General features: G+C 36.5%; 2 protein-coding genes and 1 non-coding gene across 5 annotated transcripts; 1 reads left to right on the top strand and 2 right to left on the bottom strand.

Annotated features, from left to right (window-relative positions):
* Nucleotides 1-31,116: 31,116 nt before the first annotated feature.
* TRNAS-UGA (transfer RNA serine (anticodon UGA)) lies at nt 31,117-31,198 on the bottom strand. The gene has a single exon. It is a non-coding gene; the product is annotated as a tRNA-Ser (tRNA).
* Nucleotides 31,199-31,386: 188 nt separating this feature from the next.
* Nucleotides 31,387-38,742, bottom strand: LOC127797205 (histidine kinase 3). 3 transcript variants are annotated; one of them, XM_052329853.1, is made up of 11 exons: nt 37,271-38,742; nt 36,488-36,769; nt 36,049-36,218; nt 35,487-35,699; nt 35,008-35,194; nt 34,865-34,916; nt 34,512-34,738; nt 34,308-34,406; nt 32,698-33,833; nt 32,007-32,368; nt 31,387-31,865 (listed from the first exon to the last, which is right to left on the bottom strand). In XM_052329853.1, exons 1-10 carry the CDS (start codon nt 37,754-37,756, stop codon nt 32,104-32,106), a joined length of 3,117 nt encoding a protein of 1,038 aa, XP_052185813.1. In that variant the 5' UTR covers nt 37,757-38,742; the 3' UTR covers nt 31,387-31,865; nt 32,007-32,103. The 3 variants fall into 3 exon arrangements, with proteins under 3 accessions (XP_052185813.1, XP_052185814.1, XP_052185815.1); XM_052329854.1 differs by having other exon boundaries at nt 34,308-34,382; XM_052329855.1 differs by having other exon boundaries at nt 36,488-36,755; nt 37,271-37,436.
* Nucleotides 38,743-54,974: 16,232 nt separating this feature from the next.
* Nucleotides 54,975-55,976, top strand: LOC127796809 (uncharacterized). Its single transcript, XM_052329210.1, has 2 exons — nt 54,975-55,554; nt 55,630-55,976. Exons 1-2 carry the CDS (start codon nt 54,975-54,977, stop codon nt 55,974-55,976), a joined length of 927 nt encoding a protein of 308 aa, XP_052185170.1.
* The last annotated feature ends 16,113 nt before the right edge of the window (nt 55,977-72,089 follow it).

Raw genomic sequence — 72,089 nt, 5'->3', positions numbered from 1 at the left:
TGGAAGAGATGCATCGCTCAATTAAAAGAAAAAGATTAAGGAGTTTGCAAACAAAGCAAAAGAGGAAAAGAACTTACAAATACGGTTAAAGATTTACCTCCAAAATAAAGAAAGGAAGGAAGATAACTTGTAGACTGGAAAAAATAACAATAAGAACTTGCACTAACAAGAATAAAGGAAGCGAACTTGCCTTCATGAAGAGCAACCAAAAAGAAGATCTTGCCTAAATGCTGGGAAAATCTACCCCAACTTGCAGTTCCAATCCCAATAAGAAGAATAAAATAATGGAAGAAAAAAGTGGAGGAGAAAATGGAAGAAAGAAGAGTATATATAGCCACGGACTTGAAATCCCATCCAAAACTAAATTGGAATGAAATTTGGAATCCAAAACTATATTGAAATGAGATTTGAAATCCAAAACTATATTGGAATGAGATTTGAAATCCAAAACTATATTAAAATGAGATTTGAAATCCAAAACTATATTGAAGTGAAGGCTCACATCCACAATCTTTAAATCTCACATTTCCCCTTTACCTTTTCTCATTCCTAATATCCTCATTAAACCCATTTTGGTCATTTAACCACAATCTTTAAATCCCACATTTACCCTTTACCTTTTCTCATTCCTAATATTCTCATTAAACCCATTTTGGTCATTTAACCGTTTCACTCCTATTCAACACAAAATACCTGTATACTCAACCACCCGCTGCCCCCCTCATTGCTACAACTTAGCACCACATATTTTGTAATTCCATACGTACCCACAACAAATATAATTAATCATCTTAATTACCACAATTCACTACTTGGCATTTCATTTCACAAAGTTTCAAATTGATAAACCATCTCATCATTTTCCAGTAAAAATCCACCAGCTCTAAAAATCACCTCGAAGGGTGACTAAGAATCTTCGCATTTAAACTCCTTAAAACCATAAATCCTTAATAAATTATTTCCAATTCAAAAAATTACATATTATTACTTTCCCAAGATACTGGATGTTACATAATTTGTTGCTGATAGCGATGCCTCATTCTTCCTCAAATAATCATTGTCCTTCTTCAAGGAGGCATTCTCTTTCTTTATTTCTTTTGTCTCGTGCTCTAGTCAAGAGACTCGCCTCTCGCGCTCCTTAAGGCCCTGAACTTTTCTTTCTAGGCTCCTCACCCTACCTTGAAAATATAAAGCTTATTGGACCATTTCCTCCCTCTCATTTTGAGCCTTGAGCAAGTCAGCCCGAGCCATCGCTATGGCCTTTACCTAGCGTTGTATTCCCTGTTAAGCAAAAATCCAAATGTCTTAAGTTATGATAAATAAAAAGGGATGCTAAAAAGAAATCCTAAGTCTCTCTTACCTCAGTCAAATACATTTCTGCTAGGTCGAGCTAGTTTAGAGTATCTCATGTGAACCTCACATCATCTCGCGGCATAATTGAGGTATACATTAACCTCGCCGCGATGCCTAGCTCGGCAATTGTGTTAGTATCCAAGAGCCCCGGGTGAACCAAAATTTGAGCCCCTTTACTCTTTGGTTCCCAGTTTGCACCGCTCCCTAGTAAATGGGGCCTAAGTTCAAGAAAAAAGATGGGTGTAGCTTAGTCTCTGAAGCTAACTTTCTCCTCCCCGATCACTTCATTGGCTATGAAAAAGAATAAGTGTTGGCTGCCCAATTTTGGCCAAGATATCTCAAGCTCTTCTTAGTCAACGACATTCTCCCGAGCCTCTCATTCCTGTGTAGCAATTGCTATAGTCTCTTGGGTCGCTAGGCTCAGTGATGATGCCTCTAGAATTTGTCCCTCCTCTAGAGTAATCCCATCAGCAGGCGTGGAAGATAGCTGCAAATCCTCAATCATAAAGCTCAAAAAATTCTATGAGAGTAGGTCCATGGAAGTTCCCACCGAACTTGGGCCTGCATCATCTCTTCTAGCCCTTTTATTCCTTTGGGCCTACAGGGTTTCTTCTCCCTTGACTTCTTCTAGAAAAGAGACATAAGAGCCCTACAATTGTGTCTCTTGTAAGGCCTCGTGTGCCCATCGCCCTACTTCTTGTTGCCTAACCTACGCTGACCTTTGTAGACACCTTATCTCTATGCAACCACAAATCAAATCATTAATGCAATTATCAAAGTTAATATCAAAGCAACATCAAAATGTCAAATCAAAAGATAAGGGTCTGGGTGAGCACCCTTAGGGTCTGCCTCCCCTTCGACCACCTCTGAGTCCCCAATAATATTCACCTCTTTGTCATTTCTCCCCTATCTTCTTTCTCCCTCATTATTATTATTTGAAAAAGAGGGTGACTGTAATGCCCCATTTTTTAATTATATACTAAAGCTAAATACAAGCTAATATCCCACAAGGGCGTTATGGAAATCCTTACCAATAGAAGCGATGGAACGAACCTGATAGCTAGCTGAAGCTAGATAAAAAGGATTTCCAACAATAAAACCTCTAATATGAGTACACCATAATGCATGACTTCCAAAAAATGGTCAAATAACTCTTACCACAATCATAGTACATAGTAATCACGATTTACAACTTTAATAGCATAATAAGTATATCCAAGCCCTACGTAACCCCTGTTTATACAACTGCGATACATAACTCTCAAAACAAACCCAAAGATTACATAAGAATCATAGAACATGAGTAACAGAAAGTTAAACTAAACTTTGGCCTCCTTGTAGCCCTTTTTTTTCTCTTGCTTATCTCCGGGTACCTGGCATGACTGATATACCTAGGATGTTGAATATCCCAGGGGTATAAAACACCCGAGTTAGATTGTTACATCTAAGTGAGTGGTACAAGGAAAGGAAACTATGCATGCAAGAGCAATATGTAGCTATGCCAAGAAATATGCAGAGATAAGTACAAATCTCCCAAGATCATGCCAATATAAAACTTCCCATGTGGTAACCAGGCCAGGGGGGTTGTAATCACCCTCGCAGTCATCATGATGGCTCACTGCAAGAGCACGAGATCCCCCATGATGTCCTAACAACCAGCCACAAATACAAACACCGAGATGCGTATAAAATAGGCCAGATATGCTCAAAAAGCAATAAAACATGAGATGTAAACCACCAACCATGACATGTTATATGACAAAGCAGAAAGAATATGATATGCAATCCATAAGCCACGCACGAAAGTTGTCATGGTCAAACCCGATGCAACAAAGTAGAAAAGATATGCTCAAAACAAAGGGAACCATGAAACGCAAGCCACCACTTATAAATGAGTCAAGAGTGATCAAGATGAAGTAAGGGACATGAAAGAATAGTTACATGCACAAGAACCACTCACCGAAGCTTCTTACTTCTCGGTTGCAAAGTTTAAGGCCAAACGTCGCTCCAAGTGAACTGTTTCTATAAAGACCGAGACCTTTTGGTAACCAAACCTAAAATATTTTTGTATGGGTAGATAGCCATTAAAAATATGAGATTACATGAAAAATTTCAAGCCCATAGGGCCTCTCACGCGCCAACACGCGCAACCATAAGGGGCTGCCACGTGCCTGGACGCACAACCCTGTTGGGAGCGTGTGGCGCATGCGCCGCATGGAATTTCAACCCCGAAAATTAAAATGGGCATAACTCTCTCATTTAAACTCTGATTCGAGTGTCATTTGAACCTACAGACTCCTCTTTCGACCCTCTACATGATTACAGAAAACAATGAGCTGACCTCGCAGTTTTGGTAACTATTTGCAAGGATTTCGAGACAAGCTCGTATCTTCCGGCGGCTTGCTTTCAACTTCCACTCGGGCAGAGCTTCCTTTCCTTTTTCCAGCAAAATTTCTCCCTTCTTATAAGCAACTTACCCCCTTAATTTAGTGGCCAAAAACCCAACCCAAAGCATGCTTATATAGAGCCCTTAAATCCATAAGATTAGGACACTTGGCTTTCTTAAGATGGTGACACTTGGCACTTGAGATTTGCACCATAATCATTACTTTCTTCCCCTTGTGACAAGTGGCCCTTGAGATATGGGTCTAATCATGACATTTTAAACCCTTTAACGAATGGATTTTTGCCACGTGTCATGGAGATTTGAGCCATAATGATTACTTCCATCCTACGGTGCCACGTGTCCTCGAGATATGAGCTATCATCATTACTTTCTTCCTACTATGCCATGTGTCCCAAGCTTGATTTAATTTGGGTTTGAAATCCATAGCCACTTTCAATAACTTTTGGAATCCAAAGTTAGTTTTAATAAACTTTGAAGTCCATTTCACTTTAGTCCCCTAAAGTTATCCTTGAATCTCACAAATTCCCAAGATTTTTAGTCAATTGCACTCGTACCCGAACTTCCATAATTACGACTTTTCCCCTAGCACAGAAAATAAACTTTTGTCTCAGGCATTACGTTATATTTGATTCTGAAAAATCTTAGGTATTATAGTGGCAGAGATGCAGTCGCCTAAGTTTGAGCTGGTTCCGAAGGACCCACGCCATTACACCCTTTAACAACCATCCATCCGACCTCAATAATGCGTGTATCATTTATTAAACTTCTTAAAAATACTAGGCCTCCGTCGACCAACTTATTGATTTCAGCCCAATGATCCTCCACTAGCAAATTTACATCTGCCCAATCCCATCTCTCGCTCCTTATTCTAGTGGTACGCTAGTATCGAGACGACCCCCAGCATCCCGCAGGTGGTGTGACCACAATCCATCGAGTTTTAAAATCATATATCTTTAGAGGTCCATCCCTAAACAATTTTATTCTAAAATGGGTTCGTTTGAGGGTCACAAATTCTTTGTTCCCCCTAATAGTGCGAGCGCAATAAAAGTAGAGCAATAAAGACGTCGTGGATTCTACCCTCCGTTCCTTGCACAAAACAAAAAATCATGTTAGCACAACCCATCCATTTGCATGCAACTAGGCCGATGCCAGAATCTCCTATCTCAAAAACTGCATCCCAAATGGGTGCAGAGGAATCCTAAGTCTCGCTCACAAATTATCTAAATGAATAGCTACATCTCCTCCCCTAACATTGGCAGTAAATTCTTCATTGCTAGGAGCATTTTGCCTCTATGATCGGGGAATGTGAAATGATCTCACAATGTCCCTAGTATCTCTGCCTTTTAAAATTGAAGGTTTCAGTCTTGGGGAGATAATAATATCAGTAGGGGCTTGTTCAAAATCTATTTTTACCTTAAAATGTTAGAAGTTCCAGCAAAAAGCATGAGTTTTCTAGAGAAACAAATAACTTCGGTAGCTAAGAGTGGGCCAGGGACTCTGGGAAAGTATAGAGTCTTCGAGAAGCTCCAGACGACTCAAGCTCTCTAGGGAAAAGATGTGGTTTGTGTGGGACCACCAGATATTTATAGGCAAAGTCTTTGGTGTGCCAAGCATTACAAGCCCCTCGGAGACTCTCCCCCAATAAGCCATCAAGCACCCACTTATTTTACTCTTCCCTTTGCCTTTCAGCCTAAGTCAAGAGTGGGGAGCTATTATTGTGAGGTGCCCTATAATTTTTCTAAATTTTCCAAGTCGCAGAAGTAATTTCAGATCATTCTCCCTTAGAAGGTCCCTAGGGCAGTAGCCTCCCAGACCCTAATGGGTCCCTAGGATCACCCTGCATTATTGGTCTCTTAGACCAAGCCATCCGATGGCTTGAAGCCCCTTCGAGGCCACTCAAAGATAGCCATCATAGTGATCCACCCCAAAGCCTTCTCCAGGCCCTCCAAGCCTCTTGAAGGTACCATTCTAAAAGAGCCACCTGGCTCAGCTATGGGTCTCGCAATATTTTTATCCCAACTCTCTATCACTCTGTATTCTCATGCCATTGAGCCAACATTGTCTCTCTCTAGACGCCATTCGGGAATAGTGATATAATTTACATACCCCTTTGGGGCCTAAACAAAAGCATCTAAACACATATTGATATCATCATAAATATTATTCAGGACATACATTGGACATATTTCTCATACCATTGTCTGACTTAGACATTGAAGGTCTTGCGTGGCTTTCTAAACACTGTTGTGCTCATGGGTGGAGTCCTAAGCTCCTAAAGAACAACCCACTGAAGACCCTTCCAGGCACCTTGCCCTGAAGGCCTCAAATAACCTTCCGGGCTCATACCCCATCAGGATTTACCTTCGACCCAATCTAGATCTACTTTGGCCTCACTTGTGATACCTTGGACCCCTTGGTCGTGGTGAAGGACTCTGCTTTGACTGACCCAAGATAAATAAATGTAATTATTGTAGGTAGGCAACAACTATATAGCTCAAGTAATTTTGGTTCCGTCAAGATGGGTAACGAAAGTATAGCTAGTGTTGTTGGCATGGGAGATGTTTGCTTAGAAACTAGTAATGGTACTAGATTTATGCTTTAGGGTGTTAAGCATGTTCTGGATATTTATTTGAACTTGATTTCAGCTGGGAGACTTGATGACGAGGGTTTCTATAGTACATTCAGTGATGGTTAATGGAAGCTTACAAAATAGTCCATGGTTGTGCCTGGAGATAACAAATCTTTGTCTTTGTATGTGATGCAGGCTAAACTTTCTAGAGGCATTATGAATGCAATGAAGAATGATGGTGCTATTGGGTTATGGCACAAGAGGCTCAGTCACATGAGTGAGAAAAGAATGTATGTGTTGTCTAAGATAGAGCTCATTCTAGGACTCTCTAGTATGCACTTGAAAAAGTGCGGTCATTGTTTGGCTGGAAAACAACATAATGTCTCATTCAAATCGTTTTCTCTTATAAGAAAGCCAAAAATACTTGATCTGATACACTCTGATGTGTGTGGTCCTATGAAGACAGGGTCTCTTGGTGGCGCATTTTATTTTGTCACATTTATTGATGATCACTCAAGAAAAGTGTGGGCTTATTGTAAAGAGTAAAGATCAAGTATTCAGTATTTTCAACCAATTCCAAGCATTGGTTGAGAGGTAAATGGGGAAGAAGTTGAAGTGTATCCGAACCAATAATGAAGGAGAGTATTCCGGACCATTTGATACTTATTACCGAGAGCATAGTATTAGACATCAAAAGATGCCACCTAAGACACCTCAGTTGAATGGGTTGGCATAGAGGATGAACAAAACACTTGTTGAGAGGATTCAATGCTTGCTTTCACATGCAGATTTATCGAAATTATTTTGGGCAAGGCTTTGAGTACTGTAGTGCATGTGTTGAATTTGTCACCTAGCGCGCCTTTACAAAGTGATGTTCTAGATAGGGTTTGGACAGGTAAGGATGTTTCCTATGGTCATTTAAAGGTCTATGGGTATACGACATTTGTTCATATTTCTAAAGATAAGAGGTCCAAGTTTGAGGTAAAGTCTTGATAGTGTGTTCATTGGTTATGATCAAAATGAATTCAGGTACAGGTTTTATGATCTAATTGATAAGAAACTCATCAAGAGTAGAGATGTTATGTTCATTGAAGATCAGACCATTCAAGATATTGATAAGTTCAGAAAATCAGTTCAGAATAGAGATGGTTTGGTTGATTCAAAGATAGTTCCTCCTACATCTGTTCAAAGTTGAGTTGAGGATGAGGTTTGAAGTGATTCACCTAGTACAAATGCTCCCGCATAGGTTGATGATGGTGTTGGTGATGATGATCATGTTAAGACACCAACTACTGAGGACCTTCCTCCAATTAAAAGATCTACGAGAGATTAAGGACCATCCACGAGATATGATCCAAGTAAGTATGTGTTACTTACTAAAAGGGGGAGAACCGAAAAGCTTTGATAAAGCTTTAGAAGATGAACACAAGGAAGAGTGGTGGAAAGCCATGGAATATGAGATGGATTCTTTATACAAGAACCACACATTCGAGTTAGTAAAATGCCCGAGTGGGTGTACAGGATTAAGCATGAAGAGCATAATTTGCTTCCTTGGTACAAAGCTAGACTAGTTGTTAAGGGATTCGACAAGAAGAAGAAAGTTGATTTTGATGAGATTTTTCCCCTATTGTGAAGATGTCATCCATTCGTGTTGTTCTTAGTTTGGATGCTAGTCTTGATTTAGAAGTTGAGCAAATATATTTAAAGACTACCTTTCTTCATGGTGATTTGTAGGAAAAGATTTACATGGTATACAACTTGAAGGCTTTGTTAAAGAGGAAAAAAGGTATTATGTGTGTCGTTTGAAGAAAAGTCTTTATGGGTTGAAACAGGCATCGAGGCAATGGTATAAGAAGTTTGAATCAGTTATAGGGGAGCAAAGGTATAAGAAGACCACTTCAGACCATTGTGTGTTTGTGCAGAAATTTTCTGATGATGACTTATCATCTTATTGTTCTATATTGATGATATATTGTTTGTGGGAAAAACTTTAGTCAAAATTGTGGAGTTGAAGAAACAACTTAGTAAGTTTTTTGCTATAAAGAATTTGGGACTAGCGAACCAAATTCTTTGTATAAGAATCATTCGAGATTGAAGAGAAAAGACATTATCTGTATCATAGGAGAACTACATAGAAAAGATGCTTCCAAGGTTCCATATGGATAAATCTAAAGTTGTTAGCTCTCCTCTTGCTACACATTTTAGATTGAGCAGTCAACAAAGTACTACTACAAATAAAGAGAAAGATAATATGGCTTGGGTTTTGTATGCTTCTGCAATAGGGAGTTTGATGTACGCCATGGTATGTACAAGGCTAGACATAACTCATGTAGCCAAACAGTTAGTCACTTTCTTTCTAATCCAGGAAGAGAACATTGGAATGTCAATAGGTGGATTTTGAGATATCTACATGGGACAACTGGGTTAAGTCTTACCTTTGGGGCTGAGAAACAGTTACTAGTCAATTACACCGATGTTGATATGGCCGGAGACATTGATTCTTGAAAATCAACTTCAGGGTACTTGGTAAAATTTGCAGGTAGAGCTGTGGTATGGCAATCCAGGTTATAGAAGTGTGTTACACTTTTTACTACTGAGGCAGAATTCATTGTAGTTATAGAAACATGCAAAGAGTTCTTGTGGATAAAGAAATATCTCTAGGAGCTTGGTTTCAGGTAAGATCGTTATGTATTGTTTTTTGACAGCCAGAGCACTATTCACCTTGGTAAGAATCCGACATTTCATTCAAAGTCAAAATATATTGATGTTCGATATTATTGGATACGTGATGTTTTAAGCACAAAGGCTTTGGAACTTGAAAAAGTTCACACGGATGATAATGGAGCTGATATGTTAACAAAAACATTATCGAGGGAGAAGCTTGAGATTTGTCAATCAATCGCCGGAATGGCAATCTCCTCCAACTAGTCGTGAAAAGAGATATTTGTTGGGTTTGGCTTCCTTCCTAGTTGGAAGATGGTCTGGTAGTGTAAAGACTTGGATAATAATAATAATAATAATAATAATAATAATAATAAATAATTATAAATAATAGTCATAATAAATAATAATTATAAATAATAGTCATAATAAATAATAATTATAAATAATAGTCATAATAATTCAATTAAAAAAATATAAATAATAAAATAATATATATAAAAAAACAAAAAGATGAAAAATATAAAAGGAAAGGGGGAGGCGCACGGGCAACCCCTCCCCCCCGAAATCATCTCTCTCTCTCTCTCTATATATATATATATATATCTCGCTCACGCGTTTTCACTTTCAGATCTTGCTAGTTCTTGCGATCCAACCGTTTAATCACCCATCCGACTTCATTTTCACCATTTAAGAGCCCCTGATATACAAAGAGGTAAGTGCTTTTGTATGGTTTTTGTTGGTTTGGCCATTGTTTCACGAGATGTATGTATAGGCGCTATTTGGGTATTTTTGGTCTGTTGTTTAAAGTCAAATCTACGAAGATCTGACCGTTGGTTTTGCTTGGTTTTGGGATATGATGGTCGGAATGCTCAAGGATGTCAGATAGCAGTCTCAAATCTCCAGAAATCACCGGCCACGGTGGCCGACGGCGTTGGCAGTGGCTTTTATTTTTTTAGCAGAAAACTAAATCTTAGATCTATGAAAATCTAGTCGTCCGATCTTTGTTATTTTTGGGTATGTTGGTTGCCTAGGTGCTGCGCACCTCGTGGTAGCCTCCAATTGTTGGAAAAATGGACGGTGGTCAGCGATGGCCAGATTTTGTCTCTATGTTGGCTGAAAATTAAATTCTAGATCTGCTAAGATCTAACTGTCTGATGGCTCTCATTTTGAGATATGTTGATGTTTGTGGCGAGGGCTTCGATTCAGTATGCTGGTCGACCATGTTTCACCGGCCGGTGGCGACAGAATGTAGGGAAAAAGAAAAATAAAGGAAAAGAAAAGAAAAAGAAAGGAAAGGAAAGAAAAGGAAAGGAAAAGAAAGAAAAAAAAAATAGGGCTTTTGGGGTTGGGCAGGTCGAGTAAGGTTTTGGCCTAGGATAGCTGGGCCCAATTGGGTTATAGAATGGCCCAATGTGTTGGGCATGGTTTCACCCAATTGTGGCATCCCTTGGGCTGGCCCACTCAATTTGTTTTCCCTTCTTGTCGCTTGTCCGTGGACCTAGGATGACTTGGTTAGGTTGGTTATACTCAGGATATCAACGTTTGTCTAATTTGGGTTCTTCTTAGGTCTGTTGGAATTGGAGATGTGACTAGTGAGTCACTTTGTTGATTGGAGTTATAAGGACGAAACCCTATTAGACGACTCGAGGTCGAGCAAGACTAACCCCAAGTGCGTTCTAGGCTAGCCATTGCACATTTTATTCTGAGGATAGCACATTGCAAATCATTCTTTTAAGCCATTTATTAAATCATTAATTAATTAATTATTATGTTTTTGAAAATTTACCAATTGAGCTATAAACATAAATATATATGTATTTTGAAAAAGAGAAACTTTAAAAATATTATCTATATTAAAAGAAAACTAGTTTATGGGTGAATATAGAAATATATATATATTATTCTTATTACAGCCTATAAGTGGGTGTATAATTCCACTATACACTTACGCGTAGCATGCAAGGCGAGGCATTATGACGTAGTCGATAGCTAAGCTCGACGAATTCCATAGTGCCAAATTTAAATTTTGTGCGGGCCAAGGTATAAAATAATTGATTCAGGGTGTTAGGCAATGGTTAGGACTTTCGGTAATTTTTATTACATCACTACTTTTATTACCCAAATGTGACCACCCTATTCTATTTATTGTAGGCTTGGATTCCCAAGACTTTGCTCGATCTTCTTCCCAAACTCAGACTTGAGTCATCCTTTCCCAAGCAAGTAGATAGGATATGTTATGTTTACCTTATTTTATGCACGTATATATTGTTCCATGCATGACTTGTATATGATTTTTATATGTGAATCACAGAAAAACACGTTTAAATGTTTCTAAATTGCATGAAATATTTTCATCCTACTAGGAGAGACATAAACAGAAAGATACCCTAACTGATTCTTGTTTTTGAGTATGTAAAATATTGAATGATATGATGCATTTTGGGCACTACATGAAATGATAAATGGTTATGATTTGTGCATTAAGTAAAGTATCATTTGCATTATTATTAGAGGACTATCTAGTAGATTCCCTGGTGATTCATAATAGGAAAAGATCATAGTATTGTGAGGCTCGGCATGCCAAGGCCATGAGAGACACAGATAGTATGTTTCAGCACAGTTATCACATGGGCTATGATGGTATTATAGTGTGATGATGATGTATGTGCCAGTATATGTACTTGTGTGCATGTGTGTATAGGCGTTAGGCCAGTTTCTACTAGTGTGTCCTCAGATTCAGTGCATGCATCACATATGAAAAGTATAGGAGACTTAGGTGGTTAGGTGAGCAACTTATGAGGGTTGTCTCTAGGCACTTATTTTTCCTACACTATATTTTCCTTGAACCTCAAATTGTTTAAACTTATGGTACATATTCTTGTTGTTCATATTATTATTATGTTATTGTATCCATGATGTTCATCCTAGCATTTTTATTGCATACTCTCATAGTGGGTATGATATACCTTATACTCGTGAGTCCACAAGACTCACCTTTTAAAAAAAATATATATTTTCAAGAGATTCTTCTTTTGAATATTGGTCTAGCAGATCTTCTGGTATGATGTCAGATCCCTTTTGATTCCTGATGTGATATAGGATGCTCTGTGGAGAGGTACACGTACTGTTGAGTTTATTCTTTTGTATTTTATTTTTGGTGGTACATAATTGTGCCAAAGGCTCGAGATATGGGATTGTATATATATTTATGACAGCAGGATAATGGAAATTCATTTTTTTTGTGTAGTTGTATATGAGATATTGAAATATTTTTGTGAAAAGTTGATATAGTATTTTATTCCATATCTCTATATTCTGTCAATAGTATTAATATTTTTAGCAAATCGAGTTAGAGAAGAGGCTTACTAATCCACGGTGGAGCCATTGGGCCTAGGGATTAGTACCAGTCATGACTCATTAGAATTCGGGTCGTGACATAATGATTGGTGATTCCTAAAAGGATAGCCCAATTTCTTTCACTAATATTTTTATCTCATGGGAGTAAAATACTCCTTAATGAGATTAGGGCTTTGTGTCTTTTAGACTATAAAAGTCATGCATAATAGGTGAGAAAAAATAAAAGGAAAAATGAGAGGAAAAGGGGCAAAGTTCTTAGAGAAATTCGAATTTTCATTTCTACCTATGTAGTTGTGATCAAATAGATGATCAGAGGATGTTTTGTGCTCCAATTGAGCTGAAATTTGGAGGGTACGTTCAAGACTCGTGGTTCTAGGATCTGTACAGTAAAGATCTGATTTAAAGGATAGGATCCTTGGGAATCAATCCATTTTCATACTACCTTGTGGTTCAGTTTGTTCTTCTCTAACTCCTTCATTATTTCATTAATTTGAGATAAGTTTGATTTTGTGTTGTCTCTTGCCTCTTGTAATTGTTGAGAGAATTTTGTAACCCAAATTTGGTAATATTAGTGAAATTTTTGGGTGGACTTCAGTTCTATAGTTTTTACTCCTCACATTGAGAGGATTTTCCACTTAAATTAGCTACCTCTTTTTTTTTTTTTTTTTGGTGATTGCACTTGGTACTTGGCTGGTTGCTTTATTTCCTCAAAGATTTTCACAAGTTAGGGATTAGGTATATTGATCCCAACAGAGAGTCTATAAGTTATTGAGGCCCTTGATGAGAGAGCCCATTAGAGAAATCTTAGGATTAAGTCTCATTTCTCATCCAAGTTTCTATTTAAATAGAAAACTATGGTCATTTACCCTATTGATAACATCCATATAGATATAGGGGATTGGAGAGAGATGGAGCATCTAGTAAGAACACATGAACTTTCTCGTACTGATTCAATGTCAGCAATACCCACCAATAGTTTCCTAAAGAGAAGGTTCAGACGGCTATGGAATCCAATATTTTTATAACCTCTTTTAATTGTGTGTTTTATTTTTGATTTGAATAAAAAATTAAATCCAACAATTCTAACACCTGCATAACATCATTATGACTCCCATCTAAAATTTAAAAAAAAATATTATTAATGCTATAAGCAATATGCTCCAATGAATTTATAACACTGAAGCATCAGTGGACCATAAATTTAACAATCTAAAGCTGACAATCAAGAACTAGGTCATCCAAGTATACACAAATCTATAGAACAACAATTAAGATTGCTCAAGGGCTTTCCTAAAAAGCCCCCTATGCTTAAGTTAGGTACCCAGAACAAAAGAAATATAGAGAATAAATGTCTCTTCTTTCAATACTTACTTCCTAAATTTGTGTGTTTGTCACATACATTTCTTTGACATGATCTATGCATGATGTGCACACATTAAGTATGATAAATAGGCATGCTTATTGTAGGCATGGCTTTTACATGGTAATCGGAGACGTTAATGGGGCCCAATAGTTAGGGTTCTTAATGTTAATATATTTTAATCTATTAGGGTCAGTGTCATCATTAGAATCGAGGTGGGTGAATCTCCCCTAAGTTATATTTGTTATCGGGCTACATCTTTTACTAGGATAGATAGTGTGGCTTGTAATGCCTCATTTCTTAAACGTGTTTTTCATTGAAAAATGAGGGATTTATTAATCAAGCCCATAAATTTTATTTTCATAAAATCCCCTTGTCACCCTTAATTTAGAAATTTAAATGAAATTCTAAAAATTCAACAATAAATAAGAGTATTTCACTAAACGTTGTCTAGATTGAACCTAATCTACATGATTAGAGTTGAAATAAAATTTTTTCATGTCCAAAATGGAGCCTAGTCAATTAAATGAAAACTAACTAGAACGACGTGAAGTTTAAGGTGCAGAAGAATAAAATTAAGGATGGTACTCTATACAACAACATTCTTTTTCCCCTTCGATGTGCTTGGATCACCTATTGACACATTTGAATATATTGAATTAGGTGATGAACCATTTATTGACTCCTCTAAAATGGTTTTTTATGCATATGAATAAATACATGATATGCATAAACTTTCTATACATATTTATGACAAATAGGGTGAGAATTACTAATTATTATTTATTAAACAAACATACGTCATTTGGTTCAAGGTGAAATACTAATCGCCACCTTGATAACAATGTATCCATCATTTATACCTCAAGTCATAATGGATAATGTTTTGACCATATATGCATTCGTGTCATTAAAAATAATTTTTAATGCAATAAATATAGACTTTATATATGTGCATAAATTTCAATGATACAGAGCAATTTACATCAAATTAACATTCTCGTGCATAACAATATGTAAATTGCAAGGTATTGGTGCAATTTGAACAAAAATTAAGGGTTATACATAGTAAATAGAAAATAATAGGTCTATGTGAAATACTTCAAACTTTGGCAATAGAAGTATTACCTTATAAACTTGAAAAGTTTTCAAAAGTTGCTCCTACCTTCTCCTTCTTCTTTGTCAACTCATTTATTGTTAGTGATGCTCTAATTAGACTTGGGTTGCCATTGTTGTTGTTGTTCTAATTGTCGAATACTGCCATTAACTTCCCCACCATCTATCGACCACTCTGGCATCGTCAAACATTGCAAATAGTGGTTGAAATGTTGTTGTTGGTTGCCACAGATGATAATTAGTTTGCTAGATAGGTTTTTTCCTTACCCAAAAATCTTAATTTTCTTTTTTTTCCTTTTCTTTCTAACCCTTTCTCACTTAAGTTTTAAGATTGAAGAATATATAATCTTCTATGACCAATTTTTTATTGATCTAAACACACGTCACCTCATTGATCATCTTTGCCTTTACCAATTATCACTTAACACCCCATCATCATGATCGGTTGCCTCTGACAATAGTTGTGTTGTCCTTTCTAGTTACATTTGCAATCACCATCTTCTTTAAATCTGGTTTCTAGATTTGTCTATGCATCCTACGTATATCCAAATTTCACCAATTTTTTCCAATTTTATTTTGATTTCTTTAAATTTCACACAAATCTTGATCTTCCAAATTATCAATCAATTATGATTAAATCCAAGAAAATTTTCATATTAGATTTGATCAATCCTTAAATTTGCCTAGTGGGTTTGTTAGTGGTTTCCTTGCTTTCTTTAGTTTATTCTATCAATGTTTTGCTTCAATATCTTGACCGTCTATAGTTAAGAATTAGTGTTGAAAGTACCAACTTTTTTCCATGCCATCTCTATGTGTTGTAAAATAGTTCGATCTAATTCATAGTTGTTTGCTTGAAATTTTGGTTCAAAACGGCTTATCCAAGTTGTCTATCGTGTCTCAAGGTTTTTTTTTTTTTTTTTTTTTGCAATCTTTCAAACTCAATTATTTTTTATTTGATGATTAATTATAAAATTCAAGTATACCATTATGTTCTTGATTATGCCTCCTTAGACACCCATCTTTTGGTTCATTTCAATATGAGGTTGTCTAGATTTTATTCGAGTTCAAAGTCAGCTACTAGACCAACTTGTCACTCATTTTAACTAACATCGAGCTTGAATAACCTTTATAATTTGCTTGTTGATTTTCAGCGAACTTGAATCTGACAAGTTCATCGTAACCTTGTCTATGATATCTAGTACACAATTTTATTTAGTTTGATTAAATTTTGTGTTCAAAGTTGGTTCCTTAACTTAGTGAAATTGACTTGCTTTACAATTTTCAACAAATTTCACTTAAACTCTATTTCTTCATAAATTCAACTTAGGTCTTCTTGAACTCTTAATCTTAATAATTTTTCCAATTATTACTGTTAAGCTCAGGGGAAGTAAATATGATTTTGATGATAACAAAAATATTTTTATGATATAAATATATTTTTTATTCATACAAAATGTAAATTTATTTTGAATTAAAAGTGAATACAAAGAATAAATTTATTTTAAATTAAAGGTGGATTGTTTTTAGACATATTTCCTTGTTTTGATTATTTATGTCTCAAAAGTTTATATTTAAATTTTTTATATCTTGATAAATGCATTTCTTACTCACGCATAAAGTAAATTTATTTTGAATTAAAGGAGAATTATTTTGAGACATGTTTTCTCTTACCCATGCAAAAAGTAAATTTATTTTGAATTAAAGGATAATTGTTTTTAGACATGTTTTCTTGTTTTAATCATTTATGTCTCAAAAGCTTATATTTGAATTTTTAAATCTTGAATTAAAAGAGAATTATTTTTAGGCATGTTTTCTCTTACTCATGCAAAAAGTCAATTTATTTTGAATTTAAAAGAGAATTGCTTTTAAACACATTTTCTTGTTTTAATCATTTATGTCTTAAAAACATATATTTGAATTTTCAAATCTTGATTTCTCATACAAAAAGTAAATTTACTTTGAATTAATTGTGAGACATGTTTTCTTATTATTTGAGAAAGCCTAAACATTTTTTGAATTTCAAACTTCATAGTAACCTTTTCTTTAATGACTAGTTTGTTTGGAAAATGTATATATATAAGGTAAGTATAGAGGCTTAAGGTAGAACAAACTTGATAAAGCATTCAAAAAAAGAATGAGAAGGATTGAAGTGCTAGAAATGTGCTAACTGGTGAAATTCTCAACTGTTGGTGACTTGTTTGTAATTGTTTTTTGTTGTAAGTTTGTTATTTTTACTCACTTGTTTTGTAAGGGGATTGTATTTGCTAATAATGTGTTAGTGGTTATTGCTTAGGCAAGAGATTGTATGTTGGTTCTAGCTCCAATTAAAAGCTAGTGTTGGTTTTAGCTCCAATTAAAAGCTAGTGTTAATTCTCCCTAGTGGAACCTCAAGTTAAGTTTTGAGAGTCTCAAGCTAAGTCTTGAGAGAAAGGATTAGGCTCCTTAGAGTCGAACATCTATAAATTTTTCTTGTTCCTTGTGGTTGTGTAATTTTATTATTATTAATCTTACTGCAATCATCACATATTAAGATCACAAATTTAAGAGTTTTCAAAAGAGTTAAAATTATTAATTTCTTTAAAAAACCCAATTTACCCCCTCTTGGGTATTTTTCTAGGCAACAATTACCAACCCCTCCCCCCAAGGTCTAATTTCAATATATTTTAAATTAATTTTAATATCCAAAATTTGTCTAAAAATTTCAAAAATTACACGGCTTTTCCCCTCCTTAAATTGATCAAGGTGAAAGCACAAGTACTCCATCGGAACTAAGGAAGAAGGAATTTAAGTTTGAATCTACACTACTTCTTCTATGTCTCAATACTCCATTCTCTTTAGGTATAACCTTGTTGATATGTGCTGAAAAATGTTGTAAATGATCTTAAGCACAACCTAATTAGCATAAGTAAATTGTGTGATAAGGGACATAGAGTATGCTTTAATACCAATTCTTAGGAAATTCCCTAGTGTCATGGAATAGAAGGAAGTAAAATTCTATTCCTTTCTCTTTCATTAAAGTTGAATATGTAGCTATTCAAATCCTATGGATGGAATATCAAGACTATGGCATAAAAACTCACAATATTTAAATCAAATGTGATAACTCAAATGTTATAGCCTTTAACAAAAACAAAACAAAAGAGCCGACCCAGGTGGCTGCACTCTCACCCTGCAATTAAAACACAATAAAAACACATTAAAACTTTTATATTTTTTTTTCTTTATTTTGGTGAGAGGTTTATACTCATCAGTGTACGAGTGCAGTTGTAGTCCAAATTTAAATTTATATTTTCTAAATGAGTCCAGGTCGTCCACTAAGAGATTTATTTATGGAAAAAGAAAAAAGAATGTCACACACACGTACACGCATTTAGATGGATTGGTAACAAGATTGTTTTATGGTTTTTTTAAACAACGGATACTAGGAAATAAAGCAAGACAGAGGTAGAAATAAATACTGGACGTGAGAATATAAAATTGGATAGCACTTGAGTTAAGACAATTTCAGTACCAACCCGTTGATTCCCAAATTTTAGCATACAAGGTTAGTAACATTAATTTAATTTCAGATATGATGGTTTGTTACTAAATGCAATTAGAGATGATGATAGTTCTAGTTTAAGCAATCCCCATACATGATATGTGAGATTCTAGTTTAAGCAACTACCATAAATCCAATTACAATTAATATACAAAATAACTAAATTAATCATCCGAATTTGGGTATAATAGCGTTTCCAGTTCTAGTAACTCCCAGTTCTAGCTACTCATTTCCATTTAAAAGTTAATTAACAAGAATTTAAATGGCGTAATTTAAATAACAGAATTTAAATGACAAAAATTAAAATAGCAGAAACTAATCGGCCATTTAGGCGGTGGATAATTAAAAGATAAGAATTAAAATTGCAGAAATTTAAAAGCATAAATTAAGCGGCCATTTAGGCGGTGGATAATAAAGTAACAATAAATGACATAAGAATTTAAAAGAAGAAAGGAAGTAAGTAAGATTACAAGAGAAAACAAGAGAGAGAATAAGAGCAATTCTCTAAGAGAAACTTTAAGAACAAAACTAAACTTTGATTCAAGTAATAACCACCTCTTCACAAATGCACCCAAGTAAGCTATTTATAGCCCACAAGTTGCAATACAAACGGCACAATTATTCAACTAAACATAATTATATCTAATGGGCACTCACAAAACATTCACCTAACTAATGGAAGAAAATTAGGTAAAAGACAAAAAAATACCAAAGACTTTAGGTGGTGGACTACTCATAAGAATACAAAAGACTTTAGGTGGTAAATCACTTATAAAAAAAATACAAAACAAAGAAAAGCCTTCTATAAATTGGGCTTTGTTGGGCCTTTGATTGGTCTTGGGCCTTTGGTTGGATTCCATTTGATAGTTGGGCTAAGTGCACTTGAAACATCCTCTAGACTCCATAATTGGCCTTTGAATTTGAGCAATAAAAAATGGGTAATCCAATGTCTTCGATTATGCCCCTAATTAATTATAGAAGCCAACTTCTTTGCTTCATCCTGAAATAATATGTAATACGAATAATTATTTACTTTAAGCATAAATATAAAGCCAAAATAGGGATATAATTCATTAGGATATAGGAAATATTGACCCTTATCACACCCTCCAACTTGAATATTGCTAGTCCTTTAGCAATTAGATTATACACCAGCCATGATCTAATCGCAATACTTGCATGAATATAAAAATTTCAAATTCAAAACCAAAATGCGTAGAATAGTTTGGCATACAGTCGAATATTCAAAATCAGATTTCTGGTTAAAGGTCATACAATCTCAGGAATAGCAATCAGGATGACCAATACACAGATTTACTCCCTCGAAGTTTTGACTTTAAACCTTACTTTGGATTTTCCCTCCAATAAAACGATTCCTCAGGTGTACACACAAGGGGGTGCACTGTTATAAGAGTAAATGTAAAACAAGTTCAAAACTCGGTGTCATCCTAAATACAAGGAACGTATTTTCATGAAAGAACGAGGAAATTGACATAGCTTCTTGATTGGAATAATGTCCTAGATGAATAACTTCTGAATTTAAACATAATTCCCTACTCCGAACTCGAATTCTGAGATCACATAATTTATAGCATCAAAAGGGATCAGACCGGGTTATAATGGGGTTATGAGGTTAATACAGTTTGTCAAAGAAAAGGATAAAGTATGCAAATGGTGTGTTGGGATTTTTTTTTTTTTTTAACATTTGTTTTGAAACAATTGTGCTGAATAGCTAAGAGAATTTTTCTTTTTTCTTTTTTTTTCACTTTTTTTTTCTTCTTCTTTTTTTCTTTTTTTTTTCTTTTTTTTAACATGAAAATACCTAAACAGACTAATTCCCAAAATCACACCAGGTTGGACAAAATTCATATGGTTATGGGTTAAACGATAGTAACGAAAGAAATTGTACTACAAATGGCTCACATGGGCTAGCAATGGAGGTTAATGTAAAGAAAGAAAAAGTTTAATAGACCCAAAATAAAAGAAATTGATCCCCCTATCATGCTTCTACAAAACAATGTTACTCAGTCATCTAATTCGAAATTTGAAACCAGTCAAATTCATCTGCTATCATACTAGACATTCAAGGCGAATTGATGTTTTGAAGCCATTGAAAAGATGAGATAAACAATAAAGCATATTTAGAGTAAGTGTTATTTTACTCAGAATTAACGGTTATTAGGCTCAAACACTCACTTAAGAAATAGTTACCACTTCTGTTGAGGGATCATACAGTGTACTAATCAGCTAATTACTATCACCTTTGACTTTATGACTGATAACCAATTTTTTTTTTTTTTAATTTTGAATACCCGATGAATGCCAATTACTTGTTCCAATGTATATACGTTTTCAAATAAGAAATCAATGCATTCATATTTCGTATTACAAACTTAACCAGCTATTAGTGCATAACTCCAAAGCTTTAGGAATAGTGTTATTTAAAACACATTTTTATTTATTTATTTATTTTTTATAAAAGCAAATAAGGATAATCAATTCACACAAGACTACAAGCTAGCAATAGCAAACTCACAGTTAAATATGAACCAGATAATTCATAACTAGACCTTACACCCCCCAACTTGAATTGCAGTAATAAATTAGGGTTGTTAGGAATACCTGTAACTTGACAAGTCCATAGATTTACTGTGAACTGCTAAAACTCAAACAAACAAATGAGCATACCATATATATATATATATATTTTATATTTTCACACCAAAATAAAAATTCCATGCAAGTCATAAGATAAACAAAATGCATCTCAAGAGTACAAAAAGTACTCCTTACTCAGTCATTTTATCATAGACTCGTCTAACAACATTCCACAGATTTTTTTTTTTTTTTTAGAACACAAGAAAAGAAATTTCATACAAGTCATAGGAGATGCGTCTCAAGAGTACAAAAAGTACTCCTTACTCAGTCATCTTATCATAGACTTGCCTTACAGAGATAAATCTAAATTAATCGAACCTTTTTGGCGCTTGTTTCTGATTACCTTAGACCAATCTATCCGATGCTCATAAGGATCGTGCTATGGAACATAAGCGTGTAATTTTTCTAGCAACTCCTCAATGGTAGATGCAAAAATGAGAATCTTTCTTACTGAAAGAGAAATGAATTTTTGTTCCACAGCCTGATCAAGAAAAGAGAGCAACCCATCAAAAAAATTGTTAACATTTAAAAGTCCAATGGGTTTGGTATGGAGATTGCTCTTAGTCCAGGAGATTATACAGAAGATTTCTTCAAGTGTACCAAAACCTCCTGGTAAAGCGATGAAGGCGTCTGACTGATAAATCTTACAAGCCATGCACTCAGACATAGAAGTCATTTCTATAAGTTGACGGCGTGTAATCCCGAAAATACGTGGTTCAGCCAAAGGGATTGGCATTACACCTACCACATATGCTTTTCCAAGATGTGCAGCTTGTGAAACACAACCATTCAATCCACGACTTCCCCCTCCGTATATCAAATTAATTTTTCTTTCTCCCAATTTTAGGCCTAGTTCGCTTACTGCAAGTGCGTAACTACTGTCGCTCCCTAGTTGAGAGCCACATAGTGTGCATATGGTATTGATTCGACGAACTAACTGACCTTCCATTTATGTTTGTTCCTTATGTATGCCCTAAAAAAAAAAAGAGGTGTGGCGATCAAAAGTAGCTATACAAAAATTCAACAAGAAATAGACACAAACAAAAATCATGCATATATACAAATAGTTGTGATTGTGGCTCACATCTTCCTCTAGTTTTACGTCCAAAAATGGCTTAAACACCTTCTATGAAGTGGGGATAAGCTTCCCATCTAATTTTCTTAAAGATTGGCAATCATGGTCGTTTTTAGTCAGATTCCCAAGACTATAGCGTTGGTAGTCACTTATGAACTGGGTCCATAAAGCAAGAAGTTCTCTTTGCACTATTCCACACGGATGCGTCTCAAGAGTCAATCGGATATCATCCAAAGACTCCTTACTCAGCTCATCCTTTATGAAACTAATTTTGTCTTCTCGATTTACGGACATAAACCCCATAGATTTGCATCATGTGTTACAGGTCCAACGAGCACATTTGTGACAACCATTCACTCTTTTCGCTCTTCGTTTCTTCGCAAAACTACTCTTTCCCAAACCTGGAAAGTGCTTAAAACTAGGTGAAGTTTCGCCTAGTAATCGAACTTTTGCTTCGATTAACCAGCGAATATTTTCAGGGATGTTATTATACATCAACATTCTAAGTCTTTCACACCTAACGACATAAATTTTTTTCAAATCATTCATTGGGAGAGATGGATAGTACTTGAGAATTTTTGAGAGTTGAAGATCTTTTTTTTTTTTATTATTAAAACACAACTATAATAAAATAAAACTAAAAACTATGAATCTTGCAAAATGAACGAGAGTACCTGATTGGAGAACAACACGAAGGAAAGGAGACTGAGCTTGCTTGTAGAAGTGTGGCTTACCTCATACAGATATGGAGTCTTTTAGCAATGGGTATCACTATTCTACACTCAGCTCAAGGCACGCCATAATTGTAGGGTCAGACGCGTCTCTTTTTTCAACGCTCGGTGCCTCATTTTTCAACATTTGGCAGTGTGCCTCTTCCTTTATAAGACAATGTGATTGCACTGCCCGAGAAAAATGGCTACCACCAGTGCTAATTCTGTCTTTCTCAATTCAATTTTTTTTTTAATTTTTTTATTATTTTTATTTTTATTTTTTTTAGGGTTTTTTTTTTAGAGGCCTAATAAAATTATATATATACCACACAAGACAATATTATTGAGTCAAACAAAATTATTTGCACAATGGATCAATTTCAAATACCAATAAATCAATTCTTAAGTACACCTTACCCCCCAACTTGAATTGCGCATTGTCCACAATCGGCAATAAAAGGATAGAAGATAGGCATACTTGGCAGTTTTCAGTGCATGAACTCGTATGTAAAAATTTTATTTAGACTGCACACAAAGAAACACTATTTAAATAATGCAGAAAAGGAACAACTTATATGTGTATATATATATATACTTCTTTTATATATATATATTATTTTTTAAAAAAAATTATTTTATTATATTATATTTTTTTTAGAGTTTTTTTTTTTCTTTTCTTCCAGTTAAGGATCAAATGAGTGGTTGCACACCTACTCATATAATAACTCCCATTCATTACACCAATTTTAAAGTTATTTTCAAAATTATGTAAATTGATTTTTCTCATGAATGCACATACATATTTTGAAAATATATCATCCGGAGGTGTTGGTTTTATTACATCAGAGTACGGCACATTAATTTGCACAAACACCTCACACATATTTGATTTAATTTGATCCCCAATAATATCGACTAACCTAAAAGATAGAAATTTAGGCTTAAATGTGGATAAACTTATGACATCTTCACATTTTGGCCCTCGAATTTTATCCTCTTCTTCCTCCTAGGTTTCTTCTTTTCTCACATCATTTTGCTCCAATTTTTCTTCTATGATTGCTTGTACCATCATAGGTTTATCAAGTCTCTCAATTAGCTCATCATTCCTAGGGATGGATGTAAATTGAACCAACTCTTGACCTATGGATGCATTGAATGACAATTTCCCCCCTTTGAAATTTTGATTTGGCTGGTTCGGAAACTCGCTAGGCTTACTCACGCTTGAGGTTTGTGTAAGCTCAATCAATTGTTCTAAAATGTCACCTATGGCCCTAGTGGTTTGTTCTTGAAATTCGGCCACTTGTGCATTAAAACTCATTTGACCTTGCATAAACTCCCGAAAGGTGTCCTCTAAAAAAATTTCATCCTGAGGTTGATAAGTGTCAGATCTAACCCCTTATTCTAACTCGAATTGGTGAGATACTGGAGAGAAAGGTTCATGAGATTGGAACAAAGAGTCATCGTTCCAAGGATAATTCCAATGGTCATATGAACTAGAGTAATCAGTGTAAAGATCTGGGTCGTAGCCCGACAGATAAGAATTCTCCCCCTGACTCTGGTTAAAAGAAAACCTCCCCTCATTGGGATCGGGATGGCCAAATGCATTAGAAGGCACATAAATGCTAAAATACTGAGACATGAAGAATATGAAAATGACAATTCAACGATAGATAATGATGCTGATGAATCAATTAATGTTTCAATAATCATACCTGACCGTAGTCTCTTGCACTGTTTAGTAATTAATAGTTATCTAAATAGATTTTTTATTTTTTTTTAATTTATAATGTTTTTTTTTTTTTGCCTCAATCTCCCCGGCAACGGCGCCAAAATTTAACTGCACTCTCACCCTGCAATTAAAACACAATAAAAACACATTAAAACTTTTATATTTTTTTCTTTATTTTGGTGAGAGGTTTATACTCGTCAGTGTACGAGTGCAGTTGTAGTTAAAATTTAAATTTATATTTTCTGGATGAGTCCAGGTCGTCCACTAAGAGATTTATTTATGGCAAAGAAAAAAGAATGTCACACACACGCACACGTATTTAGATGGATTGGTAACAAGATTGTTTTACTGTTTTTTTAAACAACGGATACTAGGAAATAAAGCAAGACAGAGGTAGAAATAAATACTGGACGTAAGAATATAAAATTGGATAGCACTTGAGTTAAGACAATTTCAGTACCAACCCGTTGATTCCCAAATTTTAGCAGACAAGGTTAGTAACATTAATTTAATTTCAGATATGAGGGTTTGTTTCTAAATGCAATTAGAGATGATAATAGTTCTAGTTTAAGCAATCCTCATACATGATATGTGAGATTTTAGTTTAAGCAACTACCATAAATCCAATTACAATTAATATACAAAATAACTAAATTAATCATCCGAATTTGGGTATAATAGCGTTTCCAGTTCTAGTAACTCCCATATGTGACATGAAAGCTCTAAGTTAAGCTTACGCTCCAATCCAAATCTAGTGATTTTCCTAATTAAAACACACTCATACCGAAATTTAAATTAATGTTACTCATTTAAAGCGCAGTTTTCTTTGGGAATCATTGGCGTTGGACACTATCCTTGCCTTAACCCAAGATTAGATTTAGCTACTCATTTCCATTTAAAAGTTAATTAACAAGAATTTAAATGACGTAATTTAAATAACAGAATTTAAATGACAAGAATTAAAATAGCAGAAACTAACCGGCCATTTAGGCGGTGGATAATTAAAAGACAAGAATTAAAATTGTAGAAATTTAAAGGCATAAATTAACCTGCCATTTAGGCGGTGGATAATAAAGTAACAATAAATTACATAAGAATTTAAAAGAAGAAATGAAGGAAGTAAGATTACAAGAGAAAATAAGAGAGAGAATAAGAGCAATTCTCTAAGAGAAACTTTAAGAACAAAACTAAATTTTGATTCAAATAATAACCACCTCTTCACAAATGCACCCAAGTAAGCTATTTATAGCCCACAAGATGCAATACAAACCGTACAATTATTCAACTAAACATAATTATATCTAATGGGCACTCACAAAACATTCACCTAACTAATGGAAGAAAATTAGGTAAAAGACAAAAAAATACCAAAGACTTTAGGTGGTGGACTACTCATAAGAATACAAAAGACTTTAGGTGATAAATCACTTATAAAAAAAATACAAAATAAAGAAAAGTCTTCTACAAATTGGGCTTTGTTGGGCCTTTGATTGGTCTTAGGCCTTTGGTTGGATTCCACTTGATAGTTGGGCTAAGTGCACTTGAAACATCCTCTAGACTCCATAATTGGCCTTTGAATTTAAGCAATAAAAAATGGGTAATCCAATGTCTTCGATTATGCCCTTAATTAATTGTAGAAGCCAACTTCCTTGCTTCATCCTGAAATAATATGTAATACGAATAATTATTTACTTTAAGCATAAATATAAAGCCAAAATAGGGATATAATTCATTAGGATATAGGAAATATTGACCCTTATCACCAGGTAAGGTCAAACCCTTATCTCTCTCACTCTTTTCCTCCTCTCACCCGAACACCTCTATGTTCTCCCTCTCACGCTCTTCCTTTTCTCACCCGAATACCCCTATCTCTTACTCACTCTTTCATTCCCTCTCTTGTTGCCGGCGTTGTTTTTGCCAGTTGACACCATCGTCTTCACCGGTTACCGCCGCCGTCATCACCTTTATTCTTCCCCCATCGTTCCATCTTCGATCTCTCTCTTCGTGCTCAGTGGTTCACCATATTTTCAACGCCTCTCCGTTGTCCCGCCAATCGGATCCACGGTGAGTTTCTATTTTCAACGCCTCTTGTTCGTCTGTTTTCTTTCTTAGTTTCCCAATCAGACATCTATTTGTTTTCTCTCTATGATCTTCTCCCTTCATCTAGAGTTGTCGTAACTTGGGCTTATCATGCTATGCTCACGGAGAAAGAAAAATGAGCAATTTATACTTTAGTGGCTACCATTTCACATCTTATATTCGGTAGATCTCTCCAAAGTCTCATTCTGGTCTTCGAAGTAAGTTTAAATCAACACCTACCTAGTTTTTCGAGGTAGGTTTGATTCACCTAAAGCGATTTGTCTGCTTATTTCATGGTTACTCAGATATACAATTTGAATAGTAATGTCAGATCTGGTTAAATGATCTAAACGGCAGTAGTGTTAGATCTAGATGAGCGAGATGTAGATCTGAGCATTGGCAGCACGGATCTAAGTAATGGTGGTCAGCCTTTCATTTGTCGTTTTAGCCTTTCATTACCTCCAACCTTTCGTCCATTTGTTCGTTTATCCGTCTGTTTGTCTTTCTATCCATCTGTTCATTCGTCAGTCATTTTGTTTTATCCGTCTGTTCATTTAGCTAGATCTACTTAGATTTAGCCAAATCTACCCAATCACCCACAGCCGTCTGTTGCCCACAATTGTTCATCTACAGCCTGCTCACTAGCCAATACATATATATATATATAAATAAAATAAAATAAAAACTAGAAGATCATGTCCGGAACCAATTCTCCATGCGGTGCCTGTAAAGTATTAAGAAGAAAATGAACCAAATCATGCGTCTTTACCCTTTACTTCTGCCATGAAGAAGAACCTACTGATTTTGTAGCTATCCATAAGGTTTTTGGTGCCAGTAATGCCTCAAAGCTCCTGGCCCATCTTTTGATTAGTGATCGTTATGGGACTATCGCTACACTCTTGTATGAAGCTCAAGCTAGACTTCAAGACCCTATTTACGGCTGTGTATCCTACATTTTTGCCCTCCAACAGCAGATCGTCGATCTTCAATTTCATCTAGCTTTATTGGAGGAATTGTTATTTACGAACTCTTATGAAAACCCTCATAATGTTCAAAATTGGTTTCACCCATAAACTACTTTAAACCCATATTCTGATAATGGATCTTTCTTCGTAGATGATCCAAACCCTATTTGAAATTTTGAAAACCCAATCATCCCAAAAGAAAATGTGTCATTTCCTTGTTTTCAAGAGTCTAGTTCGCAACATTACCCAATCGAAAGCAGCAGTTAATGGCCATTCTTAGGTGATGTGGATGAACTTGGATCCGTCGTGTTCGGCAACTATCATCAACACTGAGCTTCGGCGAAATCCAAAACTATCAACATGGGTGAATTAGATTATTGTTTTGTAGATTTTGTAATGATATTGTACTACTTGAATATTATATGATTACTCTCTTTAATTTTGTGTAATCTTTGATCTATGATTGAAATGGTTAACGCGTAATTCCATGATAGGTATGACATACTATTCTTAGTACTTAACGTTGCATCTATATTTTCAGTACTCTTTGTTCATTATCCATCATATTGTGAATTATGCTTGATATATTTTTCTCATGAGCTGTATTGTTTATATATCTTTATTCTCTCAACTCACAATATTTTTTTGATTATGAGAAAAAGGGGAAGAAGAATGAGAATTTATGTATGAGAGTGAGTTATAATTTTAAGTTGTAAGTATTTTTGAAATAGGGAGCTTATAATATAAAATTAAGGGGGATAATATTTTTTAAGATATACCTTTTTGATTTATGAAAAAAATGGGGAAAAATGACCTCATGTTTTATTTTTTGTCTTGATCTTATGTACTCCCATATTTGTCTGTCTTATTAGTCAACTATTTTATCAAAAAATTTATGCATAAATTCAGATGGAGCATATTCTTAGGGGGAGTTATGTTTATATGTGGTAAAACATAAAAATTTTGCCATCATCAAAAAGAAGGAGATTGTTAAGCTCAATGATAAGTAAATATGATTTTGATGATAACAAATATATTTTTTATTCATGCAAAATGTAAATTTATTTTGAATTAAAAGTGAGTACAAAGAATAAATTTATTTTGAATTAAAGGTGGATTGTCTTTAGACATGTTTTCTTGTTTTGATCATTTATGTCTCAAAAGTTTATGTTTAAATTTTTTATATATTGATAAATGCATTTCTTACTCATGCATAAAGTAAATTTATTTTGAATTAAAAGAGAATTATTTTGAGACGTGTTTTCTCTTATTCATGCAAAAAGTAAATTTATTTTGAATTAAAGGAAAATTGCTTTTAAACATGTTTTCTTGTTTTAATTATTTATGTCTCAAAAACTTATATTTGAATTTTCAAATCTTGAATTAAAGGAGAATTATTTTTAAACATGTTTTCTCTTACTCATACAAAAAGTAAATTTATTTTGAATTAAAGGTGATACATGTTTTCTTATTATTTGAGAAAGCCTAAACATTTTTTGAATTTCAAACTTCATATTAACCTTTTCTTTAATGATTAGTGTGTTTGGAAGATATATATATATATATATATATGGTAAGTATAGAGGCTCAAGGTAGAATAAACTTGATAAAGCATTCAAACAAGAGTGAGAATATTCGAAGTGTTGGAAGTATGGTAGCTGATGGAATTCTCAACCATTGGTGACTTGTTTGTAATTGTCTCTTGTTGTAAATTTATTATTTTTACTCACTTATTGTGTGAAGGGATTCTATTTACTAATAGTGTGCTAGTGGTTCTTGCTTAGGCAAGGAATTGTATATTGGTTTTAACTCCAATTAAAAGTTAGTGTTGGTTCTAGTTCCAATTAAAAGCTAATATTGATTTTCTTTAGTGGAACCTCAAGTCAAGTCTTGAGAGCTTCAAACTAAGTCTTGAGAGAGAGGATTAGGCTCTTTAGAGCCGAACCTCTATAAATTTCTCTTGTTTTTTGTGGTTGTGTGATTTTATTGTTATTAATCTTACTACAATCATCACATATTAATATCACAAATTTAAGAGTTTTTAAAAGAGTTAAAATTATTTTTTTAAAAAAAAAAAAACCCAATTCACTCCCTCTTGGATATTTTTCTAGGTAACAATTACCAACCCCTCCCCCCATGGTCTAATTTCAATATATTTCAAATTAATTTTAATATTACAAAATTTTCAAAATTTGTCTAAAATTTTCAAATATTACATGACTTTTCCCCTCCTTAAATTGCACATCTACTCAATCGGAACCGGGGGGGGGGGGGGGAATTTAAGTTTGAATCCTCCACTATGTCATCTATGTCTCAATACTCCATTCTCCCTAGGTATAGCCTTTGGGGCCCAAACATTCATACCCAAACTAACTCTTCAAGGTTTAATTTGATAATTCCTTTTGAGTAGTATTGGTTGTTTTTTTTGAGTCTTTTTCCCCCTCATTAATTATAATTCTTATAAGAAATGTTGTTTAAAGTCGTCCAAAATAAAAGCTTCTAAATTGAAAGAAAGTTCAATGATCTCTCATGAACATCCTCCCCTCTCAAGTTAACTCTTCCAAATCTTAGTAATCCGACAAGTCTATATTGTCAAGACTAATTAAATCAAAAGCACCTGTTCTTCAACTCATATTCTTACAAATATCACACAAATTAAACACTTTTTATTTGATTGATATTCAAAATGATAAATTATATCTAGTATCCCCTAGATTATATAAGAAAACACAAAATCTCTCGACTTATAAAAAGTGGCACAAACCTAATAAAGTATAGATATATCATTTCTCCCTACTGTGAGAAAATGATTATTCAATTTTTAAAATATAAAAAATACCTCATTGACTTCCTTTTCCTTCTCCATCATCTCTCTTTTAGCAGAACTCCTCATCTTTTTTTCTCTTCTCTCTTCTCTCTTCTCTCTTCCTCTATGACCGATGGCGATAGCAACGAGTTGCTCATCCACTTTCTCGCCTCTCTTTTTCTATCTTTTCTTTATTTTTTTCCACCTCCAACCAAATGATGACTAGGTTGTTGTGTTCGTCTCTTTTTATTAGTGTGACTATATTGAATCCCGTGATAAGTTAGCAATACTAAAAGTTATTTTAATAATGTAAGATGTAAATATAGCTAATGTGATATAAATAAAAATTAATCAATTTTTTAAATTGAACAAAGGTGATATTCTTAGAAAGACAAATTTAAATGGTTAAAAAAATGGCTGCTACGATGACTAGTTACACTTTCAATAAATATATATATATATATATATTGTGTTTTAAGTATTAAAAAGTATTATAATGATAATGATGATATTGTTATTTGAAAAGCTCCATGACAATGCAAAATAGAAAATAATAAAACATGAACTATGGAAGATTATACCCAAAGAGGGCACTAAACTTTGGATTGGGAGAAATTATTTCGTCCTGACATAATTATTATGTCACATAGGTTACGTATATATACATAAAATAATTTTGAATCTTTTAGAATGTAACTTATTTGATTTTAAAAACTACAAATATGATCGTCGACAGCAGGGTTCGAACCTGCGCGGGCGAAGCCCAACAGATTTCAAGTCTGTCTCCTTAACCACTCGGACATATCGACTACCTGAGAGGCCAACATCAATCATTATACTAAACTCAATGACACACTGCTTACCAGAAACCCACTCCAGCCAGCCATTCAGAGATCAAACCCTCGTAAATGCCGGCCACCCAGGCCCAAGCATTCCACCAAAACTTCAAGTGCTGAGTATCAATAGGCAACGAAGATCATAAAAAGCCGTCGCCTGATTGTCCGACAATTGTGCAAATAGGTAAAAAAAAATCTGAGATAAAATGGTTTACTATGACAAATTACACCACTTCGTAGCTGAACAAATCTTTTGCCACGATCAAAACGGGCTACTACGAGCACATGCCCTTCATTTTCTCTATTCGATCAAAGTTATCATATGCACAATATGTTCTCCTCTGTTGCTAACATGCCATGTTTCATCCTACCCACTAAACCAATCTCTATGATGAGACAACTTCCCAAGAGCCAACCTCAGAGATTCCACGGTGCACCAAAGCCAGAAAGCTTCCTCAGCCTTTCTGCCGCCTCTTAATGCTAGGAAAATGAGGTTATCTTTACAAAAAAAAGAGTAATCTTGTGCTAGCAAATGGAAGCCTCGAGACAAGAACATTGCTTTTATGTACATTCTGCTGCGGTTTGGCACCTTATTTCCTGTGACACTGAAGCACAAATCGCACCAATGTCGGCTTTTAGCCTACAAGTAAACAGTAAGGAACAATTGTGAGAATTCAGCGTTTGGTACAGTACAACTGGCCTACATACTCAAATGGCAACAAAAAGGCTAAAATCCTCTACACTAAAAAGAAATCAAGCATCAATGGAATAGATAACTCACCATTGGCAAAATCCAAAGAAATAAAAATCCATTCAGCATTTCAAAGTACAAAGGACAGGCATTTGAGGTTAAGCCATGTTCAACCGGCAATTCTTCCCTATGAGTTTTGATCCTCTGGGCTATGGAAAAAGCGTGAAACTTCACGATAAAGTTGTTCGGCTTCAAATGGTTTTGAAACATATCCATCCATTCCACACCTTTGGCACTCCTCATGCGTAGCCTGAAAAACATCTGCAGTCATGGCCAGAATTGGCAAATGCCAGTAAGAAACATTTCGGTCAGCGTCTAACGGAAGCTCTCCACGTTGGATGCGATCATTTATGTTCTGTTCCATTTTGCGAATTCTTCTTGTAGTTTCAAACCTGTAAGGGAGGATAGTTAGAAGTCTTGAATTTAATACTTTAACTTATGGATCAAATTATAAGAAAATGGAATTAAAAGAACAAGTGGCCGTGGACCCTAAATAGCAGCCAATACTTGCTAATTGTAAACAACTCACTGATGCTAAAAGCTACTATCGCATATAGGGGAACCTGTAATACGTCTACACAGTTAACTAAGTGCCTACCAGACTGCACATACGACCTTCACCACACTGAGAAATTACAACAAACATGAATAATTTTTGAACTTTTTGAGCACAGATGATGAATTAGTCCACAAGCTCTTAAATTGGCAACATGATGCATACCCGTCCATTTCTGGCATCTGAATGTCCATGAAGCAGGCATCAAAGTTATGAGGCGGCTTTAGCAGTGAGATTGCCCGCTTTCCACTGTCAGCACAGACCACATCAGCTCCATATTTTTTCAAGGCGCCAAAAGCTACTCTAAGATTCACATTAGTGTCATCTACAACTAAGATTTTTCTACCAAGAAGCAAATTGTGCAGAGACAGATCGGGGAGTTTTCCGTTGCAGTAATAAGCCTTGTTTCCAACACCCATGGCTCGCTGTAACGCTGCAGCCAACATACTTGCCCTTAGGGGCTTCATGATGACAGTTGGAGTATAATCACTGGTAGTGGCAAAACCATTTTTGATAGCGCTAATAGAGTTGGATAGAAGAAACAATTTTGGAGGTGTGCCACGGTCAAAATTTCTCAATTTATTGACAAAGAGAGCTGACAAATCCAAGTCCTCATCCCAAGCTTCTTGCTCTATTAGGACCATGTTGCTGACTGTATTCCCACTGCTTACATGAGAGAAAGCATGACTCAAGTTAGGAGCAACCTCAACATGAATTCCAAGCCGCTGGACGTGATATCTAGATACCTTGGCTCGGACTACTCTCGAGTCTACAATTAAAGCTGTCATACCCTGAAATTCTGAAGACGCAGAATTTAACTGGTTGCTTACTTGCCAGTTCTTATGGTCACTGTTAGTGGAGCAGCCATTGGTGAACATAGCAGTAAATGTAAAGGTGCATCCAATCCCCGGTAAGCTTGCAAACCCAATCTCACCATTCATCAGTCCAACTAAACACTTGCTTATGCTCAACCCAATCCCTGTGCCCCCATGTGTGCGGGAAATTGAGGGCCTCACCTGCATGAAAGGAGTGAATATACGTGACTGGGCTTCTATAGGGATCCCGACACCTGTGTCTTCTACTGATACAATTACATTCACGAGGTCAGATAATGATGATGAGATGGCGCTATGAGGTCCATCTTGACCAGAAGTTCTAAATCTTGCCCAGCTTTGGAGTCTATCTGCCACAGGAAGCCCACTCAAGGTGTTCCTGGATGATGACAAGGTCTCAAATTCCATAGATTCCATCACCTCCTCAACAAGATGGACAGTCACAAAAATGTGCCCCTTCTCAGTGAACTGCCAAAAAATCAATTGTTAATTAATTACCTAACTGGTTGCAGGGGGAAAATATGACAAACTTATATTAAGTTGTTCACAGATGTTGTCACTGCATGTATATACAGGGTTAAATTCATGATAATCACCATCATTACTATTGGTACCCAGTTCATAAAAACAGACGTTTCCTCTGGATCTCCGTGCATGCACTTTATTTAAAAAAATTATTCACTTCAGCCCTTTCAAGTAAGGATGGCAATCTTACCAGACAGCACAATTCATATATTAAAAGTAATATTTGCTCTTGAAAAAGTGAAACTGATAGATTCCCCGTGTTGGTTCCTCCATTGAACAATACTTGGACAACAAAATTAAAGGTTGAATGAATTTTCCTGACCAAATTTCCCATGTCCTTCCCTTGACTGACTTTTTCAAAGCCCTAATTGTCTCCCTACATATACAGTGAAACTTGAGATGCTAGTTTGTACTTACTTTGATTGAATTTCCCATGAGATTTGTGATGATTTGCCGAAATCTACCTGGATCACCAATTAGCACTTTGGGAACCTTATCAGAGATGAAAACCGCAAGCTGCCCTCAGAGGAATTAAAAAAGAAAAAAAAATATATACAAGATGGTTTTAGACAACTCAGACAGAGACAGAGACAGAGATAGAGACAGAGACAGATTAGCTACCTCTACTTTTTCTTGAGACTTTCCTGAAAACAGAGACAACACATCGTCCAAAATTGTCCGCAAATCAAATTGAACTGCCTCAAGCTCGAGCTTACCAGATTCAATCTTTGCTTGGTCTAGAACCTCGTTTATTAATGAAACCAGAGTTTTTCCACTGTCCTGTGCAGTTCTGACATGCTCTTGTTGAGTTACATCCAGATCTGTGTCCATAAGCATATCCAACATTCCTGTTGCATAAACATATTTAGACCTCACTAATCTTTTTTTATTTATCTACCCTATTATTTATTTGTAAACTGCATGGAAGTTCATCAAAAATACTCAAAATGACAAAGGACATGATGAAAACTTACCTAGAACACCAGTCATTGGGGTTCTGATCTCATGGGATACAGTTGCAAGGAACTATAGCAAATCGAAATTCAATTAGGACCATGCAGTAATATTAGGTAAAGCCTAAATAAAACCTCGATGGATAGATTAAACAATCAAATACCTGCGACTTTGCAACATCAGCGGCCTCAGCCCTTTTCTTGAGCTCCATCATCTTACGGCAATCATCTTCAACTTTGGCTATTCGATTTACTGTTGCATGGAAAATATGGCCAAGAAGAAATGCGATTACAAGAATTCCAATGGACATTGTTATTGCTAAACATGGCCACGGTGGTTTTTGCTTGAACCTGTTGCAAGAATAAACTTAGTTATAAGTTGTCTTATCTCCTTGAATCCAATCCCTAAGAAATCAAACTGACCCTCCCAGATCCAGGTGTTTCTGATACATTAAGCATAAACAAGTTCACAATGAATGAAATTAGAAGGAAGTCAAAGAAATGCAGGAGAACACATTTATTCCTAGCAAAATGACTAGCTCAGAATTATGTATTGTATGAGCGGCGTGATGCAATTAGAGGGCTCAATACAACAGGAATGCAGGTAAAACATTGAATAATAGAGAAAAATGCAATCAATCACCTGCAAACCATTTCATGTTTTCTGAAAGGATCCCCAAAGCTTAGTGTGCTAACATGATGTAATCCATCATCTGATACATTTGAGCCATACATGCTGATAGGGTGGGAGGAGTTGGTGGTATCATACACATTCACAAGGATGGTTTGTTTGCTCGCAAGTTGTTGAAGTAACTTCTCAACAAGCGATTCAATATCAAAGACTCCACCGAGGTACCTGCTCAGCAGGAAAAAGAATTAAAATAATCATTATTTAATTCAACCTTTGTTGCCAACCCCACCTAGTAAGGGCTATCATAATGATGATATCTAATTCAAGCTTTGACAAATTCTCTATTCATGAAAGCATCCTGGTAATTTAATTGTGCTGATCACTAGAGAATTGTTCGGACAACAATTTAACTAGATTTTTTTTTTTTACTTTTCCCAAGACTTAATTTTGAGCATAGGATTAAATGTCCCATTGCCATCACTTTGTACTCATCCCTTTTTCTGTTTTTTTCCTCCTCTTCTGTATTCCCTTTAACGAGCTAACGTTCAACATTGTTTATAGGCAGATAATGTACCCATCAGTCGCTTCAATCCTCTGATTAGATGTTGCATTTGATGGAAGCTCCCTCTTATAGACAGCAAAAGTCAATATGACGCCTAGACGATTAGATTTCAGTAGTCTAAAAGGAGCAGTGAGAACCCCCTTTCCAGATGCTCTTGCACGCAGCACGTTTTCACGATCTTCCTGTTGGTACACAAGTATTTCAAGATCAACTATCATGTGTAACAGCTAGTCACGTTAGAGTTCTTTTTTTCTTTTTTCTTTTTTCTTATTTCTTTTTCTTTTCATTCATTAGATAAAGCAGATAGTCTAACTGAAAGATAGAGGCTCAATAAATCACCATACTTTTAGAATTTATAGGATGTGACATCCAATGTGATGGAGGACAAGGAAAAGATTTAAGCTGTATCATCCAATTAAAGATCAAAATTTAAACAGACAAACGAACTCACCTTCCCTGACAACACATCAATGGAGACCACATGCGAAATGGTATCCTGTGCAAAGATAACAGGGGCATATTCCTCCTTGATTGGGGATGGCTCCAGAGCTTCTGGGTTATATTCATCCTCATGGACCGGGTTCTGTTCAAGTGTGTCCATCCTCTTAATAGTCCAACCTTGTTGCTCCTCAAACTGTTCCCTTTCAGAGTGCAGCACCCTCACCGCATATGCCACCCCACTTGTTAGAGGCCTCTCAAAAGCAGTTCGTTCGGTGTACCTTGCAAAAGTTCTCTTTGGTTTCAGAAAGTCAGATTCTTGCTTAATGGTTATAAAAAAGACAACAAAAAAGGAGGAAATCGAACCTCATCTAAATCAGAGTGTGGACAATATTATTAACATGTTGAACTTAATTCAATGCTAATACGCTAATTTGACATCACAAACAAACACAACTCAGGAGAGAGAGACCAGAATTGTGGCACCAAAGCACAAGAATTGAGAAATATAGAGATGTGCACTGTATTTATTCTTCTTCTTCTTCTGTTTGTTGGTAAGTAAGATTATACAGCTCAGGATATATCATGAAGCTCAAACTCGACTTTGGTCTTACCAGTGCTAACACCTATAACTAGATCAACTCCGGTGGCGAGGTGCAGTGCAGTACCCAAAATAACTGAGGGTTAACCAATTAATGAGAACACCTCAAATAAGATTCCAATACAAACAAGAAAGACTTTTAAACTCCCACAAAGAAAATTAGCTAGGGACAGCAGGTGAGGGATTTTCATTTACCTGATCAATAGCAGAAGGGCTCTTGCCATGGTGGAAAGTCGAAATTAAAATTGACATGGCCTGTATATGATTCATACTGACATTAAACTGATCTTGCAACATCCGAGCTCTCTCATCACACATGCTTGCAAGGGTCTCTTTCCTCTTCTCCCCAGCTTGGGAGCTCATGTACCAGAAGACAGAGAAGGAGATCAGAATCCAGAAAACAATCCATGTGATTAAAAGATTCCTCCACCATGTTTTCCTAACTCTTTTGGACCCAATATACTGGTAGCAGTGATGGTAGATCTTGCAAATGTTCCCTGAGATCTTATCCCACAATTTCAGCCACATCTTTGCACCATCCCGAACAAATCCACTCTTGGTCTCCATGGCTTCACTGCTAATGAACCAATTCATGGAAATTACAGAGACAACCCACCAACATAACATCAACAGCAGATGGCCGACCTTTAAGCCAAACCCAATTATATGGAGAAAACTCATCCAGAGAGAATCGGGGAAAGTCTAAACAGTATTAGATTGAGCTAGCTAGGTCCTTTCTTCTTTCCAAATTTACGAAGAAATAAACGGGGAAACACGGAACTTCCCTTCTGTCAAATCTACAGAAACTTGTCTAGTTAGACCCAGCATCAGAACTATTCTAACTTGAATGGAGAAGCAGCAGCAGCAGTAGGAAGAAGATAAGTAGATTGCAGAGAAAAGAAGACCCAGAAAGAAATGGAGGAAGATGAGAAAATTCCAAAACCCCCCACCAGGCCCAGAATGAATAATCAAGAGGAGTTCACTAGATTCCAACTTCCAATCCCAAAACAGAACTTTGAGTTTATCCTGTTAGCTACCGACCAAAACCCAGATGGAGGAATGGACCAGAACACACAAACCAAGATTCCCCCAAAACAAAAATTGAGTTATCAAATCAGAAACCATGCCAACCCAGCAGCCAAACACAGAATGAAGAATCCAGGGAATTAAAGGATGACAACCACACATGCGGGCAAATACAGTTCGCCTCTGAAATTAAATCTCAAGGCAAGCCGACTATGAGTGGCTGTCGAAGACAGTGAAGCCACTAATTCAGCAACAATTAAAGATGATAGAAACAGAAGATCAGAAAGAAGCCATAAAGAAACACTTGGTTCATGGACGACACTATGGGACAAGAATCTGGGAAAGAAAAGATGAGAAGAATACGGCGGAAGAAATGTCTGCTAGCACAGGCCATCATCTCTATCTGATCCATCCCCATCCCTCCTGATAAAATTCAGTATATATATCTGCGTGTGTGTTTGCGCGCGCGCGCGCGCGTATACAGTACACGGCGAGAGCGAGAGTGACAGAAAAATGGGAAAATGAGGCAACGAAGGGCAGAAGTAAAGAAAGAAAGAAAGAAAAGAAGTGCTTTATCGTGGCTGGCTGGCTGGCCGGCCTGCGCTGCGCTCCCCCGTCCATCCAGCCAGCCATCCATCCATCCCTATGCTCGTCAATGCACGTCAATGCACAGTTAAGAGAGCAATCCTACTCCTACACGACAAGTCGTTAAACTCTTATGTGATGTGGCCGTACTTACCCACTTCCCAAAAGTACCCCTACCCCCTTCTCATCTCTGACTCTGCATCTTGCATGCACTGCACCTCCACGAATTTTCATATTTTCTACATTCAACCCTAAGTAACACTCACCTTGCTTCACAACATTTGATTACATTTAGGAAATGTTCTCTACTTACAAAAACAATATAATTATAACATGATTTTGGACTTTTGAAGCTATAGATGGATCATTGGAGGACTCAAATGAGTAGGTGGGGATGAGTGGGGCCTTTGTCATTCTTAATTAAATATTATAAATTTATTATTAAACCTTTTAAGTGGGCCCCAATGTTTGTCCTCTTTTGTGGCTTGTCTTTGTCTCTTGTTTCAGAACAAAACAGAACAATAAATAAATACAGAACATAGAAATTTTCCACTCCTTGCATGATTTCTTTTTCCGGCTGCAATTTCCTCATCCTCAGCCTGTGAAATTTTCTTCCCATTCGACTCTATTTCCAAAGAAAACCCCCATTTGGAATCAATATAATTTCCTGAATTGTCCGTCTCAGTGAAGTGGGGATGGGATGGGATGGGTTCTTATTTTTATTTGTCTACAGATTTGAGGCTTTGTTACCCTGGAGGGAGCACACTTAGCCCAGGGTTAAAAAAGGAAATATGATTTCGTGTTCTTGAGATATATATATATAAGTCAAGGATAAATTATGATATTTTCAATTAGTAATTGAGTGCCACGTGTTAACATAAATAATAATTTTTTAATTATTCTTTGATTAAAAACACATATTTCTATTATTAATAGGACACGCATGTGATAATTGCGACAGGTAGGGGTAGATTCGGAATTAAGGTGGACAAAAGAACCGCGGGAAGTTTTGACTTTTGAGGGGTGAGAGGGCAAGTAATGGCAAAAGTGTGAATTGCAAAAAAAGCAGTGGCATAATGTAGGTAGAGAGAGAGAGAGAGAGGAGGGACATTGAAAGAAGGCTCGTCATGAAGTGATTAGGCATCGTATCGCTACACTACACCACCCACTTCCTTTTGGTATCTTCTTCTATCCCACGACGTCAGCAGGGCACCGGTTCTCTGTATCCGCCCAATCCTGTCTTCCAGCGTGTCAAACGCCCGATGCTTTTTGTGTCGCTGCCCGTGATTTTAGCGGAGGGATTAAAACAAGCAAACTTCTTTCTCGTCCTCTTGCCACGTGCCGAAACAGGACGGGAGCCATTTGGCTTGGCCTGCACAGCTCCTTCCTTAAATCAAACTTCAACTTCCACCACCTTATCAGTTCGCAATAGGGCACAGATATTTATAATATTTATCTAGATTTTTTAATATAAAATAAAATTAAATAATCATATTTATTCTTTTGGCATTTAAAGTTATTCTTAAAAAATTATAAACAAGTTATAAAAAAAATATATACTTTTAGACAATGGTTAAAGATTATGGGATCATGCTACATGTACATCATTTTTGTACATTTTGGGCTACACAAGGGGTATTATGACCAAAATACCCTGCGCCTCTCCATGAGCCTCACGCGCCTCTATGCGCCTCATGAGGGGTTTTTTGTCATAATACCCCATTTTGTAGCCTAAAGTGTACAAAATGAGTGTACCAATAGTATTTTTCAAAGATGCAGTAACGGAGCTGTAATTAAATAAATATAAAAGTAATGAAGCACTTGGGGGTGGGGTGGGGTGAAGTGGTGGGTCGGATTTTAGCCAAATTAAGCAACCTACCAAAGGATGGCAATCAGAGCGAGCGATAATGGCTGAGGGGAGAGGAGAGGAGAAATGGGAATAATGGAATGGAATCAATAGTGGTAGTAGTGAGTAGTGACTAGTGATACCTATCCTATCCATCCATCCATCCATCCATCTATCTATCTCCTTTTCATCAATACTGCTTCATAAAGTCTTGCTTTAATAGCTGCACTGATTGTCTATCACTTTCTACATGCTACTCCACACTCATATAAAGCACCACACCAGCATTAATGCTTCATGATTCTCATTTTTCCATTTTAAAATGAGTAATGTAAAAACATGTTAGCCAATAATAATAATAGTATATAATTTTTTAAATTTTTTAATAAAAAACATCACGTAACTAATAATACCATCATCAGTTATAACTTCTAACATTATTTTTTTAAAATATCTATATTAATTAATAAAATAATGATTAATAGATATTTTTGAATCATTAGGGTAATAGTGTCATTTAAGATTCTTTTGCTAATATTATGAAATTAAGGACTAATGAGCATTTCATAAGTTAGAACGTGGACTATAAAATAATGTTACGATTGAATTGATGCTACGCTTGCTTGCTTGCTTGACAATTATTAATTATAATAGAATAGAATAGAATAGGAACATATCCTGTCCCAAGGGAAGAGGTAACTGAGGGTAGGAAAAGGAATATTAAATTCCCAATTAACTTAAATAATCAATCAAATCCAACGTGACAAGTGAGTTCCCACGTTTGTTGAGTGCTATACTCAACCTTCCCAAATTTTTCAAACCATTCAATTAATCTCAATCAACTCTTATTTTAGTCTCAATTAAAATTTTTAAAACTCTTAGAACATGCTCAGTTTTAGAAAAAATATTTTTTTAGTTTTTAATCTTAATTTTGTAATTTATAATTAAAATTATGTTATAACATTTTGTATTTTAAAAAATTATGGTATTTATTTTCTACGAATTTAAGAATATCAAAAATATATTTTTCAATTCATAATATAAAATTAACAAATTGAATTTTTTTATTTTTTAAAAATTAAAAGTGAAAAAAAAATATTTTTTTACAACTAAACAGGCTCTTAAATATCTGGTCGAACTCTTGTCGTGTGTAGAATTTGATTTTTTTCAATTTATTGTTGGTTTTATTTAATTTGTATTTGATAATTTATAATTTAATATTCCAATTTATCAGCTAAGTGATTGATAATTGGAATATATCTTATACCTATAAAGAATAATAATATAAAGTTAATGTTTAAATTTAATATTTGACCAACTATTCTTTTTAACAATCTTAATAGAATCATTAATTACACGGGGTAGGAGGATATAAAACCTTCAAAAAATTTCAGAATATTGTGGCCCTTGAAGGCATTCCACAAAGTTTCTACAGGAAAGTTGGAAATGGAATAGGAAAAATACTAACCAAAAAAATTAGATAATAATAGCAAAAGTGAAACCTTTACTTTATCCCCTATGTAGGGTTTAAGAGTAACAATTAAGTGGAATGCTTTAATATATATATATATAAGAGCTATATCACTTGATTTGATATTAAATTTTAAATCAACACCTTGTTTAGTAGATTTAGATCAATTTATTGGGTTTAGACTGGTAATAAATTAACTTAAAAAAATCTTGAATCGATCCAATAACAAAATATGTTTAAATGGGTCGATGTGAAATTCAAAATCAAAATTGACCCATTATGACCCATTAATTGAAATATTCGTTAATTTTTAAAACATCCTCAACAACATTTTTAATTTCTATTTTTTATTTTCTTCTCATATTCATGTATTTTTGTTATTAATATTTTGATTATTTTCCAATCATGGATGATGAATGCCCTATTATTAGTTTATATATTTTGACTATTTTGAATTGTTCAAAAGAATAAGAATGAAACTAATCGCTTAATTAGTAATTTGTGAGTTATTTTATTTTTAAATTTAATATTTTAGTTAATATTCAAATTTAAATAAATATTTAAATAAATTAACGGGTGAACTTGATTTGTATATATTTGTATATGTTAACCTTAACGGGTATTTAACAAGTTAAGTTATTAACTTGTTTAATAAACATATTTAGATTCAAGTTAAAAGGTATTAAACTAATAAATTAACAAATTAAGCTCGGAATGAGGCGTAATAGATCACAAGTCAGTAATAACCCAACTTGAATCCAATCTATTTACTCCTTCTAACATATCATTTTTATTTGAATAATGCTAGGAGTGATGACTCATAGCATTATTTTTTTTATTTTTATGTTTAGACTCTAAAACAAAACAAAACTCTTTACCAGCTTATCAAACTTCTTAATTAACTTGGAGAGTACATTAACCAAAGTGTTAACAGCTGTAACCTTGCAAAGAAGAGAGAGCAATCAGCAACGGCAAGCCAACCTGTTGTCTGCTTTGTCTCTCTTCAAGTTCCAAAAGTTATGGTGGCTGTCCTAAGTCTTGTTTGATTCACGTTACATTTTGGAACATTGTTGGTTGTTTAAAGTCACGGAATATATTGATTAAAGTATAACAAATACAAATAAATAAATCAAATGAACCTAATTTGGCAAATGGCAATGCTTCCCATTCCCATTCCCAGCCCCCAATTTTGAAATTTGGAAAAGTGAGAATTATAAAGAAGGAAAAAGAATGTCCAAAGATGACTCCCTCACCCTCAGAGACTGACAAGTGCCAACCAAACCCCACTGAGCGTTGGGGGTGGGGCCCATCTTTAAATAAAAGAATTGTTACACCTGACCCTGACCTGACCTGACCTGGTTTTTATATTTTAAATTTATATTAATAGTAATAATAATAATGAATAGTAATGTTAGGGAGAGGGCATAAGAAATGGAAAGAAAGCGACAAGTAAATGAAGAGTGTCCGAACAAGGCATGAGGATTATTTACAGTTACAGATAAATAAATGGAGTCCCATTATATCATAATTAGCTTTTTGCAATAATTTAGAGCGACATGCCAACCAATTGACGTCGCAAACCAAACACGGCCGAAGATGGTCAGTTGGTCCACCAATTGCTGACACATATCGACGCCAAGCAAGAATAAAGCTTTTAGTTTTAAAGGCATTATTATCTCTCTTTCTCTCTCTCACTCTCCTTTCCAATTCCAAACCAACCGCTTAACTGGACGCCACCATGCTGCTGATATTAATATTTAATATCAAATTTTACAAAAATATAAAACTAAATGATTTCTAATAAAGTATTCAAACACAAATCAAATGTAATTATTAATTAATATAAAGCAAGCACCTGAATCCAATAATATAAAGTTAAATAAATAGAATTTTAAGAATAATTTTAGTTTTTTATTTTAAGAAGGCAGATAATCGAACGTGGAGATTAAAGTGAGTAGACAAATGAGGATTAAGGTTATAATAATAATAATAATAATGGGAATATTATTATATTAGATTAGTTTAATTTTTTGTGGGAACAATTGTATGGTGGGTCCCGCGGGCATTAAGTGCATGCGATTGGGATTCATCCACGTGATTGTTGGTGGGAAGTCGCGTGCCTTGTTCTTCCTAAACCTAATCACTACTCACAGTACGTAGTGCCCACCTAAGAATGGACCTATATAGCTTGCTTTTTAAATAATCAAAGATTAATTAACTCCACCTCTAGAGAAGCTGGCTTCGTGGATTGTAACCTAATTAAATAAAAACATATAATTAAGGTGTAAAATCTAATTTCGCTATGTCTAAAATTTATATATATTTATAGTTCCTTCACGACCAAGAGAGGACGATCGGAGACGGGGTGCGGGTTTCGACGATGGGTCCGTTCGGGGGGCAATTAGTACCTGCAAGCACTCCGACGATCAAGTGAATAAGAGAGTAAAAAGAGACAGTGTATCAGTAAACCAGAAATCAGAACATACATTGACTCTAAAGAGAGCTGGTTGATATAGGAGAAAGAAACGTCCTTTTGCATGCATGCGTCGTGCGTTTGTAGGTGATGTGACTGCCTATCCGGCATAGGTGGAGGTTCCCAAGTGGTAGTATGGTGGCAACGGGACCTTTATTAATGTGAATGAGATCCGCCATTAATGAGGACAGGATCTGTGGCTGCCGCGTGGATATCAGTGGGATTGCAATGATACCATGGTAGGCTGGCACTGAGCCGAGATTGATCCTGATGATAGGGCCAAGATTGGGCCTAAGGAAAGGGCTGAGATTGGGCTTAAGGAAAGGGCCGAAATTGGGCCTGTACGGTCCACAGCCCCCCAGGTTGGAGGCTTGAGTAACGAGTGTTCAAGCTAGAGAAGGGAAGTTCGAGTAGTTTTCGCTATATGTGCTAGTTTTGGAGAGTTGGATTAAGTGGGACCGAGGCAGTCGGTTGAGCTAATTTTTTCTTTGCTGGGATAGCGACTTTAGAGTCATTTTGAGGGTGGCCCGAAATGAGTAAGCAGAGTAGTTTTCTCTATGCGCTGACCGGCGCTGCACGTGGCTTCGGGATTCGAGGGCGCTTTTCTTGGAAGGGGAAGGCGTTAGTCGAGTAACGTCCAAGTGTGAAGGGTGGCTAACCACCGTGAGTGTGCATCGGTGGGGTCTCGTACTGCCGGGACACGTTCGAGGTATGGTCGGGTTCTTGCTCATGCACGTTATCTAAATTTGAGGAGGAAAGGTAGCGCTTTCCCTAGCGAAGCCTTGAATATGTTTCTGGGGTTCTAGCTATAGCTGGACTCTATCTTTTTGCAGGGTGGAGATTGACCCTAGTGGCAGGGAAAACTCTCTAATGCGTACACCGCGTGGGACTTTGGGATATGGAGCGCTATACCAAAAAGGTGTGCTGTCGTAGGCGTGTGCGACGGCTTCTGATTCCTTTGAGAAACTTGAATGCGCTACAGATGCGTGAAAAGTGGCGCATTTCTAATGATCTACTAAGCGTCTGATGGCATTTTTCCTTCTTTTGGACACAACGTGCGAAACGGAATAAAAGATGCATTCCTTTGCCTCTGAGTTTTTCATCGTCTCTTACTCAAAGATGCACTACATTCCCAAATCTTCTTCCCGTTTGCTCTTCATGGGTAGAGGTAGCTTTTTGTTTTTAATAGAAGGATGTCGAAGGTTATCCTTGCTGGTTATCAAAGGGACGGTGGCAATAACGCTGAAGGAGGCGCTATTTTCCCGATTGTCGGTCTGATATCTTCCATTGCTGGCTCCGCTCTTCTGATTGCTCATGATGAGGGGCGATCATCGATTGGGAAGCGTCTGAGGGGCACCGGGGGGGGGGGCTGAGTCATCTACTAGAGCATTGGGGGACCGTCAGGCAACGTACCGCCGAATGGAGGATCGAGTTTTGGGGGTTTTGGCGGAGTATCGGGTGTTGGAGTTCGGGTTTCACTTGGAGGCCGCTGCCCTCAGGTGATCGCATCAAGAGGAGGTGGAACGTGTCCAAGAGGCGACGTAAGGCAAGGCAAGAGAGAGGGTGGCCAAGGAAAACGCTAATTTGTGTTAGCGACTGAAGGAATCAGAAGCATCGTGGACTCGTTGTTGCAAGGTCATAAGCCGTCTTGACTGCCAGAGAGAAGATGCCAGGGCGGCACTCCGTGCTTCAAAGGCGGAGGTTGCCCATCTACGAGCGGCACTCGGGGCCACCCAATCGATGGCGGAGGCTAGTAGGACTCTAGTGTTGGAGGCTACTGACGAGTATCTGAAGGGCTACAAGGAAACTCTTCTCCACGTTCGAACTTTGTTCCCCAACTTAGACCTGCAAGCCGTATATGAGGGTCGAAGGCGGCCGTCTTGTTGACCCGACCAAAGGGGCACATGCTGAGACTTCAAGGGAGATTCTCGAGGTGGGCCGAACTGGAGGAGGTGTTGTCGATGATGCTGAACCCCTAGCCAAGCTGGGCTAATTTATTGCTTTCTTTTGTTGCAGTAGTATAGGTTTTTGTAATGATTTCTTGACTTTGTCTAGTCTTGTGGTATTATGACTTTTCCTATCTTTTGACTTGTCATTCATGTTGGAATGCCTTATTTTTCATTTTCGCAAAGCGCCTTCCTTGTTTCTTTTTGGTACAGCATACTTACTCCTTTTTTTTTTTTTTTTTGCGCTTGATTGCGAACGTGGTGGCTCTTGAGCTGGATGGTATGGTTGGTGCCCAATCCTAGAACTTGGGGTGCCAATGTTTGAGTTTGGCAGAGGTTTGGGGGGGGGGGGAGGGGGAACTGCGTGTGTAGTGCAAGCTTCGAGGTTATAGATGAGGCAACGTTTCAATGCCGAACGCATTATCTTGGCGAAGCGCTTCGTCTTTCAGACGTTTTTATTAACACAAAGGGAGTGCTGATTGGTCAGGGTAGGAGTGGTTTTTCGTTTTTCGAGGTAGGGATATGGCTGCATTGATGGCGTAGTTTTTAAAAGTCTGGCCGTATTTAATTCTTAGGAGACAGTGAGGGGCTTTTGTCCATTGCGGGATTGTGTTTATAAAAGGGGAAATGGTTTCCCTTCATGCTATCTTTGCCTGCTTGCATCTTTGTTCTGGGAGACTAAAGAAATGTGGTTGGTGTTTTACGGCGGGAATTTGTCATTTGGGTAGGGTGTTTTTACTGGTGGACTTTTGGGTGGCAATTTCTTGAGTGGTATGGCAGGGGCCGAGAGGTTTGTGGTTAAGTGCATTAAGACGAGGGCAGTACTAGGATGGGTGAGACATGTCATGTCTAAAATGGGTGATGTGGCTTTCTCGGAGTTCACCTCTAGTGGAAGTATCATGCTCTAGCGTCCAAGGGTTTGGGCCATTAACGTCGATATTATCAGGCTGGAGTCGGGGATTGTCTGCCAGCTCCAAGGTTGATATTTGAAAATGTCGGGGTCACCTAGGCGACGGGTAGTCTCGAATTTTCATCAGAAGCAGCGGCCGTACTGGCAGAATCCGACCCCTTTGAGGGCAGAATTCGACCCCTTTGAGAGCATGATGTCAGGCAGTACAAAAGGGTTCCAGCCATTCTTAAGCGATTTATGGGAAAAGCGATTGTTAATGATCTAGAGGAGTGCGTTCTATAGCGACTGCCACTTGACCTTTCTTTATCCATTTTCTTGTCTTGTGTTAGGTTTCTAGGCATTTATATCATGCGACAGTTTTAGTGTGATAGGCAAGTGTAGCGTAAAATTATTATAGATATGAGACTTGTAATTAGATGTAAAATTTTTTGTAATGAAATGTAAGTGTCTTCTTGGTACCTTATTTTTTGTTGTGTCCTGGTGCAAAATATTCTAGGGTCGGACCGAGGGAAACCTAAGGCCCGGGGTGCCTATTTGTTACAAGTACAACTTCGGGATTGGATCGAGGGAAGCCCAAGGTCTGCACGGGGCGAACTAACCATGTCGGTATAGGTCTCGAGCACGGTTTAAAAGAGGATCGAGTCTAGTCGAGGTCATGTGCGCCTGTTTTATACAAGGCGTGGCTCGATAGGGTCGATGAGGGCTCGAGGTGCCTAAAGCAATGATGGGGCTATGCCTATGCTTTGTACTTGTTTCTGAAATTGCTTCACAAAATGTAGAGTTTTTGGCATACCTTGTTATTTCGATTTACTTTGGTAGTGGCTCGCTCGAGCATGTGTTTGTTTGGGATATGCGCTTTGTGAGTCGAGGTTGGAGGTGACTTGCTCTTGCGCTTATTTGATCAAGCAGGGCTAGTTGAAGTGGTCTCGAGGTGATGGGATTATGTCGGAGCTTATGGAGGGGTGCTAAAGGAAAGTCCATGTTTCCACTTTTACGAAGCTATGACAAGTAATAAGTGTAATCAACCGTCTTTATTTAGCCAGAAATATTGCAATAATGAGTCCCTAGAAGTATGCCTGCTCAATTGGGGTGCGTCCTTGCTTTCTCATGTCGCGGACTCAGCTAGGTAGCGGGCTCTGCTGCTGATATTGATCCCGATACGACACTTGTGCCACAGATAGCTTGTTTTGGGCAAGAGTTTGGTTATTCTAGGTGAGGCTCTATCTCGGGTCGACATTGGTTATCTGCTGGTTGGTTTTGTTTTTCCAACTCTGTCATGTGGACACTGGGTGCGGGACCTGGCCATTTGTCCTTGCTGCTTGACCATTGTTTTTAGGAGTGTCACTTCCCCTGATATTCTTACCGAGCTCAGGGTTTCAGATCTTGAGACTGTCGTGGTAACATTGCCAAGCCTATTTTTTGTCGGCATGAATAGTTCAAACCTTGGTGTTTGTTACCGGGAACTTCATGGCTAGATGAGGAGTGGACACTACTGTGCCTAATTTGTTGAGAGGAAGGGCGGCCTAGCAGCACGTTGTATGGTGTTCGATAGTTGACGACTAGGTATCGGATGCAGATTGTCTTGACAAGGGGAGCTGTCCGAAATGAAGTTAGTAAATCGATGTAGCCCTTGACGCTTACATGTTCTCTTGAAAAATCAATCAGGTTTCCATCGAATGGTCTTAATCCCCCTCTCGGGGATTCCCATCTTCTTCAGGGTTGACAAGTATATCAGGTCGGCTGAGCTGCCTTGATCTATGAGGAATTTCTTCACTAAGAAGTTGGCAGCGACAACCGAGATTACCATGGGATCGTAAAGGTTTTTGTCGATTCCTTCAAAATCCTCCTCAGTAAAGGAGATTGTGGGGGTGGTGAGGGATTCTCCTTGGTTTCTTTCTGGCGCCATCTATTGACATTACTTCTCGGAGATGTCATTTTCTTGCCGAGCTTAACTCTCCCCCGCCTATAAAGTCTCCAGAGATGGTATTAATAACCTCGACTACTAGGTTTCCTAGAGGTGGTCCAATGTTTTGTCCGTCACCTGCTTGATACCACCTTTGAGGGCTACGACTCCTTTGCCTTCCTGGTTGCCCTAGGGGGATTGCCTCTGGTCTGGTCTGTAAACGTATTAATAGAGGTAGCCTTCCTTGACTAGCTGCTCTATTTGGTCTTTTAGGGCATCGCACTTCTTAGTCGTGTGTCCAAACATGCGGTGGTAATCATAACGCTTGTTGGTATCGGTGTTGCAGCGAGAAGGTCGTTGTTCACTGATATCTGGGAGGGGGATGACTCTGGCATTGTAAACTTCTCGAAAAATTTGGTCCTGCCTTGTTATGAGGGGGGTGTACACGTTGTAGTGTAACCAGGGTGGCTCTAAGGCCCGAGGCAGTTCTCTCCGCCCTTTGTTGTGATCCCGACCTTCTTGGATTCAGTGGGGGTCCTTTTTGTGGTTGTGTTGATGCCGGGGAGGAGGTCTTGGCTGGGGGGCCGGTTTTGGTTGTACTTGCAACTCAGCTTTCGCATGTCGGGTAACCGAGGCTTCTTCCATGTTGATGTACCCTACCGAGCGTGTTCTAAAGTCAGCCAGGGTGGCGGGGGGCTTTCGGGCCAGTGAATCGATGAAGGGACCTACTTTTAATCTAGCCGTAATAGTGTGTAGGGACATCGCAGGGTTGAGATATTTGATCTAGAGAGCTTCTTGAAAGAACCTGTTCATGAATACCCGTAAAGGCTCGTGTTCGCCCTGTTTCAAGTTGATAAGACTGGCCGAGGTCCTGCGATGGGCTCGACAAGTGGAGAAATGAGTTAGAAAGTGGGTGGCTAGCTCGGAGAAGTCGTGGATAGAATTCGGCTCTAAGGACGAGAACCATAACATGGCCAATTTTCTCAAGGTGCTAGGAAAGGTCTGGCACATGATCGGGTCCAAGTTTCCACTTATCAATATGGTGGCACTGAAGGTGGTGAGGTGATCTTGGGGGTTGGTGGTGCCATCATAGGGTTCTAAGGCGTAGGGAGGGCGGAAGCTGTTGAGTAGGGGAACAGTCGTGATGAACTTAGAGAATGGATGGCTATGGGAGTACAGGCATGCAGAAGGTGAGGGAATTAGGGTGTGAGTAGCCTGGTGGTGTTGGTGATGACTGTCTTTTGCATCATAGTCAGTTCGCTTGTTGGGTTGGTTACGCTGCTAGTTTTGTGTTAATTCGGCACCTCAATTGTGGAGTTGCTCGATTGTCTGGAGAAGCACCTCTATGACAGTCAGATTTTGTGGAGGGTGATCGGAGTTATTTGGCTTTTGGGCAAGGGTGCTTCTGGTTTGCACCATGGCGTGGTAGCGGGGAGTTGGTTCAAAAGGCTTTTTTAAGCTTATGGGGTAGGCAAGTTTTACCGGACTCCACAGTAGGCGCCGGATGTTCCTTCTTGACTAAGAAAGGACGATCGAAAGCCGGGCGTAGGCTTTGGCGACGAGTTTGTCCGAGGGGCGGCTGGCACCTGTAAGCACTCCGACAGCCGAGTAAGTAAGAGGGTGAAGAAATGCAGTGTATCAATATGTTAGAGATCATAATATACATTGGCTCTACAGAGAGCTGGTTGATATAGGAGAAGGAAATGTCCTCCTGCATGCATGCGTCGTGCGTTTATAGGTGATGAGACTGACTATCTGACGTCGCCGATGGAGGTTCCTAGGTAGTAGCATGGTGGCGATGGGACCCTCATTAATGTGGATGAGACTCACCATTAATGAGGACAAAATCTGGGGTTACCGTGCGGATATCAGTGGGATTGTAATGATGTCGTGGTAGGTTGGCACTGGGCCGAGATTGGTCCTAAGGAGAGGGCCGAGATTGAGCCTAAGAAGATGGTTGAGATCGGGTTTGGAGGGTCCATTTATAAATATATATATATATATATAATTAAGCTTAATTAGGAGGTTGAAGAAAAACAAGCACGTGATGATAGGCATGTCTGTCCGGTGGGCACGTGCGATGTTAAGGCGATGGGGCAGGCATACAAGCGTGGCAACATATATCTATCTATCTATCTATCTATATAGGAAGTGAAGATGGAGTCGAGAAAGCGATGACAAAAAAAAAGCGACAGGTAAGTTTAAACAGGCAGCCGGTAGGCTACGTGGCATCCGGAGCTTGCTGGGCTTGGTTAATTGGGTTAGGGATAGGATAGAAAAGGACTTACCAATATTTATTTATAAATAGTCTTCAATAAATAATAATTGAGTTTGAGATTGAGATTGATATTGTGATTGAGGAAGTTAATGTTTTTTTTTTCTTTTAAGTTGTCAGATTAATTCATTGAGTTTGAAAATTTTAATTATATAATTTTTTAATTGGTTTAAATAAATATTAAATATTATTATTAAATCTTACCTGAATAATAATGCCCAATAAATTTATTTATTTATTTGTTGCAGGGCAAAGCCAGGCAAGGAGGCAATTGGTTGCTTCAATTCAATCATTGTGGTGAGCTCTGAGTCTTAGTGCCACAAAAGGAAAAAAAATTAAAGATGTGTCGTTTTTGGATCTCTAAAATGGCCGACGCGGCGACTGTCATGGCTCTTAGGGGCGGGGCGGGGCGCGGCGGGGCAGGGCAGGGCAGAAGGGAGACCGACAGGTGGGTGTTGCATAGCCAACCCAAATAACAATGGGGTAAGGGTAGATTGGGTAATGCATCTCTTTATTTATTTTATTTTGATGTTTTTATTTTTTATTGTATTTCATACTTATAATTTTCAAATATTGAATTTTTATAAAGGGAGAGGCCCAATAAGAAGGAAGTAGATGGGCTAGACAACGAAGGGAGAGCCCAATTAAAATCAGAAACCTGGCTGAATGGGCTCTTGAAAAGGCAGGGCCACTACACTTGCAATGGCATAATTTTTGCTTGTTTAGTGTATGTGGAGAAAATTAGAATATTTGTTACTATTAATCTCAAAAGAATAATATTATTAATTTTAATATTAATAATATTTTGTAGAAAATTAGAATAAAAATAATATTATTAATCTTTAACTTCTCTAATAGAGAAAATTAAATATGTAATTAACTGCACATTAATTTCTCAGTTTTGCTTTTAAATTTATTTTCTTGAAATTTAATTTTTGGAATAGAAATAGAAAATTAATGGTAGAATTATTATAGGATATAGATATTGAAAAAATAAATTATTTTTTGTATTTCAAACATGTATTTGGATTTTATATTTTAAAAATCATAGCATTTATTTTCAAAAAATTTTAAAAATATCTTTTTGATGTTCTCCAATTCATAGTATAAAAATTAGAAAATTCAATTTTTATTTTTTAATTAAAGATTTGATCATTCAATTAAAAATTAAATTAGCAAATATTTTCTGTAAATAGATATGCCCTGAAATTTTCAATTAGCGCAATAATTATTTGGCCAAATAATTACAAATTAAAAATAATTGCATCCTAGAAATTGAAAAAAAAAAAATCCTTCATGAAACAATATTTTGATTTACATTGATTACCACCTCTAAAGCACGGAGACAGAGAAAACGGACCAAAATATTTTTGGGTCATTTTTATAATTTGCAAAACGTTCTCTGACCATCTTGCAAATTACATAAAAAGAGTAATTCTACATTGCCCAAATAACTCGTACCGACGCTTTATCGAAACCAAATTCGCGTGATATTTTGACTGACAATCTCGTCATTTTAATTTATTTCAGCAACCACAAATTTTATCAACAGAAGCGCCAATGTTCCCTTTTTCGAGCAGAGTACAACAGGCCTTCTCCATCTTCCTCCCTCAAGCACAACCTCCAACCTCCTTCGCATAACCTTATTCCTCCTTTCTCCTCGCCGACAGCCTCTCATCGCCAGCACAACAAACCCCCTCATTCTTCCTCCTTCCTCGCCGCCAGCACAGCAAACCCCCTCATTCTTCCTCATTCTTCCTTGCCACCAGCACAACAAGCCCCCCATTCCTTCCTCTTTCTTACTTTTTTTAGTTTATATCTTGATTAAGAATCGCTGCTAATAAACTCACTGGTGACTTTAAGATTGCGACATCATTCACTCTCCCAATGTTATTAGGGTTGAAAATAACGACAATTTAAATGCTTAAATGGGTGGGTTAAGTAAATAAACGAGTAGTGGCACTGCTAGTGCTAGCCAGTAGCCATGGGAAAAGATGTGGTTGAGACATCTCTCCCATCTCAATGCTGTAGGAGGCAATGCCCATTTTCTCCATGATTTGTTTGGCAGCTAAACGAAAATGTAAATGTTATTAACAATGACAGCTTTGAGTGTATATCTTACACAAATATATATATATATATAATAACAACAGTCATATGATTTTTCAGATTCTACTGCTTATTCTTAGAATTTCTCTAGGATAAAGCAGGTCTATTGATTGATAATATATATGTCAGTAGAGGAGACAGACGTCGAAGATGGAGGGGATGTACATGGCAGTAGAGAGAAAGGGAGATAGGAAGACAGTGGACAGAGGGAGAATGAGGAAGAACTCACCAGACAGCCTTCAATGGTAGATTTGTAATATTTTTGAGAAGTGAGGGGTAATTTTGTCAGAGTAATTTGATTTCGGTAAGGCGTCGGTACGAATTATTCGGGCAATGTAGAATTGCTCTACATAAAATGGCAAAAAACTTGCTCCTGGCAACAGTTGCTCACAAATGAATCCCAAGGCTCCCTTTTGCCCTCTATTTTCAGTCTTTTTTCTTCTTCTTCTTCTTATTCTTCTTCTTCTTTCCATGTTTTGTTTTCGAATTCTGAAGTCCCATCACTCGATTGAGCGCTTGCTACTCCGGGTGCTCCTTCGTCACCGTTCCCTCGCTTTTGATTTCGGTCACCGCTGCTTCTTACTCCTTTATCGTTCCTTCACCGAAGATCATCACTCCCTCGATCGTCGAATCCCAAAGATCAAGTCTTGTTGTCGATCGTTCCTTTTCGTAATCATTGCTGATTGTTCCTTCTCAGGTAGTTGATCATTCCTTCTCTAAGGCTATCTTCAACCACACTCCTTATCTTACTCCCTATTATATTATAAATAATTCACTCCCTATTCTGATTTTGCCTAAAAAATTGTGCGTGCTCCAACTACATTCCCTATCTCACTCTTTATCCTACTCCCTATCTCACTTATTTATTAAAATTTTTTAATTCTAATTATTTTACCTCACTTATAATTTTTATTACTATAAAATTTATTAGTTATTTGATAATTTAATAATAAATATGACGGTAATAGATTTTTATAATATTTAATATATTTTTAAATAAATTTACTAATATTTTTTAAAAACAATTATTTAACAAAATTAATTAAAATATTTTTATAATTAAAAATTAATATTTTAAACAACAATCATATTCCAATGGCTATATTCCAATGGAATATTACAATGGTCATATTTTAAACGGTTATATTCTATTGAAAGATTCCAACAACGGTCATATTCCAACGGTTAGATTCCAATGGAGTATTCCAACGGCTATATTCCCTTGAAATATTCCAACAACGGTCATATTTATATGCCTTATAAATAGATGATCCATTGGGTCAAAAAATTTACAATCCACAAATCTATAACACCAACTGTCATCACCAATCTTCAATAATCTTGTTTTAGCCATCATGTCCAACAACATTCGTATGTTCATTCGAATGATCCATGAAGAAATTGAAGATGATAAAGAGGATGAGGCTATTGCTACAGCTTTAGTAGAGCAATATGCTCACCATATGGATCACGACTCTTTTTCACATCACGGTGGATCCGTGCTGAACCACCGTGTCATTAATCGCAATAGAGCTGAAGGTCATGAGAGGCTTTATCGTGATTATTTTGCAGATTCACCAATATATCCATCACAATTATTTCGCAGAAGGTTTCGTATGCATCGATCATTATTTCTACGAATTCAAGCAGCAATTGAAACACATGATCAATATTTTGTTCAAAGATTTGATGCTGTAAGAGTTCCCGGATTATCATCACTCCAAAAAATGACAGCTGCATTAAGAATGCTCGCATATGGATCACCTGCAAATGCTGTGGATGAATATGTTAGGATTGGCGAAAGTACATCAATAGAGAGTTTGAAGAAGTTCGCGAAAGCAGTAGTTGAAATATTTGGAGAGCAATATTTGAGGCAGCCAAATACGAGTGACATCACAAGGTTGATGAGCGTGGCTGAGCAGCGTGGGTTTCCAGGTATGTTGGGTAGCATTGATTGTATGCATTGGAAGTGAAAAAATTGTTCAACTGCATGGCATGGAATGTATACAGGTCATGCCCGTGAACCAACGATTATTTTGGAAGCAATAGCTTCTTATGATCTGTGGATATGGCATGACTTTTTTGGATTACTAGGATCATTAAACGATATTAATGTGGTAGATAGATCCCATGTATTCTTTGAATTGGTAGAAGGTCGCGGTCTTGAAGTTTCGTATACTATCAGTGGACATGAATATACCATGGGATTTTATCTTGCCGATGGTATATATCTCTCATGGCGTACTTTTGTTAAAACCATTCCATCTCCTCAAGGGAATAAGAAGAATTTTTTTGCTGCACAACAAGAGTTTGCTAGAAAGGACGTCAAACGAGCATTTGGAGTCCTACAATCATGATTTGCAATAGTACGTGGACTGGGACATATGTGGGATGCTGAAACACTCAAATATATAATGACGTCTTGTATCATATTGCACAATATGATAGTTGAAGATGAACGTGATACAACTCATAAAGATGTGGATTTCAACTATGATGCAGTTGTTGCTACTCCAACAATTGATTTGTCTTGCAATCGCACAAGTGAAGTTATGGAGTTCATACAAGTTCACCACCAAATTCGAGACAAACAGACTCATGTACAACTCCAAAATGATCTTGTTGAGCATTTGTGGGAATTGTATGGTAAACATCCGACTTGAAATAAATTAATGTACTTTACTAAATAAATTAATGTATTTCGTTTAATAAATTAATGTACTTCGTTTCTATTGTATTAATAAAAAATAGTTAGTTTCAAAATAACACTCATAAGAAATAGCCATCAATACTAAACACAACATCTCATTACATTACTAAAAGGAAAAGATACATTATTAAATTAATGTTCATGGAGTTCATTTAATCCCAACTTCATACATTACTAAAAGAAAAGATACATATGTTAATCCCAACTACATTTTTACAAATATGATGATCTTGCACGTCGTCTTTTCTGAAGAATTTCAAGTTTGAGCCCGTTGTAATATTCAGTTTGAAATTTACCCATATTACTAGTATCAACGCCCATAATTCTTTCTTCATAAAGTAGCTGTTCTCGCTCTTCCTTTTTTGTTTCTCGATCTTCCCTTTTTTTTTTTTTTCTATTTCCAATCTTTCTCTTTCTAGTTTTAACATCTCATTCGATTGTTTAAGTAATAACATTTTGGACTGCGTTCGCTTTTTAGTAATTTTCGTCAACATTTTTGTAATTGACTTAGTAGGAACTTCTGTTACCTTAGATTTTTTTTTCTGTCCACGTTCTTTTGAAGCATTTCTTCCCATTGGTCGTTCCAATGAAGGCTCATTGATTCGAATATCAAAATCAGACAAGTTCAATGAATCGGGACTAGATGGCGATGATGTTGTAGGACTTGCATGTTCAGAAATTTTTGATTTCTTCTTCGAATAACCCGAGGCGAACTTGGGTGCATGTCGCAACTCATCCCAGCAATGTAGAAATTTGAAAGAAGATTTTTGTAAGCTCTTATACATTTCTACTGCTTCAGAAATCTAGACAGTTAAAAAATAATATTAATAAACCAATGACTAGCAACATGATATTAATAATTATCAACTATCAAATAACGACAGAGGTTACCTTATTTTGTTATGTTGTTCCACTTTGATTTTTGCCATCTATTTGGTTATAGTATCCAGAGAATTTGCTCACTGCAAGTTGAATTGTAGACCAACGATGCATTAGTGAATTAGGATTTCGATTAGATTAAAACTCTTTATATTAATTGAAATAAGCATGAATTCTTTCCCAATACCTTTGTTTTGTTTGATCATTACCGTGTGTAGCATCCATACTAATATTTAGCCATGCTGACATGAGCATTAAATTCTCTTGTGCTGAGAAATTTCTTGTTCGTGGCTTTTTTTGAGTGTTGAGTTCGGATGCATTAAGTTGGGGTGGAGTGGTAGCGACATTCGCGTACTCGTCGTAAATATGTAGATCGTCGTTCAACAAATTTGTGTAATATGGTTCATTATCTCTCTCCATGGAAAGCAAAAGCTAATTGGTCAAACTGCATAAAAGATTACAAAAATAAATACTCTCCTTATGATATAATAAATTAATATTTTAAATATCACATTAAATAATTTAATTGAGTAACTTTGACATCCATTTTTAGGATTATTTTTAAAATAATACATTAAAATAATGCAATACACATATATATAATCAATAATTAAATACACACAAATTAAATAATTAAATACACACAAAATAATAAAATACATACACACAAAATATAAGCATTTTTCTAGTCAATCAAACACATCTTAACTCAAAATCAAGCAAGTCAAAAAATAATTAATAATCAAACAAAATCTTAAGTAATAAAGAACTTCTTAATATTAGAAAATAAATAAATAAAACAAAACAATGAATAAAATTTCTTAACTTGCTGCTAGTGTGCGTTGAACATGCCCAGGAGGAATAGAATTTCTAAATAACTAAAAAATGATTAAAATAATACAAACTCACCTGCTATGCGTTGAAGATGGCCCAGAAAGAAGAAAAAGCCCTCGCTGCTTCGTCTTCTCCGCTCGCTGCAGCTGTTGCACCGTTTTCTCCTCACTCCGTCGGCGGCTCTTTCTTCTCTGTGAACCACCGCTACTCTTTCTTCTTTCCCGCGTCGCCGCTGCTATTGGTGGCTTTCTCGGCCGCTACTACTCTTTTTCGAATCTGATATTCAACACAGATCACTGAGCTTCAAATTTAAGAAACAAAATAAAGCCGTTGAGAAATGTAGGGAGCAAAATATGGCTCCTCAACAGTAGGGAGGGATTTCAAGTTCCACAAAAATTTGAGGAGTGACTTGACTGGTAGGGAGCTACGTTGGAGCAAAAATTTTCTTAAATGCTCCCCAAATTTTGACTTAGGGAGAATGTTTCTTCCGCGTTGGAGATAGTCTACGTAACATCTATCTCTATTCATGCACTGATGGTTACTTTAGTTTCTTAATTTCTTTATGTTCCTTCTCTAAGTTGTGCCTGTTACTTTAGTTTCTTTCTTTATGTTCCTTCTCTAAGTTGTGCCTGATATACATGAGATGTGAGCCATGATTTTCTACAGTCATGTGGGATTCAATCCAGAAATATTTTTTAGATTTTCTTCCCACCAGTTTGTGAACAACGATGGGAGGGTTCAGGGGGTCCTCTCGGGTTCTAAGAAATTTTATAGATAATAACAATTTTTAATCTATAATTTTTTTTTATAAAATCCCATAATATTTTGATGATGGTTTTTGGGATCGACCACCACGTGTCACCTCTACGAATGGATCTCAGGAATCAGACCTCGGACTTGAGGATATCGGACCTCGGGTGTAGAACTTGCAAGACAATGGAGGGTCGGGGCTTGGATCTCCCGGGGTGGACTCCGACGACAAATCAGTAGAGTAAATGCAAGTAGTAGTAAATGAGAGAGCTGTAGAGATTGAATATACTTGGCGAGAGTCCTTGTCTTTTATAGGCGAACCCGTTTTGGGGTACCCGAGATGAGCGGGCACGACTCCCGAGAATCCTGGTCAAATTGGAACGGGTCTTGCGGTTCGATCCGGATTTCCCGGGCTCCGCTCCGGAGTGTTGACTTGCCACGTGTCGGTCTCTCCGGTGATTCACATGGCAGGTGAGACTATTAGCGCGTATGGGTATTCTAGTAATTCTAGGTGGTGCCACATCACTTGCCCCCACTTCTTGAGCCGAGCTGAGAATCTTGCTGGGTCGAGGAGTAACTTAATTTCTGAGTTTATTTGACTGTAAATTTTTCCCAAGGTGCACAAGAGTATTTCTAAGTATGAGACAACCAAACCCCAAACTCTTGAGGTTAGTTTTTTTTTCTTTGCTTTTTCTATTTATATCATTTTTATTTTATTGTTTTTTACTTTTATCTTTCTTTCTCTATTTTTTTTTTTAAATGCATCTTCTTCCTCGGCCAGGCAAAGGTCTGCCTGGCCGAGGCCAGATCTCGGCCTCGGCCATGCCCTGGCCAAGCTCGTCCATGGCTGAGGTGCGGCCAGGACTGACCTGGCCGCCCTCAGCCAAGGCTGGCCTGGCCGAGATCGGCCATGGCCAGCCACCCTTGGGGTGCTTGCCCCTCCTGCTCGTTTGCTTGCTTCTTTTTTTTTTTTTTAATATATAAATATATATATACATATATAGATATATTGGGTCGGCCATGGCCGACCCTTGGGGATCTTGCCCCCTTCCTTACTTTTTCTAATTTTTTTTTAAATGTGTATATATATATAAATACTTTAATGTAAATGCATATATATATGTATGCTGAGGTCGCCAATGGCCGACCTTGGGGCACCTGCCCTTTTTATATATATATATATAAATTTATTAATAACAACAAAATAAGTCGACTAACCAATTTCTTTAGCTTTTCTTTGTCGCAGGTGTGGTTTGAGATTTCTCAATCTAAGTCGCGTCTGTTGAGCTCCTTTTGGCTTGTGTCCAGCTGTGGTTTTCCTTCCCTGACCTCTGTCTTTCTTCTCTTGGTCAGGCTGGGATATCCTCTAGTGGGATTCCTTGGTCTGGCTGATCAGGCTGAGATATCCTCTTGTCAAGATGGGATCCCTTGGTCTCTTGACCTTTGGATTTCAGTCACTCCCACGCAGAAGAGGGTGCTGGGCTTTGATTTTTTTTTTTTGCCGTTAGTCCACCTTCGGCTTGGGAACGGCTTAGGATCCTGACCCTTGGGTTCTTGTCACTCCCTCATCGAGGAGGGTGTTGAGTTTCTTCCGGCCGTTAGTCCACCTTCTACTTGTGGACGGCTTAGGGCACTTGACCCTTGGATTTTAGCCACTCCCTCACGGAGGAGGGTGTTGGGCTAGAGATTTTTCGGGGCCATTAGTCCACTTTGAGGACGGCCTAGGGCTCGTGACCCTTGGATTTTAGCCACTCCCTCGCGGAGGAGGGTGTTGGGCTAGAGTTTTTTCATGGCCATTAGTCCACCTTTTGGGGATGACCTAGGGCTCGTGACCCTTGGATTTTAGCTACTCCCTCACGGAGGAGGGTGTTAGGCTAGAGTTCTTCCGTGACCATTAGTCCACCTTTGGGGACAGCCTAGGGCTCGTGACCCTTGGATTTTAGCCACTCCCTCACGGAGGAGGGTGTTAGGCTAGAGTTCTTCCGTAACCATTAGTCCACCTTTGGGGACGGCCTAGGGCTCATGACCCTTGGATTTTAGCCACTCCCTCACGAATGAGGGTGTTAGGCTAGAGTTCTTCCGTTGCCATTAGTCCACCTTTGGGGACAGCCTAGGGCTCGTGACCCTTGGATTTTTCTTTGGCGAAGTGTTGGCCTTTGTGAGATTGCTGTTAGATGGAGAGAATCCGAAGTCTTGCCATTAGTCGTAAAAGAAAGAGTACAAAGAGGTTCGAGGAATTCTCCCCCTCATTGAAAAAACTTCCTTAAGTTTTGGACATTCCAGGTACGCTTCAAGGGCTTACCTTCCATGTCTTCTAGTCGATATGCCCCCGGACTTAAGGATTCCATCACCTAGTACGGTCCTTCCCAATTTGGAGTTAGTTTATTTGCGTCCTGAGGATGACTCATGTTAAACCGTCACAGTACAAGATCTCTTGGCATGAAACTCCTAGCGTGGACTCGTCGATTGTAGTATCTAGCAATGCGCTGATTATACCCGGCTTGTCGAATTCATGCCAGGCCTCGGGGTTCATCCATCAAATCCAAGTTGCACCTTAGCACTTGCTCAGGGGTTGGTTAGAGCCGAGATGAGGCAGCTCTTCCTTTCCCCTCTTGAGTTCCTGGACTTGCCTCTCCAGGAAACGCAATCGCCCCTCCTACGGAGTCCCTCCTTCTCGTAAGGAGGAAGAAGTAGATCCTGCCGCCTCGGAGGGATGGATTTCCTGGCTCGACTGGCGATTGACAAGGCTCCTGAGTAAGAGGAGGTGACTGGTGCTCCTCCCGCTAAGAGGGCACATGCGGACGATGTTGTTCATTCTGGAGTAGATAATCAGTCAACAACTCAGTTAACTGTTGGACCTAATTTTCCAGCCTGGTGAGTCGGTCATCTGGCATTGGATTGGCCGGAGGTGGTGCATTCTTCCCTTGTGGCTGGGCCTCTAGATTGGCACTAGCTTAGCTACGAGTCACGTCTCTTCGGGGAGCCATGTAGTTAACTATGGCCAGGAGCGAAAGTCGTGTGATACTGGTGGAAAGACCGAGGTTCGAGGTGAGGAGTTGAAGTCCGAAGCGCGAGGTAGGGAAAGAAGAGGCTGGCGAGTCTGGACGTTGGCGCCACGGTGGGCGCCAAATGATGATGGTTTTTGGGACCGACCACCATGTGACACCTCTACGAATGGACCTCGGGAATCGGACCTCGGACTTGGGGATGTCGGACCTCGGGTGTAGAACTTGCAAGACAATGGAGGGTCGGGGCTTGGATCCCCCGGGGTGGACTCCGACGCTCAAATCAGTAGAGTAAATGTAAGTAGTAGTAAATGAGAGAGCTGTAGAGATTGAATATACCTGGCGAGAGTCCTTATCTTTTATAGGCGAACCCGTTTTGGGGTACCCGAGATGAGCGGGCACGACTCCCGAGAATTCCGGTCAAGTTGGAACGGGTCTTGCGGTTCGACCCGGATTTCCCGGACTCCGCTCCGGAGTGTTGACTTGCCACGTGTCAGTCTCTCCGGTGATCCACGTGACAGGTGAGACTATTAGTGCGTATGGGTATTTTAGTAATTCTAGGTGGTGCCACATCAATTTTATAAGGTCCTCTGGGCGATTCATTTACATAATTTTAAGATGCTCGATAATAACAATTTTTATACAAAATAATATTTAAAAATGTGTCTATATAAATTTTTTTGTATCATCAAAATTGTATTTATATAAACTTATCATCTTATATAAATTGTGTGGATGATGAGCTTCCAGAGTGAATGCAGAAAATCAATTTATATGTATGTGTGGGTAAATATCCCAAGAAAATAGATCCTACATTTGATAGCAGGAAAAGAAAACAGGATGGAGGATAAGATAAAAAGGAAGATAAAAACTGTTCAACTTTTCCTCTTCCAGTGGTTGAGCAGAAAGAGTTCTTTCACTTTATCATTTCGAGTATCAACAACATGGGTTTTGATTGAAGGGCATTAATATAAAGATAATGAAATTCATCCCCTATTTTGTCTGCCTTGCACTCATTTGGGCTGATAGGCTATGATGATGGTGTTCCTGTGCTGATTTATTACTCTCCACCTTTTCTAGCATTTTCTTCGCTTCCTATACAAAAAAAATGAACCTATAGGATAATCAACTGGAATTTGCTTTGGGTTAGTATGAATTATATTGGTGGTGTTGCATTTACATACTGAACACTGGTTTGAGCCTTTGAACCTGATATTATGACACCCTTTGAACCTTTGGTGGAATTTGATTTGAGCCTTTGAACCCTATATCATGAACAGTGGTTCTTGCTAGTTCACTACTCATGCATTTATTTACTAATTTATTAATTTAACTCATAGGCCATATGACTCATTTAACTTCAAGCTCAAGATCTAATAGCAGTGTTGCATAAAATAATAAGGATGAAGAAAATAGTTCGTTATAAAAATATGCGATTAGAATTGAGAAAATAAGAGTGATGGGATAGTTGGAAATGAACTTGTAACTTTTGTAACTTTTGTGGTTTGCAAAAATTTGGGACATATACAAGAGTTATGGCTCATCTATTAAATATTAGTGGGAAATGGATTGCTTATTGTAAAAATGTGAGTTATGAAATTATAACTTGAGATAAAAAAAGTTAAAGGAAAAAGTTGCAGAAAAACTGTCAAATTTACAACATAAGCAATTGCCATTATCGACTAGTAGTGTTTCTTTGGGACTTTCTTTATCTTTATATGAACCAAGAGTTTTAGAATAATCAAAGAAGAGAAAGTCATTGATTCATCTATTGCTAGAACTTTTGACATGCACAATTAGATGCTAAGATTGCTAGAATGTTCTATACTGGGGGTTTTTCTTTTAATATTGCTAAAAACTCATATTACTTGAGTTCTTATTCATTTGTTGCTACGCATCCATTGGGTGGTTATGTGTATCCGGCTTATATTAAGTTGAGGATCATATTACTTCAACAAGAAAAGACAAATGTTGAAAAATTATTGGAACCTATTAAAAACACTTGATTGGGAAAATGTATTTATATTATTACTGATGGTTGGAGTGACCCACAAAAAGGCCATTGATTAATTTTATGGTTTTTGAAAATGGTCAAACATTTATTTAATTTGTAAATTGCTTAGGTGAAGTAAAGGATAAACAATTTATTATTAATTTGATAAAAGAGGTAATAGATGAAGTTGGTGATCAAAAAATTATATATATCATTACTGATAATGTTGCTAATTGCAAAGGAGTTGGGGAAATCATTAAAGGTATGTTTTCACATATTTATTGGACTCCTTATGTTGTCTATATACTCAATCTTACTTTGAAGAATATATATACAAGGAAGAATTTAAAAAGTAATCAAGAGACATGATGAGTGTCATTGGATCATTGAAGTGCATAGAGATGCTTTAGTCATAATTTTTTTTTATAATGAATCATTCAATGAGATTGGCCATGTTCAATCGGTTTAGTTCGATATGATGACCAATTTCATTGAATGATTCATTATAAAATTTTTAATGACCAAAAGATCTCTATGCATTTTAGTGATCCAATGACATTTATTATATGTCTCTTGATTACTTTCTAAATTTTTAGGTGCACATATATTCTTTAAAACAAGATTAAGTGTATGGACAACACAAGGAGTCCAATAAATATGTGGAAACATATCTTCAATAATTTCCCTAACTCCTTTGCAATTAGTAGTATTATCATTAATGATTTGTACACTTTTTTGGTCACCAACTTCATCTATTACCTCTTTCATCAAATTAACAATAAATTGTTTATCCTTTACTTCATCTGAACAATTCACAGATTTAATAAATATTTGACCATTTTTAAAAATAACCATAAAATTATTCAAGGGCCTTCTTTGTGGGTCACTCCAACCATTAGTAACAATGCTAACACTTTTTTCGAACCAAGTGCTTTTAATAGGTTTCTATAATTTTTCAACATTTGTCTTTTCTTGGTGAAGTAATGTAGTCCTCAACTTATTATAACTCGGAGGCACATAACCACCCAATGGATGCATAACAACAAATGAATAAGAACTCAAATAATATAGGTTTCTAGCAAGATTAAAAGACAAACCCCCTGTATAAAACATTCTAACAATTTCAACATCTAATTGTGCTCTAGTTTGTATGTCAAAAACTCTACCAATAGGTGAATCATTGGTTTTTCTCTTCTTTAATTGTTCTAAAACTCTTGGTTCATATAAAGACAAAGAAGGTCCCAAAGAAACACTTCTAGTTATAAGGGCACTTGCTTAGGTTGTAAATTTGATGGTCTTTTCGTAACTTTTCCTTTAACTTTTTTTTTTTTTTATCTTAGCTATAATTTTAGAACTCACCTATTTACAATAAGTAATACCTTTCCCACTGATATTTAATAGATAAGCTTTAACTCTTGTGTATGTTCCAATTTTTTATAAATCACAAAAGTTACAAGTCAATTTCCAACTATCCCATTCTTATCCCATTTTCTTAGTTCTAGTCATATATTTCCAATCCTTATCCCATTTTCTCAGTTCTAGTCATATATTTCCATAATGAATTATTTTCTTCATTCTTAATTTTTAATACAACATTGTTGCTAGATCCTGAACTTAAAGTTGAATGAGCCATATAATCTATAAGTTAAATTAATAAATTAGCAACTAAATGCAAGAATAGTGAACTAACAAGAACCACTGCTCATAATATAGGGTTTAAAGGCTCAAATCAAATTCCACCAAAGGTTCAAAGAGGTTCATAATATAGGGTTTAAAGGCTCAAATCAGTGTTCAGTGAGTAAATGGAACACCACCAATATAATTCATACTAACCCAAAGCAAATTCTAGTTGATTATATATCCTAGGTTCATTTTTTTTTTTTTGGGTATAGGAAGTGAAGAAAATGCTAGAAAAGGTGGAGAGTAATAAATCAGCACGGGAACACTATCACCAGAACCTATCAGCCCAAATGAGTGCAAGGCAGACAAAATAAGGGATGAATTTCATTATCTTTATATTAATAATGCCCTTCAATCAAAACCCATGTTGTTGATACTCGAAATGATAAAGTGAAAGAACTCTTTCTGCTCAACCAAATTGGAAGAGGAAAAGTTGGTCAGTTTTATCTTCCTTTTTATCTTATCCCCCATCCTGTTTTCTTTTCCCGCTATCAAATATAGGATCTATTTTCTTGTGATATGTACACACACATACATATAAATTGATTTTCTGCATTCACCCTGGAAGCTCTAATCTACCCCATCATCCACACAATTTATATAAGATGATAAGTTTATATAAATACAATTTTGAAGATACGAAAAAATTTATATAGGCACATTTTTAAATATTACTTTGTATAAAAATTGTTATTATCGAACATCTTAAGATTATGTAAATGAATCCCCCAGGGGACCTTATAAAATATTATAGGCTTCTGTAAAAAAAATTATGGATTAAAAATTCTTAATTTTTTATAAAAAATGTTATTATCTATAAAAATTCTTGCCACTCCATTTCTTAGAAGCCCAGAGGAACCCCTAATCCCTCACATTGTTGTTCACGAACTGGTGGGAAAAAATCTTAGAAAACATTTCTAGATTAAATCCCATGACTATAGAAAACCATAGCTCACATCTCATGTATATCAGGGCATAGCTTAGAGAAGGAACACAAACACAAACACAAACACAAAGAAAGAAACTAAAGTAACAATCAACGCATGAATAGAGAGAACAAGATGGGGTTACTTAGAGAAGAAATGACCGGCTGCAACCTGAGAAGGAACCGTGACCGAGAGAAGAAATGATTGGCGACAAACAAATCGAGTGAACGACCAGCAACAAGGCTCAATCTTTTGGATTCGATGATCGAGAGAAGGGAGTTCTTCAGTGAATTAAGGAATGGCGAGGGAACATCAAGAAGCAATGGTTAACGGAATCGAAAATAAGGGAACAATGGCGCGAGAGCACCTGGAGTAGCAAACGCTTGATTGAGAGAAGGGACTTCGAGATTCAGAAACAAAGCACATAAAGAAGAAGAAGAAGAAGAAGAAGAAGAAGAAGAAGATTGAAAAAAGAGAAAAATGAGCTTCAAGATTCGTGTGTGAGTTGCTATCGCCAAAAATACATTTCTGACTTTATGTAATTTGCGAAACAGCCCCGAAATGTTTTACAAATTACAAAAATGGTCCAAAAAATATTTCGATCCGTTTTCTCAATTTTTGAAATGGGAAATAGTTCTAAAATGCTAAAACAATATCTTCAAGCCATTTTCGTGCTTTAGAGGTGGTGGGCATGCTATGGTTCAGGGGTTCCCTTTGCTTCAAAAGTTAGTTTTTAAAGTGCTTGGACAATCTACTTCTTCCTCTTATTGTGAAAGGAATTGGAGTACTTATTCATTTCATTCATTTATAATAAATAAATTAACTCCAAAACGTGCAAAAGATTTGGTCTTTATTCATAACAATCTTCATCTTTTATCAAGGAGTACCTCTCAATATTATGATGAGAAGACAAATATGTGGGATGTAGGTGGAGATGAATTTGGGAGTATGGAATATGTGGGTGTTCTTGAGTTTGCTAATTTCTTTCTGGATGAACTATAGTTAGAGTCTGTACTATTTGGTGAAAATGTTAATTAGTCTATAAAAATAGAGAATGGTGAATTGAATAAACTTTTATAAATTATATTATGTTTGATTTTGTTTTTTAAATTTACTGTTTATTTTTAATTACTAAGTTATTTTAAGGATAATATAATTTTGTAAAATTATTAATAGATGTTTAAATGCATTATGAAATTTATGTTTATATTTGTTTGAATGCGTATTATGAAACTTTTGTTTGTTTGTATTGTGTTTAAACTATCTTTTGTAACTTTTTATATTAAAAATTATATTTACAAAAAAATTCTTATATTTTTTTTAATTTATACTTTATCCTGTGTTTCCGTTTCTTACTTTTTTGAAAAAATGTTATTCCTTCGTTTCCGTTTCATATTAAAAATATTTCCTGTTTCCATTTCTGTGCAAACTAAATTACCACTCGAGTGTCTACTTGTCTTAGACCAATTTAAACTCTTAATCTAACTTTTTCACGTAGTTGTCTCCTCTGATGCACGAAAACGTCAATACGGTGTCGTTTTGATATTTTTGAAATGTTTCCTATCTCAAAACACTAAGAAACACAAACAAAAGTTTTTGGACTGTTTCTATAATTTCAAAAACATTTTGTAACCATTATACAATATTAGAAAAATATTAGAAACACGTTTTCTTCTCGACGACTACATTAGAGACGAGGTCATCTCTAACTGAAAACTTTTAGCCTTACTCTACGTAACATTTCAGTATTTTAGAAATAAAAAAATAATTATTATTAATTTGAAGTGATTTATGATTTATTGAGGTTTTGTAAGAATTTAGTCAGAAATATTAAATTTATTAAACTTTTGGATTGGAATTAGATCCCTGTTAAGTGTTTGTAGTTAACAAAGAAAAATATTAATATAATAGTTGAGGTGTGGTATTAGTATGTGATATATTAAAAATAATAATAATAATAATAATAATAACAAAGCAGGGAAATGGGAGACAAATTGTTATAATATATTATAATAATAACATATATTAACTTAAGTTAACATATCATACTAAGATTATATATTATATTAACTTAATATATATCTAATGTGCATTATTAAAGCAAGGATGTGAGAAGGTAATAGAATGGGTGCCGTGCCGTGCCTTGCCGCATGCATTTATATTTGGGAATATAAGCTATGTTGAATATAAGCTATGTGTGGTGTATATATAATATACAAGTTGTTATTGTATTAAAATCAAAGAAATAAGAAGAGGAGAGCAGCTGGTAGAATATTCTGGGCGTTGCTTTCTCTCTCTCTCATGTGCTGCCGAGATATATATTAGAATATCTGATGATATAATTTGAGGATAAAAAGCCAAAAGGCGGCGGCAACAACCATCCTTCCTTTGCATCTCTTTCTGTCTCTCGAATTTTCCCTGTGCAGCGCACCTTACAGCATCTTGCTTTATCATTTCCAGCGCTGCCTCGCTGTTTTGCCCATCTTCTTCCTTCTTCGTCCAAGCCTGTGTAGATAGCCTATAAATAGTGGGAAGTAATCAGAATTCTAAGGGGAGAGATTAGAGAAGGCAGTGTGAGGCGGTGAGGAATTCGGGAGGATGAAGTAAGGGCAAGGAAGCTAAGGCAGGAAAAAGAAAGAAAAGTAGAAGGCAACAACGGAAGGCAGGGAGTCAGAGGCTGTTTGGGAGAGTTGGGGTTCTAGTTCTCTCCTCCTTTTCTCCTCCTTCTAGGCAGCAAGTTGAATAGTGTGTGGAAATTAAAGCCTTTGGTGGAGTGAGATTTCCGACATCAGGAACCTTTTGTGTAGCTTGTGAAGCTTAGTAAGGCAAGTTCTAAACCCTCTTTGCATACTCTTTAATTTCTATGCAAATTCCCGTCGTGTGTATTTTTTTTTTCCCTTACCTTAATTTGGTTCTCAATATTAAATTTGAGAGTTGTTGATAGTGGTTTTAAGTTAAATAACAGACCCTTCGAGATAATTATTTTTAACTGTCACAGGGCTTTGTATTGTCCTATTTCTTTGGGAATGATGCTGCATTTAATTTGATTAGGTTTTAGATGAGTGAATATGTAACGGTTGTGGGTCTTTTGTATGTGAATTTAATATTTATTTAATTACAATCTTGTGTTGACAATGTGTGTTGGAATTCGAGAATTGCATCAATGAGGGGCCATATTCTGTGAATACACGCTCATTTAGAATGACTCATTGCACGAGCATTGCATTGAATGTGTTACTATGTGGGCGAAGTATGGCCTGATGCCTAGCTTATGGAGGCCTTGTATCACGTTTATGCTTATCATGCCATGCATTTTTATGTGTTGCATTGTATGGTCCTATGTGCGCGGTGATTCTGATTTTCGATGTACATCTTTTGGATGGGAGTACCGATCGGAGGCTACTATCATGGACAGGAGGATCGTACCGTTTCAGGTAGGAGTACTGACTTGAGGTTATCTTTGGCTCGTGGTTTCATACTTGCCAGTTCATGGCAGCGATAGGTTTGTTGGGGACTTGAATGCCAGTGTCTTTTGTGTGGGTCCCAAGGACCGTTATATGCATATTTAATTATGTGATTTGTGCATGACTGGCGTTTCATGGTCTTGGTATGTTATTGCTTATGCACATGGCGTGTGGGTAGTTTGGGGTTATACCTTCAGGTATACTAGTTTTGTTTCTTGTTATATTTTCTGAGTCTTGTGAATTACCATTGTTTTATCATCATTCCAAGCAAAGATAAAGCCAAGGCCGCGGGTGAAGGTGGCGACGCCTAAGCGGGCTAAGAAGTACGGTGTACAAGGCAGTCCCAGCCATTTGAGTCATGCGGCGCCTAGAGTCTCTGGGAGTGCCGAGAGGTTGCTTTGTCTTTTTTTTGTGATGTATTGGTAGGGACCTTGTGTGTATCAACCATACAACCACGGTGGTAGTGGTTGGCTATGTATGCATGCACGTGTTTTGCGATTTCGCTTCCGTTGTGTCAAGTTTCATTTGTGCTAGCAGTGTTTTTTTTTTTTATCTAGGTTTGCTTCTGTGCCACAACTTGACGACCTTCTCACGAATCTCCTATGCTAGTGGGGGCTACGGGAGACGGGCCATTACATTATCTTTTTTTTTCTTCATTTTACAAAAAGCTAAAAGATTTTGAGTTCCCTTTGCCATTGCTTTTGTCTTTCCATCTTTTAGATCTCATTTTCCATTCAATCTAAGGTCGTCATCTTTCCGTCTTCTTAATCTCATTGTGGTTTTATTGTTTCATCCATTGTCATTGTCCTTTTGTCTTCTCGATTTTGTCATGGTTTCGATGTTCCATCATCCTATCTATCTTTGACTGGTGACTGTTACTCTAAACTCTTCGACTGGCGACTAGCAGCTAGAGATTATTCATCTTCTCATTTATATGTACATATATTTCTTTTTCTAGTTCTTTCCCAATTAGATTGTGAATATATTATGTATATATATATATTTTATAAATATATGTATATAGCTGTGACTATGAATGTATGCATATATAATTGTGATTTTGTATATATATATAGAGAGAGAGAGAGAGATAGATAGAGAGAGAGAGAGATATGATGATGATGATGAAGAAGAAGAAGAAGAAGTAGAATAGCTTAAATAAATTGTATTATATTTAATTATTATTTTTATTTAAATTTATAATTTATTTTTATTAATAAGTTATGATTTATAAATGATAAAATTTGTGTTTATGCTTGTTTATATTTACTTAAGTAAATAATAAAATTTATGTTATATTTGATTGAATAATTAATTTTATTTTATAATTTTTTATATTAAAAATTATATTTACGAAAGGACATTAGCTCGCTCAATCTAAAGCATAAAAAGATATTATTTGGTTAAGGTTTTTACTATTATCTGTTAAGTACATTTCTTCTAATATCCATGTTAATATAACAATACTTATTTTGTAGTATTGCTTTTAAGCTTATTTATATTTATTCACTAAAATATAAATATATATATATATCTTTATAATTTTATATTCCAACAAAAAAAGAGAAGAGAGGGGGCCATCCTGAGCAGGACGAGAGATTAAGAAATAGAGGAGTATCTTAAATAAAGTGTTAGGACAAAATACCTATTTAAATATAATTTAATCATTCATTTTAATGTTATTTAATAAAAAATTATTTGAAAGGGCACTAATCTAAATGATTTTAATGTAACTTAATAGTAAACTGGAATGAATATTAGTTTGTATTTTTATTTATATTCGAGTTTTATTACTTTACGACATTCATTTATTTTATTTATTCTTTAAATATATTTTTAAGAAATATGTTCTATAATAAAATTATTTTTGTTGCTAAAAATTGTCTATAATTAAAATATATTATTTATAAATAAAATATAAGTAAAGAAGGAGATTTTTTTGCTTCACTTTAAATTTGGAACTCCTGATCAACATATGTCTTCCCTGCTTAAGCATTATAAGGCTTTTGATGCAAATATCGACATTTGTGAGAAACAAACCCAGTTTTTCACCATATAAAGATTTAGAGAGGACTACGATCAACTTCACATGTCTCATCTCCTAAGCATTTTTAAGGTTTTTTTATGCGAATGTCAACATTTGTGATGAAGACACTTGATTATTCACCTAAAAATACTTTATGTGGTTGTCAATTCATAAATATCCCTAAACATTACTTGGCTTTTAAT

This window comes from Diospyros lotus, chromosome 3, assembly GCF_014633365.1.
Source record: "Diospyros lotus cultivar Yz01 chromosome 3, ASM1463336v1, whole genome shotgun sequence".
NCBI lineage: Eukaryota > Viridiplantae > Streptophyta > Magnoliopsida > Ericales > Ebenaceae > Diospyros > Diospyros lotus.
The sequence above is the reverse complement of the archived record's forward strand: the minus strand, read 5'-3'. Positions and strand labels throughout refer to the sequence as shown.

What these genes read in the sequence shown, in the direction of transcription:
- LOC127797205 (XM_052329853.1), bottom strand. Translation starts at nt 37,756, where the DNA reads ATGAGTTTTCTCCATATAATTGGGTTTGGCTTAAAGGTCGGCCATCTG. An exon ending in CCCAATGACTGGTGTTCTAG is followed by an intron (nt 34,739 to 34,864) that starts GTAAGTTTTCAT and finishes TTTATGCAACAG; the next exon opens with GAATGTTGGATATGCTTATG. An exon ending in CAGATGCCAGAAATGGACGG is followed by an intron (nt 32,369 to 32,697) that starts GTATGCATCATG and finishes CCTCCCTTACAG; the next exon opens with GTTTGAAACTACAAGAAGAA.
- LOC127796809 (XM_052329210.1), top strand. Translation starts at nt 54,975, where the DNA reads ATGTCCAACAACATTCGTATGTTCATTCGAATGATCCATGAAGAAATT. An exon ending in TGAGCAGCGTGGGTTTCCAG is followed by an intron (nt 55,555 to 55,629) that starts GTATGTTGGGTA and finishes GAATGTATACAG; the next exon opens with GTCATGCCCGTGAACCAACG.